This window comes from Acomys minous, assembly GCF_964271855.1.
Source record: "Acomys minous genome assembly, chromosome: 3".
NCBI lineage: Eukaryota > Metazoa > Chordata > Mammalia > Rodentia > Muridae > Acomys > Acomys minous.
In genome coordinates, this window is record NC_140485.1 from 44297899 (window position 1) to 44369517 (window position 71619).

At 44.5% G+C, this 71619-nt stretch overlaps 1 protein-coding gene across 5 annotated transcripts; it reads left to right on the plus strand.

Annotated features, from left to right (window-relative positions):
* Nucleotides 1–8765: 8765 nt before the first annotated feature.
* EHF (ETS homologous factor) lies at nucleotides 8766–48790 on the plus strand. Of its 5 annotated transcripts, XM_084777902.1 has the most exons (10): nucleotides 8766–8916; nucleotides 9545–9662; nucleotides 29778–29877; nucleotides 34275–34520; nucleotides 37125–37187; nucleotides 39564–39632; nucleotides 39740–39808; nucleotides 46859–46921; nucleotides 47961–48156; nucleotides 48255–48790. In XM_084777902.1, the coding sequence occupies exons 3-10, from the start codon at nucleotides 29781–29783 to the stop codon at nucleotides 48352–48354; spliced, it is 903 nt and encodes a 300-aa protein (XP_084634028.1). In that variant the 5' UTR covers nucleotides 8766–8916; nucleotides 9545–9662; nucleotides 29778–29780; the 3' UTR covers nucleotides 48355–48790. The 5 variants fall into 5 exon arrangements, with proteins under 5 accessions (XP_084634028.1, XP_084634031.1, XP_084634027.1 ...); XM_084777905.1 differs by lacking the exon at nucleotides 8766–8916 and having other exon boundaries at nucleotides 9235–9662; nucleotides 46862–46921; XM_084777901.1 differs by lacking the exon at nucleotides 8766–8916 and having other exon boundaries at nucleotides 9248–9662.
* The last annotated feature ends 22829 nt before the right edge of the window (nucleotides 48791–71619 follow it).

Genomic DNA, 71619 nt, shown 5'->3' on the forward strand with positions numbered 1-71619 from the left:
TTCATTTTAAAGATGGTTGACTTGAGTCTCAAATTTTCCAAAGTAACATAACTAGTAACTAGTGGAGTCAGACACAAACATAGTCTGTTTCCATGGTAGGAACCTTTCCTTCTGTAATTAGTCAATGTGTATGTTGTGGACTGACCAACAAGCTGTCCATGTTACAGTGGCAATAGTCACCCAAGTGGGTACTTGTCTTTTCTCCTCAGTATGAAGTTGGAAAACGATGTAATACGATTATGTAAATATTAGCTCAGGGTTCTGGGAAAGCCAGCAGGGCTTCGGGGTAAGCCATCTCCCAGCAAGCAAAGGCTTGCCTGCTAATTCTCAGGCCTTCTAAGACTGATCAGGTTGCCCAGTGTGGAGGCAAATGCCAATTTCCTCCTGTTTAGAGGGGACAGCAGCTGTCTGCTCCCGCTGAGGCTAGAGGAGAGCACATTCCCCATGCATGGTTAGAAAGTGGTTAAGGGGAGAGGTCCTGAGGTCAGCCTAAGCTGGTTCCCATCTGTCCTTCCCAGCAGTGTGACAACTGGAAAGTCACCTAATTTTCCTCAGTTTCAGTGTTCTCATTCTTAAAATGTGGGATTACGGTGGTACTTTCTAGAGTCTGTTAAAAGATTAGGTAACACGTTGCAAGTTAATAAAACAGTATCTGGTGTGTAGTAAGTACTTGTTCAAAATAATACAGTTGGATAAAGTGAGGTTTGGCCACCAGCATGTTGCAAGCATGACTCTTCTTTCCTGCCATATGTTGGCAACCCAAAGAGATGGTGGCTCAGCTAGTATTCACCGGTGAAGAGGTTGATTCAGCAGGCAGCTCTTCCTTCCCATGTGGCGTTCAGTGCATCACCCATAGGTATTAATCAATGTAGTTTTTCATGGTGTGTGCTGAGCCCCCTAACATGCCTCCTTCTCTCTTCGCTGTTCCCAGTAGCAGTGATGGGAGCGCAGAGTGTTTTCAAGTCTACTTGCAGGTGAGAAAACAGAGGCTCAGCACTGGTCCCTGGTCTAAGGATGCAGAGCTGTTAGGGAACCCCAGGTTGGGAAATGTTTATGTGCCATGCACCCAGGTTGGCCAGCTTTTCTAGTTTGACTGGGGATGTGGGGTTTCCTGGGACATTCTGTGTTAAAATGGGGGACCGTCTAGAATGAGTTGGCCACTGTAGTGCAGCCTTCCGGCTGAGCTTGGCAGGGACTCTGGAGGAGGGTGTGCATGAGAAAAGAGGGGATGTAGAGTGAAGACAGAGGGTTCAGCCCTGCATTGTTTTTTACTAAGATTCTGGCCTTCCCCTCAGTCCAGAGGTTCTCAGTGCCTCCCTCTTTCCTGTAGTCACCGCATGAGCACAGGGTGCTCAGTTCCTTCTATGGGCTTGGCTCCCCATAGAGATTGGAGTTATCTCCCAAAGAGCCTTAATCTGTAGCTTGAAGAAAGATCTTGAAGAGAGAGCCATAAGGGGGACCCTGAACTTGACCTCAAGCTCTGCCAGCTGCTTAAGAACTGTATGAACCCCAGAAAGTCACCAAACCCAACAGTCTATATTATATACCGAAGGGACACTGTCGGGATCTAACAGATGTAGAGAGGAAACTGATGGTAAGGGATGGGCAACTCAGGAGGCAGAGGCAGAGGCAGAGGCAGGCAGATCTCTGTGAGTTCGAGGACAACCTGGTCTATAAAGGGAGTTCTAGGACAGCCAGGATGGTTATACCTGTCTTGAAAACCTGTCTTGAGAAAAGAGAACAGCAACAAAAAGATGGGCAGTACACAGGATTTCCAGTGGACATTAATGATGCTCTAGATCGGAGGTCTCAACTCTAGAGCTGATTTGATTCAACAAGTAGGTTTGGATATTCTACTGTCTGGGTAGAGCTATGTCAGACCACAAAGAAGACGTGGCTGAGATTTGCTAGGGTGGCAGGGGAAAGCCACAATCTGAAGCAGCCCCATGGGGCAGAATGAGAAACAGTTTGCCACTTCGTTAGAGTCTGTACCTGCCACACCACTTCTTAGTACACCCTAGGCATGGAGGCATGAGGTCCAGAAGCATTTGTTAAACGTGATAGATTGAATGTTTCCAAGGACAAAGGATCCAGGGAAATTCATATTCTGAATGAAGGCAGTTGGAGAGGGCTAAGTGGGAGGATGGCATTGGGGGATGGCTGCTTAGCCTATCTTGGTTCTGTCTGGGTGATGGGACAAAGGGAACGAGGAGGCACTGGATGATTTATAGAAGACACTTACCACTTACCTTGTATTGGGATGTGCCCTCTGAGGATGGAGGATGAGAGACTTCAAAGTAGGAATTTAGATGGAGACTCTCCCTTGGTAGGACACAGTATCAAGAATTTGCTATCTTGCTGAAGCACCCATCTTCAAGCCAGTTCCCCCGACATTTCAACCACTCATGTTTCTTTGCTACTGGTTTTGCTGTTTCCATTCTCACTGGAGAGAGAGGTGCTCAGGTACAACTGTGACTAGGATGGTAAGACATTTTACTAAATTGACTTTGCAGTCATTGGGGTTACTCATAAGGCCCCCAAGCCTCCATATCTCTTACTCACCATCTTTTCTAGCAGTTCTGCCCTGTGCCCTGTGCATGGTGGAAGCTCTGAGGAAGAGGGGAAGTAGAGTGAATGGAACACATTGGGTCTCTTCTGAGTGAGCCTGCAGACTCCATAGTGACCCGCAGAGCTCTGACTGCCTGGAAGTTACACCTTCATTCTTGTGATTTTGTAGCTTTCTATGCTCATCTTACTTGATTCTAAAAAGAATGCTACCCCCAGCCAAGGCTCAAGTTCACAGAGTGATCTCCCTCCTCTTAGCAAGCAGCGTATGTTTCTCAGCTTGGTCTTCAGTTCTCAAGTCAAGTTGATCTGCTAAGCTGGAAAGAAAAATGGATTAGCAAAAGCCAGGTATTTGCCAGGGGCACCTATCCCTCACCATGACCAAACAAACCCCTCCCTCACCACGACCACAGCCCTCCCTCACCATGACCAAAGCCCTCCCTGACCATGACCACAGCCCTCCCTGACCATGACCACAGCCCTCCCTCATCATGACTATACAACCCTGAGAGCTAAGATTGGATCCCCTGAGCTTTCTGCCCTGGTGGTTCTAGCCACAGACCAATAGTGCTGAGGGCCATAAAGAAAGGCTTTGAAATTTTTTCTTTCTTTTTTTCTTTTTTCTTTTGTTTTTTGGTTTTGATAGGAAAAGTCCAACAACATTGGAGTTCAGTGTTGATGGAAAAGAGTCCACAGAGATGTAGGGTTTGCTAGAATGACTCTTTCCTTTTCACTTCTTATAGCATCCATCTTATTAATTGTAAACCATGTGTGTATTCACATAAATGCTTGAATGGGAGTTAGGTCAATTTCAAGTGTCTTCTGCTATGATTCTATGCCTTATTATTTTGACAGAGTCTCTCTCTGAATCTGGATATCACCGATTGGCTAGATTGGCTGGCCAGTGAACCCTATGACTCTCCTGTAGTCACCTCTTCAGGAATAGGATTAAAGGCACACACCACCAAGTCCTCAGTCTTATGGGCAGGTATGTTACTGAGTGAGCCATCTTCCCTGCCCACCTTAAGCTATTCTTTTCAGAATACAAGGGCTTGGAGCCATCGTGATTTCCACAGTAAGAGGGTTTGTGCAGATTGTGGCTGGTCACTCTTGCTGTGGTGTTCTGCATCCAGCAGAAGTTTTCACATGCACCGACTATGCAGATTTTGTTCTGTTTGTAGCCAAGTTCCTTCTTTCAGTTTTACTGTACACCCACCTACACAATGTGTGTGCGTATGTGTGTGTGTGTGTGTGTGTGTGTGTGTGTGTGTTTCAAAATTTCAGAGCTATTAGCCTCCAAATCAGGACTCTTATCAAACTTCCCTAGTTCAATGTCATGAAAGAAGTTAACTCTCAAAACAGGACTATTTGGCATATAGTCTGTCCAGAGTAGGAGACTGACTAATCTCAAACCCTGACCTAACAGGTGGCTACTAAGAGCTGGGGCGGGGAGAGAGGGGAGAAAAATCAGAGACGTGTCCCAACAACAGCAGGGAGATTTCATCTGGATTTCCCCCAAATACGAAATTATTCAGAAATAATTCCAGAGGCTCCTTTCCTGCCATCCTACCAGGGTGCAGGTGCAAATGTTTTGAATGGCCTGAATGGATAACTTATTTATGCAAATGACTGTTTTGCATAGTCCCTGTAGATGTGCCTGTCTACTCTCTGATGTCACTTTCAGGAGTTTCGAGATGCTTTTGGTCCAAGGGCATGGTCCTCATTTCATCTAGAAGACATTTTAGGCCATCTGCGTGGCCACTCTGAGATACCCTAAGCTGCTTGTGAGGAGTGACGGCCAATGGTTGGTGGGTGACCTTCTTCTCAGCTAAGCTTCCTTGCTGGGCTCTGTCCTTGCCGACACAGCAGCCCTCTCTGCTCTGTTCCTCAATTTTGGATCCAGATGTAGAGATTTCTCATGTGGCATTTAGCTTGTTCAGTGCCACCAAGCCTGCTGAGCGGCAGGGTGACCTTTGTGCCAAAAGACCCTCAAGACTTCCCCAAGAAGACAAAATCACTACTTTTGTGGTGGGTTTTCCCCTCAGTTTTTACTCTGATCATTCAGCTTTTTCACTATTTGATTCTGAACTGTAAGGGCTGAAGATTGGCCTCTAAGATCCAGGTCTGTTGTCACATTTTAGGCTTTTTGTCATTTTAGCCTTCTAGTTTTCTTTTGTTTTTCTGTTCATTCATCTACTTTTACTATTTTGAGCTAAGGTCTCACTCTGTAACCCGGGTTGGTCTGGAATTCAGCCACATGTGGTAACCATCCTTTAGTTGGTTTTATATTTAAGGTTCCATGGTAGTGAGAAGGGTGATTGTATGCAAAACATAACATGTGAAAACAACTAATAATTATACAACATGGTGACTGTAGTTAAGAACAATGTATTGTGTGTTTGAAAGTTGTCGAGAGCAAATTACACGTGTTCTCATGGCCTAAAAATGCTAAGTATATGTGGTAATGCATATGTTAATTAGTTTGATGTATTCATCCTACAATGTATACGTATATCAAGACATTATGCTTTATACCTTAGATATATACAATTTTAATTAGTCACTTATAAAACGAGTAGTGCAGAAGGTGGGAAAGCCTACTACAACTATGAAAAGCTTTTCCCTAAACAGGAAAGAAAATTATGGCTGCAGGAAATTTGTCTGGCAAAAGCCAACTTTTTCTTGGTCTTCTGGCCTTTTCTGAGACTGAGAACTGAACCCTAGTGGCTGGAAGTAATTTGATTCAAGACCCACTAAGTTGGGGCAGTGTGTGAAGCTGTTCATGAGGGAAGATAAAGACAGAGAGAGAATAGGCGATAATATGCTGTAGAGGAGATAAGGCAGGGCCAAACGGTGCAGGAATGGAGGAGCCCTGAGTCTAATTTTAGTGTGTGTGTGTGTGTGTGTGTGTGTGTGTGTGTGTGTGTGTGTGTGTGTGTGTGTGTTTTCTTTGGCACTTAAGTAGGGCTGGGGTCATGTTCAAATGATGGAGAAAGTTTCTCTGTCTGTCTGTGTGTCTCTGTGTGTGTCTCTCCATCTGTCTCTTACCACACTGAGCTCTTCTCAGTATCATTGGGTTCCTCTCCTACTCGACAGTCAGGTTCACCTCGGCCGTTTAGAGGGTTTGCCTAGCCTGTGGGTGCACAGATATGATAGCAATAGCCACAGAGTGTTTCATGCAGATGTTAGGACAACGGTCAGCTTGTGACCTCCCAAAGAAACTGAAATGCCACCTTCAGGGCCAATGAGCTCATCTTGGAGTCCAGGGAGATACCCTGGAATCTGATCATTGACATTCAGAATGTGAGGAGGACGGTAAGAGGCAAGATATGTATGAACCCTAGCCCTTATTTGACTATAGCCAGCCTAATAAATGATTGATATCCTGTCCCCTGTGAGTTTTACAGTGTGTGTGTGTGTGTGTGTGTGTGTGTGTGTGTGTGTGTGTGTTTCTTATTCTTGTTCAGCTTGTATTAATTTTTGTCACTTAGTACATACTTGTTCCATTCTGCCCTGGGGTAGATCCATATCATCAGGAGAGAATGAGAAACAGAAATGTACACAAACACACATTTGCTTTCAAAGGTAAATACAGGTCTCTGGTTAGGAGCTGATGTGTAAAGCAAGTGAGCATCCACCTTCTTGCAAAGCAAAGACATCACTGCCATTTGTCTTATAATGACATCAGGGCTTTGTCTGAGACTTGGACCCCTTAGGGCTTGCTAGTCTCAGAGAGACTCTTTGTTTTGGCCTTGGTTTAGCAGTTAGGTCCCTTTGCTTCTTTAGTTTTGTGATATGGATCTTTTAGTAGACAAACCAACTAACTAGGGAACCCTAGGCTATTGCAAATAGTCCTGTCTTCTCTGCGGGACCTTCCTCTGTGTGTGTGTGTGTGTGTGTGTGTGTGTGTGTGTGTGTGTGTGTGTGTGTGTGTGTTGCATATGTATATACATTTGAGTGCATGTGTGCATAGAGGCCAGAGGTTGAGATTTTCTTCAGTCATTCTCCATGTTATGTTTTGAGACAGGGACCCTTGCTGACTCAGCAAGACCAGTTGAGTAAGCCCTAGGAAACCTCTGTCACCACATCCCTAGAGCTAAGATTGCAGGTGCATGCTGCCATGCCTGGCTTTTTACCAGGGTGCAGGGGATCCAAGCTAAGGCTTTCATGTTGGCACAGTAGGCACTTTACTGAGAAATCTTCTCTTAGGACTTGACTCAGAGGCTCCTTGTCTTTGCCCCAATCTGATGCTTGGCAGAGCCCTGACCTGGAGGGACGACGAGGCAGGTTTCTATTCACAGTATTTGTGTTTCTAGACTTTATTCCTCTTCCTGGTATTATCTTGACTTTGACTTCGCCACATTATTCTAGTTCCTTCTTATCTTCTCCCAGAGAATCTTAGAAACACAGAATGAATGTTGAGGTCTGTGGTGATAGTGACACTCTCCCACTTCCTTTTCAGGAGCCAGCTCTGTATTTGTGCTAAGTAGCTGCTCTGTTTGATGTTTCCATAGTTATTTATTAAAACTTTTATGAGGTTTACTCTATCTCTCTCTCTGTCTATCTACCTACCTACCTATCTAGTTATCTACCAGCACAGCCTTGTTGAAGTTGACTATCAGGTAAATGAACTCATCTGTCCTCCAGGGATGTGTGCCTAAGAATCAAATCTCTCTCTCTCTCTCTCTCTCTCTCTCTCTCTCTCTCTCTCTCTCTCTCTCTCTCTCTCTCTCTCTCTCCCTCCCTCCCTCCCTCCCCCCTCCCTCCTCTTTCTCTCCCTCCCTCTTGAGAGGAGAGGTATTGTTTTTCTTCTACAAAGGTATGCTCAGTCTCAAGTAAATAAAGCAATCAGGGCTTAATAAGGACCCACTAATTATCAGACACTCTGTTAGGCACACTTTTTAGTCTATATGTGAGTCTTCACAGCGGCTGTGGCTAGTGTACCTTTTTGTCTCCCACCTCCACCAATGGCCCAGATGGACTCTTCTCAGGGACATCCCTTTAGATGATTAGAAACAGACTGCCTCATCTTGAAATGAAAGAGCCTATGACTAAAATGAAAGACTATGGCTGAACCTGGGCTAGGGATCCACACCATTTTAGGCATCTACATTTGATCTTCATTCCTCAGGTTTGACTGCCCACCCCCTACCCATTACCACTTTCATTATTTCAGGTGAAGGTTGGGCCAAAGTATGGTGAAGGCTAAGGTTGTTTTCCCTAGATCCCTACTTCATCACCCCTCCTCCATTCACCCTTTCCTCCCCTTGCGAACTCCCCATGGTGGGTGGAGTTACAGGAGCTTGATTCATCTCTCCTGCAAAGCTCCAGCTGGCTGTTCCCTGGGGCCTCTCTCTCAGATCTGGAGCTGATAAACTAATTGGGGCTAATGTGATAATGGGCAATGATGACATTTACTGTTTTTGTCAGGCCCAGGGCATACATTTGCATGTTGACAGGGCCTTTGGCAGGTAGACAAGGTGGAACTGGAGGGGAGGTGGGTTTATTTGCTGGAGGTTAGAGAAGCAGAGAGTGCAGCCTTATAGAGCTAATCCAAACTCCACCACATTAAGGGTGCCAATACCTCCTTTAAAGACTCACCTTCTTCCAAGACCCCTCTGAACCCACCCGTGCCCCACCACTATCTTTTGCACTTGAAACTTTTCCGAATTCATGTGGCTTTAAACCAAGCAACACATGAGTGCAAGAGACTGGTGCAGCTCCCCAGCACCTGCCCAGTTAGCAGGACCACAGCCATTTGGGTTCTGTTCCTTTTTTTTGAGTCTTTGTGTCTATAATTCTTTTCCACAGAAGAAACTTCTGTGGTGACAAAAATCTTTATCTTTTGGCCTAAACTCCCTCCTGGCTCCCAACAAAAGGCAAGAGGAGGCTTGGGGAGTTCACGAAACCTGCCTGGATGCTTGCTCATAAAGGCTGGTGTCCAGGAAGACCCGGTGGCAGGGGTGGGGTTGGGGGGAGTTAATGGTTAGGGGATTGTATTTTTCCTGGCAAGGCAGTCGCTCACCTGTGTAGGTGGAGAAACATTTGGGACCCAGTCAAGCAAGAATAGGAAACTCCCTGCACACCCTTGGTTCAGGGGGATAGGGACCTGTGAAATCTGTAGATCCCCTCAACAGTCCGTGTCTTGCTCAGACCATTGGCATTTTGGTTTTTCTCTTTTCCCAATCCTACAGGGATGGCTGATTAAACAGTAAAGAAGCATCATGAAAGAGTCAAGGGGAAGGAAGTGAAGATGATCTGGTCCAGCAGCCCTCACCTGTTGTCCTTAGACATAAGGTCTCATAGTGGACCCTCCCTTCCAGGACCATCCCCTTCTAACCTTCCTTCAAGGTGCTTACCCGGGCTCGGGGGAAAAGCTTGTCCAAAGTCTTCTGAAATTGTTAAAGAGTCACTACAAAGAGTCGGTCATGATGCCCAGAGACAGAATGGGCTAGGCTAAAAGCTCCTTCCACGCTTGGTGCCTGTATAGCCAGGGCAAAGATCTCCATGCCAACGCAGAGAGGTCTAAACACAGGCTAGAAAAGGAGACAGATGTTCAAGCACACCTCCACAGCAGCCCTCTTCCTTCAGCTGCCTGACCCGGACTTGGCTTTTATATCGCCCCCCCCCCCCTCTTCATGTATTTGGGGAGTGAGATACTTTTCACCTGAAACTGCCTCTAAGCTGAAAAGTACAGTCACTACCAAATCAATTCCTCATCCATTAACAGGTTGTCTCTGTTCTTGAGACACAGGCATAACCTGGTTAGACCTGTTTTGTTTGAACACTAACGTGTGAGTTGGCCAAATGCAAATGAGCTAATGTTTGTAATCCTTTATTTTATTTTTTTAAAGGGCCGGGCAGCCAATCAGAGGAGGGGGAAGTGACTTAGGGAATTCCCGGTTGGTGGCTTATTGCTTAACATCCTACAAAATGATTTTAAATTATTGTCATATGCATTTATCTTCACTCTGATGAGAGCTCAGACGTGATAAGGCCGTGGCTCCCCATCCGGGTCGGAGCCGCTGTGATAGCTTCCTGGCTTCTCCATCGACAGAGCCATAGGACTTCCCACCCAGAATCTTCAGGTAAATGAGGTAAGTCCTCGCTTTTAAATCTTCTTTTGAACCTGGAATTCCAACACCTGTGTGGAAGGAGAAGCCTGTCTTGAGTCAGACAGGTGTAAATAAAGCAGAGCCTCCGGGAGGCAGCTGGCAAGAGGAAGTAAAGCTTGCATTACCTGGGCTCACCTACTGGGTCTTGTTAGAGTTTATTTGGGAGAGAGTAGCTGGGCTAACTCACTGTGAGTGTTATCTATGAATTCCTTACATTGTCTGGACTTCCAATCAGCAAGAATCTAAAAGTCCTCTGGTTTCTCTCTGTCCATGTGGTATAACTAAGCCATATCCCTGGGTTAGAGTACTCTGGAACAAAAAGCAGCCGGAGACAGGTGACGCTGAGGTTGCCCGGTGACAAACTGGTTGGCTAAGGGCTGGTAGGGCTCACTGTGCACCGCCTCACATTCTAGAAGTGTCTGCTGATTTTTTTTTTTCTGACTCAAAAGCTATAGGGCAAAGCTAATTTACCTTCAGTGTATTCCAGTTTGGGAAAAAAAAAAAAAACAACACGAGGGTAGGTAGGCAAAAGGACCTATATTCTTAAAAGGAACAAGGGATCAGCTGGCTAAGGTAGGCAGACTGTGTCATTAAAAATGGTCCTGCGCAGATAGAAAACTCAACCTAGGTAAATGATTTCTACCCTATCACAAAAGGACAGACCAACCCTTTGTTTTTCCACAATGGAATACTATGACCAGACAGGCAGACATGACTCACCAGCAACAAATGCCTTCGCTATAGGGACTCTTTTGATTTTGCTTGTCTACCATGAACAGATGTCGGTCCCAGGGTGGATTGAGCAGACAACAAGTGGGGGTTCGTGAGAGCAGCAAGGTGGAGATGCCACAGTCTTAAATGGGACACTCTTGGGGGCACTCAGAGAGTTGCTGTGGAGTGATGCGTGTTTAAGATGAAGTGTAAGATTCTCTGCTTTGAGTTCTCAGGTATCTCTGTTGTTTCTCCGTGTTGCCCTCAGAGAGGGTAGGGGAGTTTGGAGTCTGAGATTTCTGATGGAATACAGGTTGGTTCGGTGGTCACTGTTGAGGGGACGAATAGAGACAGGCGCTTTCAATGTTAGGGATCATGAATGGTTGTGTGCTACTTCCCCTGAGGTCCAGGGAAGAGTCAATTTCTACCAAAGAGATAGACGTGTTATGAGAAGAATTTCATGGTTTAAGAATGCTACGAGAACACGGAGCCATGTGGGACTGACTAGTTGCTGCTGCGTCTCTTTGGCCAGTGGCATTTAAAAACTGTGACTGAGGAGATGAGAGTTTTTCAGAAGTTTGTAAGCATACTTCAACACCACCAGATAGCATGAATACCACCTTCCATGTTTCTAGGTTGCTGGGCAGAGACATTCAGAAAGAAAGTAATCTTGAGGAAGCTTCCGGAAGTTACTTGACTACTCAACACCCCTTATTCAGGACCTCTTATAGTAGCTGGGGGTTCGAAGGTGTGTTTGACCCAGGCCTCATTTATGCAAAAGTCTCAGAGTCAATACCATTTGTTGTTGATGTGTGCTAAAAAGTTATATTACCTATGTCTACACAAGCTTCCTGATTTTTTTTATTATATTATTATACTGTGATTTCTCATGGGAGTGCCTTGGGCTTTTCGAGGCCTCTGACAAGCTCCACTCACACTCATAATTCTATGTTTGTGGGTACCCTAAGGGCCTCCCATTCATTGGCTGGTTTTATCCCAATCCTCCTTCAATACCTCTGACTCCTTTGAAGGCCTGGCATGAAAATGCAACTGAGAGTTCAGCTGTGTTCTCACTGGCGTTTTGTTAGCTAGCTGATGTGAGCGCTCTGGGGCCATGATCCACTCCAGGGAAGTAGGGTCTTGCTTTCCGGAATCTTTATGAGATTTTATTTCCCTCTTTTCTCCTGGGGAGTTGAGAACTGGACTGTGTTCACTGGACGTTCTTGGCATCTTTAACATGAGAGGATGTTGTTTTGTATTGTGTCGTGGAGGCTTACAAGAGACATCACTTAGTCTCTCCCTTTGGATGGAGACGTCCCTAGGCCTTTGAAGACTTCTGGGAGGTGAGGTGGGCAGGGTACCCAAACACCAAAACAGAGCCTGCCAGCACACAGGGCTATGGTGTTAAGGACCCGAATATAAACTTGAAACCTGGTGTTTTAAGCCATTTCTGCTGCTCAGCTGGCTCTCCTCTCCTGTGGAGGTGAAGCAACAGGCTTTTCTGTTGTGGGTGGGGCCACTGACTTGCTGTTTCAAGACCATACACCCTGACCCTGCTTTCCTTACTGCTTCACCGAGCACAGAGCAGTGGCCTTCAGCTTAGGTAAGCCAAATCTGTAGTGTGTGTGTGTGTGTGGGGGCGGGGGGCGGGGGGCGGGGAGCGTCTCCCTCGGAGCATGAGACAGGAGGCTACCACAGTGCTCAGCTTTCCTGAAATTGGTTCCCAACAGCTCATGAGAGAGGGTGGATAATTCACTTCACTTGGCATTTTCATACTTAACTATTTACAACAATGATTTTAAGTGTTACAATTTATTCTAAGAAGCAGGCATTTTTTTGCTCTCATTAAAATTTTTGATTATTTTTTAAAAATGCTGGTCAGAATTTTAAAGGGTCAGGTATTAAGAAATGCAGGAAATCAGCAATGCTGTGGGGAGAATGGCTGCTCATGGTAGCCTATCTTAGGATAGGACAGAATCTCTAGGCAAATGGCATCATGAGGATGATAAGATGCTCCAGAGGGAACATTTCTCTCAGTCCTTCAGTGTCAGCTGATGAAAACCTTTCTGCCTTTCAGATGGGAACAAAGAGTCTTTCTTTAGGGATCTTCCCTGAGGCTGGCCCTGACTTTGGAGTGATGGGAGCGAAGTCCGGGAAAGGTAGTTGATAGGGCTCAGCCAGCACGGCAGTCAGGAGGCCCTGGCAAGGCTGCGTGGCCCAGACCAACTCGCTGCACCTCTCTTAGGTTTTAGCTTTCTCTTTTATACATCCTGATTATCTTCAAGATGTATTTGAACTCACAGAATCTGCCGGCTGTGGTGCCGGCTAGGGTGGGGTGTGGGGATCAACTATGCTGAGGATCAGCAGGGTTAGAATCTTTTATCCCTGCACTCCGGGAGGTAGAGACCGGAGAATCTCTGTGAGTTTGAGGTCAGCCTGGTCTATAAAGTGTGTTCCAATACAGCTAGGGCAATTATACAGAGAAACCCTGTCTAAAAAACAAAGACAAAAACAAAAAACTCAGAGAGGTGTGGCAAATACCCCCAAGACAGGAAGACCATTGAGGGCCCTTAAATGGCTCCTTCTTTAAAACTTTGACTAAGAAGAGATTGACGAAGGAAGGAACTGGTCTCTGGAGCCCTTGTAGGGGATCTCAGTTGCTGATTGCACATGGTATGCCACCCTAATGCCATGGCCTCAGAGCTGGTGGGTTAGCAGAATTGGGAGGCGTGTGATTAATAGGGGGCAGGTGATTCTTGAAGACTACTTGAAACAGCACCGGAGCTACGTCCGGATCCGCCCAAGGCCGGCCTTCCACACTCTGGCATCCACTGAGCCTGAGCTCTGTTGATTTGTCCATGGGTGACTGGGCAGCTGAGAAAGGATATGGACCCCGATCTAGAGGAAGAGTCGATGGTAATCGTATGGGCAACAGGGCTCTTCCCAGATGGCTCAGCTCTGCATCTCCAGCAGACAGAGCTTACCACAGGGTGAAGCTCAGTGTCCCACTTAAAGAGGCTCCTAGGGTATTAATTGACTTGGTTTTTAAAAGAGACATCCTATAAAATGCTCCTTTGAAAACCATTTCACTGGCAGTAACCACAGTCTGTCTTTGGTTTGCTGTACGGGGCTAGGCTCCTTACCACCTGGTCACTGGCCTCCCTTGAATTCCCTCTCCCACGTCCTCTCTCACTTATTTCTCAGCGTTATAACTACTGCTAAGAGTTTTTTTTTTGACTATTTATCTAAATTATGATGCGTACAGGGGCACCCAAAGTATGATTCCTGATGAAACAAGCCTAAAATAAAAAGGGAACAAAGAGCCTAATAGACAATTGTGTGCCTGTTAAAAGAACCGAGCATCCTATTAAATCAACTCTTCTACTACCAAAACTTATCTCAGATAGCCTTGTCTGGATGCATGTTTTCTTTGATGTAACTGTGGTGAGGTTCAAGTGCCTTATCTGTTGCTGCTTGCTCTCCTTGTATCACACACTTACCATAAGCAGTCTGGGCCTAGGACCTTTTACCAGTTATGAATCTGAGAAACTTTATTATCCCTCCCCCTACCTGATGCCAGCTTGGCTCTGATGAGCCGCTCAGAATAAGAGGATGTTTTTCTCTAGTGTGACAATAGAGTTTGGTGAACGTGGCCGTCGCGCAGTTTGCCCTGGAATCTCTCCTCGGAGCCTTCAGCGGGCTGCCCTCAGTAGGGCTGGAGGAAGGGAGCTAATATCAGTCCTGCCTTCCAGGTGACTGCTGACCAGACTTGTCTTGGCTTTGCGTGGGCTGTAGATTTGGCCTGAAATTCAGCCTCTGCCTAACTTTGTTCTTTTTAAGAAATTAAAGAACAACTAGCTGTAATTTTGCCATCTTCCCTCTACTGGCCAGAGGCTGTGTGGAAGGTCATGAATAAACAGTCGATTTTGGCTGCCTGTGTCTGAAGGAGCAGGCAGCATTGAGTTCACATAGCTAGGGCCGGAGGTTTGCTGGGATGGGTAAGACCAGCACTGAATGTAGACTCAGAGTACCTGGGCTTACATTGGGTACTGCCACTGGATAAGCTGAGTGCCTCTGGGTGAATTCTGTAAACTTTAGCTTCCAAATCTCTTCATCTGGAAAATGGGGCAATAGCAGCTACTGTGCAGAGCTAATAAGGATTAAATTAAGCAAAGAGTACCAGAGCATGCTAGTGAGTAATCTGTAGTAGTACTTTGTAAGATGGAAGTCAAAAAGCATTCAATCTGGGCGTTTTTTTCTCCTCACTGAGTTGGAGCAGATGAGTACTAAAGTCTGGTTTTTTTTGTTTTGTTTTTTGTTTTTCTTTTCCTATAATGATTGGAGAAGAAACTGGATATTTACATTTTAGTGGGTGTCAGGGAATGGGCTGGTCCATGGTAATAGGAGACCTCCCAGTTGAGCCTTGCGTTCAGCTGGCTTCCAGCTACAACATGCAACACACACATATGGGGGAGCTTTCAGCATATTTCTATCCTCTGCCTTGTTACCTGGCATTCGGGAGGCCCTGGAGGAAATGTCTTTCTTTAGGTCGTTCACAACTGTATAAAATGCTGCCCACTTCTACAGTTCTTGAAAGTCTCCCAGGTATCTACCTTGGGCAGCTGGAGGCTCTCTCTCTCTCTCTCTCTCTCTCTCTCTCTCTCCCCCCCCCCCCGCCCTCCCTCCCTCCCTCCCTATCTCTCTCCCTCTCCCTCTGTCTCTTTGTCTCTCTCTCACAGGTGCAAACCCTAGTTGAGCAAATAGTCCTTGCTGTTAGTAAAACATCCAGGGTTCTAACCTTGTGTCCAAAGGAGAAGTCAGGGGACCTAGGGACTCTGATGTAGAAAAAAATGACATTATTTTTAGTAACTTGTAGGTATAATTTAACATATCCTTTCAATATAAACATAGGCAAAACTTCTCATTAGTATTAGCTACAACTGTGATTATTTCCAAGGGAAAAACCATTATTATTTTTTATATCACATTATACTAGTTACAAATATATCAAAGGATCAACATCTGAAATCACAGAGGTAATTAGAAGTGTGACAATATTATAATTCAGTGTGTTAATGAAGCAGGCGTTATAACATCACACATTTAGCATAATCGAGAATGAGGTTCGCAAGCCTTGGCAGAATGCGCAAAGGATCCATGGAGAAAGGAAGCTGGTGAGGGCTTGGCTACAGCGTTCTCTTGCACAGGAAATGACCACCGAGTAGATCAGCTGATCCACATTCTTCACTACAACAGGGGAATGTGTCCTTTCTGCTTATAGACAGCCTGGGAGTTGTGGATGTACGCGGGCGTAGGGCATAGTGAAGAGAGTAGTGCTGACGCTGATGCTAATAAGTGCTGTTGGCTGAGTGCTGTAGGACAGGGAGGAGGGGGGTTTCAGGCATGTTCAATATTATACTTGTTTCATCCTCTAAACCATTTGAGAAGGCAAGATCATAGGGTATTCAGCGACAGAAAAGAGTACTTCACCCCCAGTGGTGATAGAATTGTGGTGAATGACGTGTGGCTTACGTGGTTATGTAGGTATGGTCTGTATTACGTAGAGTATGCACTTAGGAAGACTATTCAGTTTAATGCCCTGTTGCTATGCTATTGACCTGCATCTCTGTCTCCATCTCCGTCTCCGTCTCTGTCTCTCTCTCCCCATTACATCGGCAGGGCTGGCCTGGAATGCAGAGGCCACTGTAAAGGGAAAATGAGATTCTTGTCAGAAGAATCTAAGAAAGAGCTTAGGGTTCTTTCCTCTATCCCTGAATGGTTATCTGAACAAAAAGAAAGCTACATTCTCTTAAGAAGTCATCTTCAAATTTGCAAGGAAATCCAGGTGTTCTTTGCTTCTGAAACTGCAAAGATGAAGATAGACCCTTACAAGGTTCTCTAGGATTTCTGGGTTGAGTTTATAGACTTAGCAGGTTTGACACAGTGGTGTTGGAAGGCAGGGAAGCCTTTACTGGATCTCTCTTGTCGGAAATTAGGCTCCCAAATGACACACCCAGTTTCTTTCCTTGCTGTGGTGTTCCTAGCACTAGCTCCTCTTCCCTCAGACTTCCAGGCCCCTCCAAGGAGCTATAAATTCTCTCCCTAATTTTCATCAGTGTTTCCTGCTATTATTAGTGCTCTTTTATTAAGGCTAATAAGTCTGAGGTGACTTGAGGCAGCCATTTCAACCCCTGAGTCAATCCAGGGCTTTCAACAGAGAGCCAGACTGAAGGGTTTTTTTTGTTTGGCTTGGTGCTGGGGATTGACTCTTACAAGCTCAACAGATGCTGCCTCACTGGGGGGGCATCTTCAGCATCTCCTCTGCCCGGACTCAAGTTTTCATGAAGATATTTGGGGAGACATGAGTCAGCGTCATGGTAGGATCCAGACTCACGTTCACTCAAGGGCACCCTTCTTTCCAGAGTGCAAGATGATCAGCACGTCTCTTCACGTTTAGGGGGAGAATTCAGTAGGCTGTCTTGACATACTTTTAAATGAAAACTATGAGGTCCTCTGTAGTGACAGGAAGATCCATTTTCAAAGCTGCAAAGAACTAAGCTGCTTTGCTCACGCCTTTCCTAATACACTTACAGTACACCTTGTCTGTTTACTAAATCAGTGGGTAAGTTTTTATATTACACTGTGCTTTTTCACTTGTAAAATCGAGATTTTAGTAGCTGTGTTTGGAGTTCCTCTGAGGATTCCAGGAGATAACTCGTGCATAGTTTGGCTCTATTGAGACTACACTGTAAACATGCCTTCCCTAGCTTAGATTTTGTTGTTATTTTGTAACTATACAGTTTGTGAGCTTTCAGAGTGGTGGCCATCGGCTTGACATTTTGGTGTTCTCCTGGGAAGAAACTTGACTCTTGGGTTGGTCAAATCCACTGTCCTAGTTCATCCCCACGCCTCCTGCCTCCAGTCCCCACCCCTTACCTCCCTCCACCCTTCCCACATTCCTGTGCAGTTGGTCTTATTTATTTTTCAGTCAACTAAGGGTGTTGTTAAATCTTTTCTTTTTCTGCTGCCTGATTTGATGTGAAGAACTCCACTCCCTGCCCTGCTCACGACAAGAATGCCTGGGAGTGCTCAGCCAGCCATGTCCCACCCCTGCTGGATCACCCTGTCCTTAGCACTCAGGAGAAGAGAAGGCGCAAACCCTGCCTGTTTCACAGCCCCTCCCCACTGCTCTCTGACCCTTTAAATGCCTGGTGGTAATGGGCCTGTGGTCCAGAGAAGGCTGGGGGAAAAGTGTTTTTTTTTTTTTTATTATTTATTTTTTTAATTTTTTTATTTCCGTGGGAATGATGTATATTGTCTATGACTATGCATGAGAAGAAAAGAGAAGAAGATGCCTCCTCTGACTATGTGCTGAGGGTTGGGTGATGATGCCACTGGCTAATCGATATTGCTCATCCTCTCTGTTTGGCTTATTTGTCTGGTACTTTGTGGCCTTAGCTCATCATGCGTTATGGACAAACTAATGAGAAATGAGAGTATCATGGTGTTTGGATTACAGAAGAAATCACACCTTGAATGTCTCAGCTCCTTTTCCCCCTGGGATGTGGGACCTCAAAGCTTGTGGCAGAGCACAAATGAGTTTTTACAGCCTGCTTTTGGTATAAGTGTGGCTAGCCTCATTTCTGAGATGGGAAAGCCATGGTCTGGGGACTAAGGCTTTTCCTCCTGGCTGGACATTGAGCATCTGTGGGAGAGGCAAGGCTGAGATTGGGGGTGTGGATGTGTGCTAAGTCTCCTCTCTCTAGGAAGACCACAGACCATCCCTCCTCCCTGAACACCCTGAAGTTGAGAAGTCAATCATTTGAAGAGTGTTGTTTGGGATCAAATCACCTCCCAGGAGTCCCTTCTCCACCCTTGTTCATCTCATTCCTGATCTGAACCTGGGCTGGCTGGAGGCTGGCCATATCACTCTGTAGACCTTGGACACCCCTCAGTGCCCTTGCAAACCAGCCAATGGAAAAGTACAAAGTCTTCTGGCTCCTGGGCCCTGCCAGCTCCCACTGGCCTATGTGATACCCCTTTCCTTCCAAGGGAGTGGGAGGGTGGCATCAAAACTGAAAATACAAGGTTTTCTCTGGTTTTTACAGGAAAAAAAAATTGGCATGAAGGCCGAGCCAAACCAGCTCAGGCTGTCTGGGCAGATGCCTTTCTGTGCTTTTTTTTTTTTTCTGTTTATTTTCCAACAAATCAATGCTTAACTGCATTGTTATCGGAGTAGAGCAACAGGTGCAAAAAAATAATCCTGCTGCCAACTCAAATGAAGAGGTAGGGTTTATCCCCTCTGGGAGGTATTCAGAAGATAACAGAAGCCCCTGCCAACAACTGAATTAACAGCTCTGTGTACGGTGGGTTTTATGTTAACAACCTACTCCTAACCCTCCGACACATAAACACACCATTGTCTTGGGAAGAGAAGCTCAGCCATGCTGACAACCAACTGCTTTCTTCTGCCCTGAGTGGAGATTGGTTTTGGCTGAGTCTGCTTTGCAAAACTCAGAGGCATTATCCTGTCTTGCCAACTCCATGTCTAAGTGAGGGTTTCCTCAGAGGGCAAGGGTATGGGGTTGCTGGAGAGAAGAGGACCTGACTTGCTTTTTGAATTTGTTGAAATTCTTCCCATGGCTACGTCTCCCCAAATACCAGAGGGTTGCTCAGCTGTCTCTGCTCTTGCTACCATTCCACTGGCAAAGGGATGATGAGCTCAGGAGATGCTGGAAAGTTCTGTTACTGTTTTGAAAGCGTGTCTTGGCTAATAATCTATTAGTACAGGGCAGCATCTGTGTTTTGTTCACTATTTTCCCCCAGTATCTAGCAGGATACAGTGTATCTAGTATACATGTTAATTGGAATAAACCAGTAAATATTTGTAATAGTTGAACAAGCATCTCTCAAAGGTAGTTCTCCTCCTCTGACGGCTGATTCATCAATTTTGAAGGGTAGAAGGCTTAACACCTAGGTGGTTAAATAATCTTTTAAAAGAGGAGGTGGGGCTAGGTCAGGTCAGGGATCACTTAGCCTGTCATACCAGTTCAAGAGTCTTTTGAAGCAAAGCAACAACAAACAAACATCATAAAGGACATCTGGAAATTCTAGGTCTTAAGATCAGAATATCTGGTTACTCTTCAGAGATGCCCACTTATAAGCAACTTATGGATGTGGCAGTTTGGGGGTCCTGAGTATCAGGGACTGTCCTGTGTGGTGCTGGCAAATGATATAGCAACAGGTTATCTACAGGCAGATTGGAGCTTGAATTCCCCTGGTAGCATCTTTTGTCTCTGCCTTTACGAGGGCTTGTTTTCATGTTTATGGCTATTTCCTTCAAGGCTGATGTCTCTAGGAGTTAGTTACCTCCTGGTGAGAAGTTGAAGTAAGAACAGGTAAGTGAGACTATAGACGAGACGTTTTCCATGGTGAGACTGCACAAGGACTTTAAGGGATGAGCTTAGAATTGGAAATTCTGGTTTGGAGGTCTGGGTAGGATCCCATGCAGTTTGAAGTTCAGCTCTTCCTTGGGGTGGTGAGCATGCCTCAGTGTGTCTGCTACACTTGGGAGTCAGTCCCAGTTTCTCAAGCTAATTTGGAAGGTGGCTGTTGGAGTGGGGGTAGGGGTGGGGAGGCGGGGGTGGGGGTGGGGAGGCTGGAATGCCTCCACATCGCTTAAGGTTCATCCCAGGCTACAGTAAGAACGAGGCCTATGTCTTTACTATACTTTCTTCACCTTATGGTCACTGGGCTTTTAAAAGTCCAGAGTAGTTGGTAGCAAGGAGACAGAGGTGCAGAGGCAGTAAGGAAGATGGCGAATTCTTAGAAATGACCCACCTGGGTTGTGATATGATTCCTACATCAGGTGCCACTGGAGAGAGACAGTAGAGCTTTCTTGGTCCCAGTGGGAGGTACCAAGGCAGCACCCAGGCCAGGTAAGAGAACAGAACTGAAAACTCGCAAAACCTTTCTCAGAGATGGCTGCTAATCTGTGTCTAGCATGAAGTTTTCTTAAAATTCTAATCTCACACGAGCATGGAGCTTTAGTGTACATTTTACACCAACTATAATGGCACCCATGGTAACTATACTGCTGTCCTAGATCTTTAGGCATCAGCAGCTGATCCTTGGAGGGACTGTGGCCCATAGCACAGAGGTGTCAGAGGCAGAAGCACATGCACATTCTTGGTAGAATAAAAGAACAAATGCTTCTATTGAGGCCTCAAAGGGCTCTGTGACCTTTTGAGTTTCAATCTTGTGCTGGTTTGTCATATCTGCATAAAATTGACAGAAGCCCTGTGGGTTATTTCAGGTGATCTCTTGGTTTGATCAGTGTTGGTGCCTGCCACTGTCAGGATGTACCATCTTGTCTGGGTCTGGCACACAGGCTGATAGAGGTCAGCGCGATGTGCTTTGTTCCCAGTAGCTTACGGACAATAGGATCCATCTACCATGTAGAACCAGCCTCACTCTCCCCATGTTGCGTTATTGGTGATGAAAATGCTCAGGGTCCCAGGAAAAATACTTCAGATGTTGCCCCTGGAAACATAAGAGAACTGTTCGTCTCGGAACACATTAGGATGGCATGAGGTTAGCTGTGACGTAACCCAAGAAGATCAGAGACATTCTCCAAGCTTGATTGAATCACATTTTGATTCATTTGTAAAATCACAAATTATGGCCTGTGTTCTATTTAGCTACATTTCACACGAACATGACTTTTGTTGTTGTTGTTGTTTTTCCTCCTCCTGCTTGGGAGCAGTCCTTTGAAAGAACAGTCAAACTGAAACAGGAAGTCAATAGTAAGCTCTTGCAACATCTTTTGGGCAAATGCTGTGAATTCACCTGCTGGCAACTTTGATTAAGACTGGAGAATGGTTTGGCTGTTGCTCTCCTGACTTGGGAACTAAGTGTGTCCTGTGGCTGCCAGTCCTGTGGCTGTCAGTCCTGTGGCTGCCAGTCCTGTGGCTGTCAGTCCTGTGGCTGTCAGTCCCGTGGCTGCCAGTCCTGTGGCTGCCAGTCCTGTGGCTGTCAGTCCTGTGGCTGTGTGAGGAGCATGTGGTTGAATGAAGGACAGGGGAGCTGTGAAGGAGCCCCATATCGAGGCTTTCACTCACAGTTCCCTGGGGCTGAGGACAGGGAATACAAACACTAACCCTGATGAGAAACCTGCCCCACAGCACAGGCAGTTCTCACCCTGCTTTTCATCCTGTAATAGGAGGAAACTACACTCTTGGGCCTGGGATCTAACTCAGGGAAAGCACCAATAGTTATGGGCCAACTTGTTTCTCAAATACTAAGTTGAAAATAACTCTATGGAGTTATCAAGGAGGGCAGTTATACTGTATGGGTATCTATGCGTGTGTATCCTTGTATCTATTTATTAGTATACGTATATGTGCTTGTTCAGGGGTATAAGAATTGCTGTGCAAACGACTCGAGGGACACTTTATACTCTTCTGAACGTTGTCAGGCTGAGTCTGCATTTTCATCTCGTTCCGATCTTGCTGTGCCCCATGACCTTGAACAAGTTGCCTAATCCTCTGAGCCTTGGTAGTCCTCCTGTTAGATGACATAATGCCTCCTGGAGCTGTGGTCACCATCAGCAGCCACTGAGGTAATGTGCTCAAGACTTCAGCACATAGGTGGCACACTGAAAATATTCTCAAAGTTTTAGTTTCTATAATGTAATAAATGTGATTTTTTTTTATAAACAACATTTGGTCCTTGTGGGGAGACCTACCCCTGAGCAAAAGAAATACCTGCTTCTATCTGAGCAAGTCTATGTTGGGCTTGTTTGTCTTTTCTGGGAGATTCTCTGCATGTCTTCGGAAAAAAAAAAAGGGCCAGTGGAGCAGTCTTTAGTCTTGAGGCTGGGCAGGACTTCCTGTGAGATACTGGGCTTTATGCTTTGTCAGACTCCTGTCCCCTTCCTTTGTGTTTCTGTCCCTATGGCCCAGATTTCAGAGACCAATCTTCACAGCCATTGGTTAAGGGGTCCCTCTCTATTAAGGGGTTGTACAGGACAGAGAAGCCTGTGGCCGTGCTTTGGTCCACCCGTGCTGCTCTCCCCATCTATTCCTGTCCCATTACAGCAGCTGTGGGATGTGGGAGGCACAACCCATGGTCACAGAGAGCTTGGAAATGTGTGCCCTTACTGGGCTGGGCAGCCTCAGGCTCAGTGTGGTTGGTGAGAGGTGGGGGGAACCAGTGGGATGGGGTAATGGTTTTCAGTCCCTCAGGTAATAACTGTGCCTATAGGGGAATAACATGACTTCCAGCTGTTGACTGGTCAGCTGCTGTGTACTGGTGACATGACTTCTGTCAACAGTCCAGCTGTTGACTGCTCAGCTGTGGTGTACTGGTGACATGACTTCTGTGAACAGTCCAGCTATTGACTGCTCAGCTGCAGTGTACTGGTGACATGACTTCTGTGAACAGTCCAGCTGTTGACTGCTCAGCTGCAGTGCCCTGGTGACATGACTTCTGTGAACAGTCCAGCTGTTGACTGCTCAGCTGCTGTGTCCTGGTGCACCCACACAGCAGCACCAGCTAGGGAATAGGACAGGAACCTGCAGAATGAGCACAAAGCTTGGAAGTTCCAGGCAGTGGAGTACCGTGCAGATGGCAGAGGTCTGGGGCTTCCCTTGAATGAATTTGGTGTTGTTTTCTTCTTGGAGGTTCAAAAATGATAAAGGATGATGGGTGTTATTAATATTTGTCATTATGAAAGCCACCTAACACTTACAAAGTATTTATTATGTGCCCCAAACTTTTCTAAGGCATATATTAGCTGTCATTTTATTTTTTTCACTCAAAAAAATATCCCTTTCAGAACATCCTTGTGTTATAAATGAGGAAATCAAGCCTGGTGAAGTTAGATAACATGTATGAGTTTGCCCTGTTAATAAGCGAGCAAGGCTAGGATTTAAAGTATGGTCACCTGACTCCATAGCCATGGCTCCCAGACTCTTACACCTTCTTGCTCCTGAGGAGTCTAGCCTTATCCCAAGAATGTCCCCCAAAGCAGCTCATTTCCAGCTTAAATAGAAATTCATGGCTTGATCCCAATCTAAGAGCAAATGAGGATTGGGGAGTGGCTCCATGTATAACGCTGGAGTCCTTTTCAAACAGTCCTAGTTACTTTTGTAACCTCTGCTTTTTGTCATACGGGAAACTGAGGCTGTGACCGTGGCCACCAAAATCTCAACCCTCACAGTATATGTCATAATCCTTGACATTTAAGGATGGTTCTGGAGCTACAGCATCTTGAGCTGGGTTAGCATCTTCTGATACCCTTGAACATGACCTTCAATCTCAGAGCCAGGAGGAGCCAGTCTCTGTGGCTAAGCCTTGCCTTCTCCCATGTAAAAATCCCCCACAAACGGTAGCAAGAATCTGAGACTTAAGTTTTAGAGTCAAATGTTCTGTTTTCTTCTGTATGGGTTTGTCCCAAGTGGAACAGTCTGTGTGTGGTGGCTGGGCTGGCTTCCTTCTGATAGAGAAGGGAGCCTCTGATGAAGGCCTAGAAGAAGAGTGGTCCCAGGGCGTCACATAAGCTCAGAAGCAGTCCTGTGAGAGTTGAGTGGTTTACCTTAAACCACTCATTAAGACTGCAGCAGGCACAGGGTCTGTCTGTCCTGCCAGGATAAGCCTATGACTACTCAATCCACCAGAGCACTTTCTCTCTGTAGAATTAAGCTCTGGGTTGCCCAATCCCTAGTGGCTCATGATTTTCAGAGAAGCCGATGGCTCATTATTTGTAGGGAAATTGCTCCTGATTGTCAAACAGGTCCCAACAAGGCAACAGAACTAGGTACTTGTCTGGGTTTTACTCTGCCAGGTAGCATGGCTGGCCTCTCTTCTTTACATAAAGTACTGGCTTTTGTCCCCCAAACTGTCATGCTTATGAACTTATATACAGAGGGGTGTCATTTGGGATAAATTGAACAGTCTAGATTATCAATAAAGGCACAGAGCCAAGTACTCTTTTCTCTGATTGTTCCTACCCACAAAGAAGAGCTAACAGACTGTACATTAAAAAAAAAAAAATCCACGTATTATTTACATTTTATTTCACTCTTTGGATATGAGCTAAAACTTACTTTGTTGTAGTATAGTTTTTAATAGGCCAAGTCATTAATTTATATTTCATCTCCAGAATAAATGCAGTCCAGAGCAGGAGGTGCCCAGGGGATCTGGTGCTTCTTCTAAACCACCAACTAACAGTGGCTTTGTGTGCCAGGCACAGTGCTAAGCTCACCAGTCCTGGCTGTGTTTAATCCCCTTGCAAGCCCGCGCAGCCAGGACAGATGCCACCTGCGTCTCGGGAGAGGAAAGAACAAGTTAGAGAGGCTGAGGTCCAGCTCTAGATTGCCTATTCTAGCGGCAACACGACCCCGCCTGTCGCCTCCACAGGCTTCAGTTTGAACCATAGTTCTCAACCAGGGGTGACTTTGCTGTAGGGGTCACAGAAGGAGGGGGTGGGCTGGCATGTGGGATCTAGTGGGTAGAAGCCATGGGCACTGCTCAGTACCCCGTCTACCTGTGTGTGACAACTTTCATACCAAAGAATTTACCAGCTCTGCCCGAATTCACATGTTTCTTACACCAGGATTCACAGTGGACCAAGATATGGTTCGTTGACAGATGAGCGGGGTAAAGAAAATGTGGTGCACAGATGCAGTAGATGAGCCATGAGATGAACAGAATTGTGTTCTTTGTGGCAATGGGGAAGGGGCTGGAGGGCATCGCAGTGAGTGATAAGCCAGGCATAGAAAGACAAACACTGCGTTGCTCCCACTCCTTGGTGGCAGGTTAAGTAATGACCTCATAGGAGAAGAGAGGGTAGCGGAACTAGAGGCAAGGAAAGTAGAGAGAAAGGGGGCAGGGGGAAAAAGGCTAATATGTAGCAGATTGCATTTAGAGGAATAACTAGTTCTTGTGTTTTTTTCCCTAAATAATAGCATTACTATACTCTATAATCACTCATTTTATATTTCATAATGACTGGGACAGAAGTATTCCAAACACAAGCAAATGACTAATGTCAGAAAGGAGGAAATACAAATTATATATTATATACATATATGAATGACCATATTGAACCCTCTAAAATATGCACAAATACTAGGCCTTAGTTGGAAATTTCAAGAAGAATAATTCAGTCCCAAATTTTGGTTGTGGGGATGCTGAGAAACTGCTGTTAGCCTCTTTTTTGGCACAATGAGGAGCTAGCCCTCTGAGCCTCCATCCTGTACTCTGAGAGCACTATCAGCATCCCTCAAGATGAAGATGGAGAGGAGTTAGTCCTTTTTGCAGGCTGCTTTGTACACATGGCCTAGAAAGCATCTCCCAGCCTCTGATGTGTAGACATAGTCCAAGCACAGGCAAAACACATTAGATCAACACCATTTGTTACTTAAAGAAAAGAAAGAGAAGGCTACGTTTAAGTGTGTGTGTGTGTGTGTGTGTGTGTGTGTGTGTGTGTGTGTGCATGTGCGTACACATGCACCATTCACTGGGCTGGGCACTTCTAAAGTATGTTCTATCCTCCAGTACAGCTCTTCCTAATGCTTAGCGAATCAGGGTACCTTGCCTCTCAACCCCATCATTGCCTGGGCTAAGAATGAGGAACAGATTCAAAGACACAGAGTTAGAGGATGGAGCCTGAGACCTAACTGGGGTCCTGCTGATTCTAGATGCAACTTAACACATTACTTGTTTTTGTTATCATTGTTGTTTTTTATTTTATTTTATTTTTTTTTCCTTCAAGGAAAGCTATGCTATAGGTAAAGAGCTGAAAACAAGTCCTAAATTATTCTTGCTTCTTTTAATGAAAAGGGTAGCTTTTTATACCCCATGAAGCAATCAGTATATAGCATGGAAAGTCTATATTAGTATACGGGGGTGTGAGTACATTGGTCATAATAGGGCTTTTTAAAATAGTTCTCAGGGCACATTTATTATCCATTATCTCGTTTGATCTCCTCAACCGACCCGAGAGGCTGTTGGAGGATAAATGCCTCCATTTTGTATTTGAAAAGCTGGGCCTAGAAGGAACTAGATTTGGCCAAAGGCCTTGGCTAGCCTAATCTACCCAGAGCACCTCCCTGCAGTTCCCTGTGGCTGCTGTCAGGGCGCGGGAGGTCTCCCCTCACAGGCCCGGGGAAGCGCTGGTGAACTCTGACTCACTAAGGGTTAAGCCACATAAACTTTTTTTATGAGTGGTAACCATTTAATGGGCCCTGTAAAAAGGGCCCCTCACCAAGCTGCCTGCTTTCCCCTGGAAAGGGGGTGCTGGCAGGGAGGAGGGCTTGGGAGGTGGTGCAGAGTGGGAGGTCCCTATAGTCCTGAAGGCATCTTTGTCAGTTGGGAATAGTTATGGAAGTTTCCAGGGGATCGTGTCTAGAAATGACATCTGCCCCAAGGAAAGGAGCCTGGCCAGAAGCTGAGAACTGGCCTAAGACACCAAATTCTTTTTAAAAAAGTTCTTATGCTTCTTCTTATTATTAAAATTTTCTTAGGTTTGTTTGTCATTTGTTTTATGTGTGAGTATTCTGCCTACATGTATGTATGTGCACCTTGTGTGTGCCTGATGGCTGAAGATGGAGACGGGGGGGGGGGTGAGGGGGCAGTGGGGAGACTGGGAGGTGGCGGGGGAGTAAAGTACATCAGATTCTCTGGATTGGGAGTTATGGGTGTTGCGATCCGCCGTGTGGGTGCTGGTAACTGAATCTGGGTCCTCTGCAAGAGCAACAGCAGGTGCTCTCGCCCACTGAGCCACCTTTTGAGCTCCAGTTCTTCTTGCTATGAACTCCTAAGGTCTTGACATATATAGTATCAGGCGTTTCTTCTCAGGCTTCGCATTTGGTGATATACCCATTGTACAGCTGGGGAAAGTGAGGCTCAGCATCATCTATAGTATGCGAAGGACCTAGAGTTTCAGTTCCCTCCTCAACTGAGAAGGGTGGGGCCGGCCCCTATAGCACCTGCCTTTTCTTTGGAAGCTGAGAACAAAGCCCAGACCTGACTATAATGGAGGCTCCTACTGGATGCAACAGGTTTTATCACACACACACACACACACACACACACCCCACCAACACAGCCGCTTTCAGTCAGCCCTGCAGGCGAGCTCTGAGAACCGTGGCAGGAGGCCTATCTTAGCCTGTCCTCTGAGCCTGTAGGGCTGCTCTCTCCAGCAGGGCTGGGCTCTGAGCTGCAGCCCTCTCAGGGTTAAAAAGTAACCTTTCCACTGCTTGTGGGTGAGCAACCGCTGCCAAGGAAGAAACCCAGCCTTGAGCAAACAAGAGCCAGGGCTGGGCCCTGTCCCTCCCCGGGGCTGCCTTCTGGGTCTCACAGACTTTCTTCTGCCTTGAAGTCCCCCCCCCCCCCCCCGGTGGATGAATTAGCTTATGGGGATTGTTCTAAAATGCCAGATGGAAAAATGTCTGCGTTTTACTGTGTGAAAAGGAAGGTTTGACCCGGTTAGTGTTCCTTTCCTCAAGGTGAGAACAAACACGTTTCTAGAAGGGGCTTAAGACGCAGTTTTACCTCTTCAGATTGAGGAGTATAGGCGGAGGGTTGGGTTGAGTTCAGGCTGTCCCTCACAGTGGCTTCTCTTAATTGTGTCCAACGTTGTGTCAAGTGCTTGCACATGTAGAAATGTGTCTGATCTCCAACCAGGCTGGGTGGCATCATCTGCATTTTTACGTGGTGGAAAGGAGAGCTAAGAGGCATTGAGTCACCCCTGGGAGTTGGTACTCACTTAGGCTAGCAGGTGGGAGAATTTGGAGGGATCCATCTGGGCTCTCTTGGCTGCAAAGCTCTCATGGCGGGACCAGGATGGAGACTCCAGCTCTTCTCTGCTCCCTCCCAAGCCTCCCTTTCCACTAACTGAATTGCCTTTGCCATTGTTTCTTTCTTCCCTCTCCACTCATGCTGGGTGCATGTGTTCGCCAAGCACCAGTGATGACGAGGTCAACAATTACAAGTGGTATCTAGCCCAGCTTGAGCCCTAAGTGCTGCCCTGGACTCAGGACCTATAGGCAATGCTGAGTTCTTGATCAGGCCAATAAATACTTGCTGAATAAACAAATGTATGAATGTATTCTATGCTTTCCCAAGGGTATGTGTCTTTTCTCTTAGGTTCTACATAAAGCCAACCAGAGGACCTGATGCTTAGCTGGGAGTGGCGTGTGTGTGTGTGTGTGTGTGTGTGTGTGTGTGTGTGTGTGTGTATGCATGTATGTGTGTATGTATGTATGAGATTACGCTGAGGGGACTATTTCAATCTGTTGACATCAGTGACACCTGAGAATGCAAAATTTTCTCCATAAATGACCAAAAAGAAATCCATGATCTATGGCTCTCCACACCTTAGCATTTTATAAATAACAAGGGGCATCACTCCTCGGCCTTTTGGCTAAGATCAAGTGTGAGGAAGGAAGGACTTTTATAGCCTTACTAAGCTTCAGACAAAAAACCTGCCCCCTTGCCCCCGTCCCTGTGATTATATCCACTCCTGGGCCCTGATCTGTAGTGAGAAGGGAGTCCAGTTTGGAGACAGGCACACCATAAATGCTAGGGAATTTTTCTCTGAGATGAAAATGTTTTACATTGTTCCAATGTTCCCAATGGGCCTTGGATGAAAACTATTCTCCAGGGGCCCAAGATTGAGAAGCCAAGGAACTTGTCATGAGGATGTTTTCAAAGCCTGTTGGGTCTTCCAGGTCTCTATCAGAAGAGAAGCTAGCTAAAACTTTTTAGCAGAACATGAAATCTTAGTTTTCTGTACCAGCAAGATGAAGTGTCTGTCACAGAAATCAAAGGATTCCTAAGCTCAGTCCAAAGCCAAAAAAGCTGAAGGAGTGCTCCCTAGATAGGATGGTGTCTCTCAGACGACCCGTTTGACCCCAAGGAGGACTTGGCACTGAGGAAACCTTCCTCGTCCCTAAGTGTGGGAGCCGATTGTGGGAGGACTCACAGTGTTGTCTGACATAAGGGCTAGGTCTGAGATTTCACTGATTGAAATTCCACTTCAAATAAAGTTGTTCTGGTATTTTCACTTTTGTGAAACCTGGATGCTGGCCAGGTTTGCCCTGCGCGCAGGTATTGTGTTTTCCTCTCGGCTTCATTTCTGATCAGAGATTATTCATTTATGAATGGGTGGCTGTAAAAACTGGCCTCATGCATATGAAAATTGAACCTGGAAAATTTTAATTGCCCCGAGTTTTGCTTTTACTGAAAGGGCTGTGGCAATGGGTGGAAGGACACGTTCCTTTTTATCCTTTCTTTCCCCTAAATGAATTCCATGCTCTGTACTCTCTAGTGACATTTGTCTAAGAGGCGCCGATTAAATGACTATTTGGTCCCTTTCAGATCATGATTCTGGAAGGAAGTGGTGTAATGAATCTCAACCCGGCCAACAACCTCCTTCACCAGCAGCCAGCCTGGATGGACAGCTACCCAACATGCAATGGTAAGGCCCTGCAGTTGGTGGCACGTCCCGTGCCCCTATCCTCTCCTTGTCTGACTTTCTTTTTTCAACCTGATGCTTGGAAAATAGGTTTGATTCAGTAGGTGATATAGAAGCTAGGGAGAAATCTCTCTCTCTCTCTCTCTCTCTCTCTCTCTCTCTCTCTCTCTCTCTCTTCTGTAATTGAATTCAGTGCTTTGATACTCATAGACTCCACAACTGATTTATACTTTTTTTATATGAGGACACTTTTAATATTGAAGGGCTCTGCTCTGTAGGCCTCCAGGGCTCCGTGCCAAAGGCCACCTTCATCCACAATGCAGAGGGTTGCCAATAAAGTTGGAAGATGAGATTTCCTAAGGGAAAAGAGACATCTTGCTGAAGTTTTCAATAGTGCTGTGTTGCTATATCAAGATAGGATCAGGGAGGTGAGTGTGTACAAAAGTATACACATGTGTGTTTAACACACGTACACAGATGTTAAGGAAGAGAGAATTATAATGGTGTGAACTTTCTGGCTTGTTTATCATCATGGCCCAGTTTAAGGAAGAGATTGGTCTGGGAACCAGGTGCTATCTTTTAGGCATTTACTCAGAAACATCCAGACTCAAAGTGGGAGGGCCTGGTGACAAGACTTGTAGGTAATGTTTGACCCAGTCTGTGGCTCACAGTGAAAGCCGAATCAGGGGGCCCTGTGCCACACTGTGAAAGCATTTAGCCTAGCCGGGTGTCCAACAGAGCTGGGTTAAGAAGCTCCAGGACTCAGTTGCACCCCTCACCTGCTGCCAAACACAGACGCGGCACACAGATGTGTCCTGTCAGTGGGAAGAGTTGGAGAAGCCGGCGAGAGGGTAATGGTAGGGTGGCATTCTCCGCTGAGTGGCGCGTCCATGTGGCACTCCTCTTTTAATTTGGAATCCCAGCCAAGCATGACAGGAAGCACGAGCAGGTGGCCTTCCTGTTTTAGATCACTTGTCTCCTCAAACGGCTGCCCTTTCTGGACAGTTCCATATTCTGTGGCAGACCTCAAACTTACTGTGGGGACCTAGGGGAAAAAAAAATCTTCCAAAGAGAACAAGTAGTGTTGGCATGCCCCAGGCATCGGCTCTACTATTTACTTTGGAGAAAACTGCAACAGTAGACTTAGCAAGGAGTATAATTCAGATGTCACTTGTCTTTATCTAGCTCTGGAAGTCCCAAAGAAGATCCTGGTCTTTATCAAGACTGAAAGGGAGGGGAAGTCAGCTGAATGATAGAAAACAGAACCCACTGGGGTTTTTAGTTTCCTTGACGTGAGGGACTTTGAGGATTCTTTGTCTGAGGGAGGCATCTTCTCCCAGCTAACTCCAGGCAAGTTTCTGGCTCTTCTCTCTCAGGTTTGAACAGAGTATCAGAAACTACGTGTAACTAGATTCACATTGAGTGCCCAGGGAGAGAGGATTCCAGGCCTGCCACCTGAAACAGTGGAATTGTTTTAATAATAGAGATATCATCATCATCATCATCATCATCATCATCATCATCATCATCAACAACAATAACAAACTAGTTCTCATCCTTAAACAAATGTCACAATAATAATAAAAATGGTAATGAAGCCATGGAAACGTCCATTAGATGCTTTTTATTTTGGGAAAAATTTTTTTTGAGGGAAGAATTTCTATATCCCTCAAGTTTTAGACTACATTTTCCCAGTCATACTCTCCATCCCTTGTTGCTCTCTCCTGCAGGAGAGGCTGTAGGGATGTGTCTATTTGGCTGTAAGGTGGGAGCAGTAAAGCTCATCCTGTGAGTGGCCGGTATCAATGGCAGTCACCTAGATGTTCTGACTGATCTTGACTTCTTTCTTTCTTCCTTCCTTCCTTCCTTTCTTTCTTTTTTTTTTTCTTTTCTTCTTCTTCTTCTTCTTCTTCTTCTTCTTCTTCTTGTTTGTTTTTCGAGACAGGGTTTCTCTGTGTAGCCATGGCTGTCCTATAACACTCTCTGTAGACCAGGCTGGCCTCAAACTCACAGAGATCTGCCTGCCTCTACCTCCTGAGTGCTGGGATTACAGGCATGTGCCACCACAGCCAGGCTCTGATCTTGACCTCTTGCTCTTGTTGCTTCTGAGGTCTGGAAGCAAAGGCTGGATTCTGAAGGGAGAGAAAAGTGAGATTGGCCAAAACCTTCCCTGCTTCCCATGCTTCCTCTGGTAGGACAGAGGGTTAGCCCCAGGCATTATGGGAATGGAATCCTGAACCTTCCTGTAACTCTACAATCTAGCAGCAGCATTGCGAGGCTTGCTAGGAACATAGACCTTTAGTTCTTAGCCCATACCTGCAGGATGGGGATCTGCATTCAAGCACTAGTCCCCGGGGATTGCAGTGGCACTGAAGTTTTACTTAGTTAGCCAGCCTGATTTCAAAGGGGTAGCTATTTTTCTTGTAAATACATTTTCCTCACAGAATGCTGTCCCCACACCATGGCTCGGCTGTGGCTTTTGGAAATTGGAGTAGCTGTGGCCACTCATAGGAGACCCACGTTTAGGCCAACTCTGTGAATTTCTCTTAAGTGAGCACAACACGTTCAACAATTTACCCACTGGAATGTACTTTACATCTTCATCCAAATTAACCCCTGAATATGTTTCTACAGTCCTGCATTACTTGTTCCTCAGCTGAAGTCAAGTCATATTGACTATGTAGTGAGCTTCCACTGTGGCCCCGAAGGAGTTTTTATAGACGTATGAAGATGAGTAAAACCAAGTCCAGGACCTTGAACATACAGTTTGCAAAGGAGAATAGGCCTGGACTTAGAGCTCTATAAAGATAAGCAGAACCTAACAGGTTCACTGAGAGAAATCCGAAGCCTGATTCCAGGAGGTTCAGTTCTCAATGTAAGTCAGGGCTCTGAGATCAAAAGATGCAAATACAAAAGAAAAGAACCAGGAGTTCGGCACTAGCAGGAGGCAAGACAGAAAGGTGCCCGGGGACAGACAGCACAACAAAACCACAAAGGTCACTTCAAAAGCAGTTGGTAAAGTGTTCTAGTGCCTGGCGTGGCAGCTTTGTATCTCATTTGAGAGAACAGTGGGGAAGAGTGGGGAAGAGTGAAGGAAACTTAGTGGGGAATGGTTGCCGGGGAAGTTATAGCAACAGCCAGCGGCCAGGAGATGTCACACAATCAATAAATGGACTGTGTCACTTCAGGGAAGAGCCCAGCCATTAGAGGAAAGGGAGCTTAATCTAAGGCCCTGTTGTTGGTTGAAAATGGTCTGTGTTTGCTTTTGTCTCTGTCTTTGTCTGTCTTTGTCTCTGTCTCTCTCTGTCTGTCTGTCTCTCTCTCTGCCTCTCTCCCTGTCTCTCTGTCTCTGTTTCTCTCTGTCTCTGTCTCTCTGTCTCTCTGTCTCTCGGGGAGTGGGGGGAAAGGAGTGGGAGCAAGAACCACGGTCAGCCATCTGCACCCCAGGGATCCACTCCTACAGACTCAACTACATCCTAATTAAACATGTATCTGGGGGATGGAGAGATGGACCTATGGCTAAAGTGCTTGCTGGGCAAGAATCTGAGCTCAGAGTCCCAGTACCTATGTAAAATCCAGGTAGATGTGCTGGACCACATCTGTAGCTCCAGCACTGTGAAGGCAGCGGTTGGATCCTTGGACCTCTCTGGACAAACCAGTCTAGCCAACCAGTGAGCTCCTGGTTCCAGTGAGGAGACCTTGACTCAAAAAATAAGATGGAGGGCTGTGCTAAGCATCAGACATTCTGGGCTTGATATATCCATCCAATACACATGTGCATGCACTTGCACACGCATCTGTACTGAACAAATACAAATCTTTCTTGTCATCGTTTTCTATTTACACAGCATTTACTTTCTTCTAGGGATTGTAGTTGATCTAGAGATAATTTAAAATATAGGAGAAATGTGCATGTCATATGCAAATATGACATACATAAGGAATGATTTTGGTATTCATGAAGTGTTCTGGCAAGGTGAATGTATTTGCATATATACAATCAGCTCGAAAGTGATGAAACTATAACCAACCCTTTCACTTTGGCACTTCTTTGTGGGTGGGGTGGAGAGCGAACTCAGAGACTTCAGGTATCATGTGCTATCTAGTATTCAGAGATGGTGTCACACTAGGGAAGAGCATGAAGAAGCCCTGCTACAACTGGGTAAAAAAAAAAAAAAAGAAAAAAAAAAGAAAAAAGAAAGAAAGAAAGAAAGAAAGAACCCACATGCTAGGAGCCTCCTATCCAGAGCACATTCTATATTCAGCTCCCATGGTGATACGTACCAGGTGGGGGCTGTGGTTATGGGCCCCATTATTATTACCCATAGCTATGCCTCTTGTGTCTGAGACTGCCCAGGAACAAGTAGGAGCCACTAACAGGACCATGCCCTATTTTGCAGTTTCCAATGGTTTTTTTGGAGGCCAATGGCATGAAATCCACCCTCAGTACTGGACCAAATACCAGGTGTGGGAATGGCTGCAGCACCTCCTGGACACCAACCAGCTGGATGCCAGCTGCATCCCTTTCCAGGAGTTTGACATCAGCGGAGAGCACCTGTGCAGCATGAGTCTGCAGGAGTTCACGAGGGCGGCAGGCTCAGCTGGACAGCTGCTCTACAGCAACCTGCAGCATCTCAAATGGAACGGTGAGTTGGGGCCGGGGAAGTGCAGGGACTCCACAGCTGGCTGTGCTCCTTGTCAGAAGTGACACCTTCAGATTACCATTTCCCAAGATGGGGAAGTAGCCGGGAGCAGAGAGGCAAACGCCTAGGGTTTGATATGTGTCTAATCCCCTTAGAAACATTTATGAAACTCTTCCTGAGGCTGTCTTCATTTCCAGAGAGTTAGGACTGGGGAGTATCCTCAGGATACTTGTCACAGTAAGATGAGCTTTTCCTTTACATAAAAACAGCAAAACAAAACTCATATGTGTTTTATTCTATTTGAGACATATGAGAATTTTGTATGTGTGCGTGTATCTGTTCCATATGCACACCTGGTGCTCATGGAGAGGCCAGAAGAGGGTGTTGGATTCTCTGTCACTGAGTATGAGCCACCATGTGGGCACTGGGTACTTACTGAAGCTGGATCTTCTGCGAGAACAGCAAGTGCCTTTAGCTTCTGAGCCATCTCTCCAGCCCTCCGTTATGTTTTCTAACAGAATCTAATAACTTAATTCTCAGTCATTCATTTGCTTATTGAAATCATCAGTGATTTTAAAAAATAATTTACAAATGTATTGATACAGGTTTTTTTTAATTTTTAAATTAAAAATGTTCCTGTTATCTTGAGATTGTTGCTGTTCTATAGCTGGCCTTGAGCTCTCTACATCACTCAGGCTGGCCCTGAACCCAAAATCCTCTTCACTTAGCCTTTCAAGTCTGAGGATTACAGGAATGCACCAGCATAGCCAACCCAGACCCAGCTTCTTAAGATGGGAGCCTAGTGTAGTTAAGAAGGCAAGTGAAACTAGATCTGTGTGTCCCGAGGGGAAAAGGTTAGCCCCACCCCCATCACTTTCTTTAAATGGCTTGTGGGTGGGGCTGGAGAGGTAGCCCAGCAGTTGAGAACTTTCACTGCACTTGCAGGGGGCTTGAGTTGGTTCTCAGCTCTCACATTGCAGCTTTACAATTTCCCATAACTTCAGTTTCAGGGGAATCTAACACCTATGACAATCCATGCTGCATGTGTGCTCACATGTATGAATCTACACACAGAGGCATACACATGAGGACTCACATAATTAAAAATAATAAAGATAAGTATTTAAAAATAGATCCATAATTAAAATACCTTTGAAACCAGAACGAATGGGCTGGATTCTGCAGTGATTTCTGGAATAGTTGCTAAAACTTCAAGGTTCACCTCACACACAGAGGCCACCTTGAAAATTGTCCATGGTGACAATACACACACACACACACACACACACACACACACACACACACACACACGGGAAGGGAGGGGGAGGAGGAAAGGAGGAGAGAGAATGAGCACTTATCGGAAAGTGCATTTATGCCCCAGCAGAGATTGTGTTTGACAAGTAACTAGGGCTCAGTAAATGCAAGCTCTAGAGCCCCATGGACAGCAGCCATCAGCAGGGAGCATGGCAGCGACACTGGCAGCCATTGTGCCATTTTGGATGACCTCATCTGACAGCTTGGCATTCTTTTCTTTCCACTCATCTCATGGTAGTGGTTACTCATTTTTGTTTTTACTAGAATCAAACAACAAGGCTCTATTATTTAAATAACTCTCAGCAATCTTTGCAAAAAGTAGACTTACACTCGAAGAATTATAAATATCTCCTTTAAATATATCCACTCCTGTAAAGCTTTGGTCTGACTGAACCATGAGGCAGGGAGGCCTGGGAGGTGTGATGGCCACCTTTGACCTTCCATTACTTATTTGGTCTTGCTGTTCTTGCCTGTGAGTACCAAATGGTAGGGGTTTCTACTCTGGGAATTTCGGTTGGAATTTCTCTACATATTCCATTAGTTTACATTTGTTATGAATATAGTTCCACTGTGAATTGAGTCATCAAGTGATCTTATAGAAAAATACTGTGCCCATTTTAAAGATAGGAAAAATGAAGGGTCAGAAATGCAACCTATTGGTAATCTCTGCGGGGAAGGAAAGCACTATAGGCTCATTGACATCTGTGCCTTTATACATCATAGTCGAGAGGAGTTGAAAAACAAGAGGAGGCTCTGTGACAGGAACCATGTGTATGAGAGCTGAACGCATAGGTAAAGGAACAATCATGGTATTTTATCCAGATGTGTCTGAAAGATGAATTTAATAAGGGTGGGGTGGATTGAGTTTAAAATCAAAGCCTTAAGTGCTAGTGAAGTGAAAATGCCTTTTTGGGCCCTTCCACTTTCATTTCATATATCTTAGTGTGAAAGTACCATAGGTGTCATGTACATAGCTCTGTGCAGTTTAACCCCTGAGTTGACACAGGAGGAGACTGAGACTAGAACAGCAAATGCCTTGCAGCTCCTAGTATTGGAGAAGGTGGCCTTCTGGCTTATGGCATTCTTTACTTCTACCACCAAATGAGGCCCTGGGCTACTAGTTCTCTGGGGTCAGAGATGGTCCCAGGCTTTGGTGTGCTGAGGGTTTGCTGGGGAGACTTTCAGAGGCAAACCAGGAAGGCAGCAAGGTAGCAGAAGGTCTTCAAAGGAGCCAGCTCAGTCCTTACCAAAGTGGCAGGTTTTGACTCTGACTTTCCCATCTGTCCTTCACAGGCCAGTGCAGCAGTGACCTTTTCCAGTCCACACACAATGTCATTGTCAAGACTGAACAAACTGGTGAGTGGTGAGAGGCAGAGGGAGCCAACTTGGCTAGGCAAAGCCCTGGGGAGAACAAGGGGAAAGGAGAACAAGAGACCATGGGAGAAAAGTTGGCAGGCATCCACAGAGTTCACCTCTCTGCCTCCAATGGGCCATCCTGCTGTAAGCCTCTTTCCTGCCCCTGGGACCAGTGGCAACCAATTATGTCTAATGTGTAGATGTGTGGTGAGCTGACTTTCTGCCAGTCATAGCACCATCCAGATCCAAAGCCAGTAGCCGGGTAAATACAGACTCTAGCATGGGCTGCCTTCCCAGAGAAAGTAAGGCTGGATTCAGAAAAGCAAGGGGAGGGAAGTCTTTGCTCTCCCACCTCCATGAGTGTGAGCTTTACAACGGGGGAGCTGCTGCCTTGAAATTGCAGGTATCATGGTCTCTGGGCCCTACCAAGCTTCCACAAGGATTTTAAAAGGTGACTGTAGAGCCCAACCCCCACCTTGAGGCTATTTCTGCTTGAAAGATTCTATCCCGGGCTCTGAGAAAGTCTATAGTTTCATAATATCTACATTCATTTTTGGTTCCTTTTCCTCTGTACCCCAAACTTCATGGGTACGACAGAACAGAATACAAACAGGTGCCACTACTCCTAGATCACTCCCTATGTTCACATCAGGTAGATTATAGGTCACATGGGCTGACAGAGTTTACCTCAGGTCTCCCTGAGGGTTGCGTGCCAGTCACCAAGGACAGATTTTGACCTAGGGGTAATTTTTGAGTCACTTGGCATCAAAATTAGCCCATGTGGTTATTTAATCTTTTATAAGGGCCCTGGTCTACCATAATTAAAGAAAAAAAATAGCTGCTAAACATGTTAATTAGGCCTTCCTAGGCCTGTCCTTCAACTTGGATGCTCTGGTTTTGTAGGCCTGCCCAAGCTCTGGAGACAGATCAGGATTTGGCTTAGAGAATGGCCTTGGCCTTACATATAGTCTCACTTTAGGAACCAGGGTGATATTGGAGAGGCCCCAAAGAAGCTGATAATTGTCCTTGACCGTCTGGACATTCTTGCTTTGCTGGTTCAGAAGAGCTGAGCTTGAGGGTGGAGAAGGTCCACTCTAGGAAGAGGGGAGAAGAAGCTCACAGAGGGACCACCTTCGCCCCAAAGCTCTTTGGAGGTTGTTTTTAGAGACAACACCAGATGTGCAAGGTGACCCAACAAGGACAGAGGGCGTAACCCTAAGACATTGGGCTTGGGGTGTCCAAACACGTATCTGTGAGTTCAAAATACCAGCTAAATCCCCATGTCATAAACAGGAGGACTTAGCCAGTGAGTCAGGCTTTATACTATTTATGCTATAAAAACAAAACAGAGCTCAGCCAGTGGCTGGCCATCCTGGCCCTCAGTGTGGAACCTGGCTCTTGGGGAAGCCAGAGCAGCCTAGTTTGGGGGTAGGGGTAGGGGGGCTGGGGGGGGGGAGGAGGCAAGAGCTTGATGGCAGGAAGAGGTGAGAGCATCAAACTCTTGGCCAGCCTGCAAGGAGAATGCTTGTGTTGGAAGCTGGCCTGGACCTGGCAGTCGTGTGGGGGTTGGGCTTGCTTGGGGTAGGTAGAAGGGAGTTTCCTTCAGATTTGAAATCCTAAGAGTGTGTCTCACTCCGACTAACTCTTGACACATGGCCTTCACAGGAAGGAGTAGGCAGTGAGGGGGCAATTTCTGCTTCTCCCAGAAATGAAGCAAGGCCCCCCTGCCTAAAAGCTGTTTGTGTGGTTTGAGAACTCCCCTCCGCCTTCTCCAAAGTTTTGAGAATTTTATGTCAACCCTTTAGCTACTCAAAGAAGACCTAGATGGCAGCTGCTATCACTCAACTTAAGGGAGCTACTCTTGGAATTTCAGCAGTGAAGGAATTGTGAGGAAACTGGCCAGGTTTTTTTTTCCCCCTGAAAAACAAAAACCTGCCATCAGTTCCCCATTGCCACCAGACAGAAGAATGCTCATTAATTCCTTATTATACATTTATTCATCTCCAACAAAGCTTTCTGTCCACTCCAGAGTTAAATTATCCTGGTGACTTTGTGGTAGAATGTCAAGGAGGTCACCCAGGGTGGAACAATTTCCAGAAAGATGGAGTGTTGGTCCAGGATAGGATTCTATGGCTTGAAGGGTAGTGAGTGTATCTTCCAAGGTTAGGACTATAATAAAGCTGTTCTCATGATGCTGGGAGAAAACTGGGCTGGCGTTGTCATAAAGTAGGATACAGCTGAAGCAGTCTTACTCCTTCTCGTGGCTGCCTCTTCGTTTCCTCACGCCTCTCAGATGAGCAGACAGACTCCTGGAGTGAGAGTTCTCCAAACCAGGCATAACAATTGTTGACTTGTCCCATTCTCTGTTCCCTGTAGATCCTTCCATCATGAACACATGGAAAGAAGAGAACTATCTCTATGACCCCAGCTATGGTAGCACAGTAGGTAACTACCTCCCTGACCCCAAAGGCCCTTTTACGTGCTTGCTCTGCCTCAGAGTTCTGTCATCAGGAAGGTCTCTCAATGCCCCTCCCCTCCTTTGTTTCCTACAGATCTGTTGGACAGTAAAACTTTCTGCCGGGCCCAGATCTCCATGACAGCCTCCAGTCACCTTCCAGTTGGTAAGTTGTCCAGGCACGGGCCGGCTTTGCCTCTTGCCTGTGCTTATTAATTCTCATTAAAACTCACCACCACCCCCAATTTCTACCTCACTGGAGTCTTTCTCATTAGAAAGTTGGAGAATGGACTGGGTTGTCATCTGTGGGAGTGGCCATGCTTCCCAGCCAGCATGCATACAATTATCAGCTCAGAAGTGTCCTCCTGCGTCACTCTGTGTCGTTAGTCTCTGGAGACGATGAAAGTTTCTTGTGTTTTTCTCTATTCTTAAAAAAAAATACAAGTTTGTTTTGGAGCTAAACCTGGTAGTTTTACTTGTATTTCTTGGGGGGAGTAGGCTGGATTTAATATTTTAATTGCATGCCAAACATACATTTTGGAACTATGTTTGGCTTTCGAGAACAATGAACTCAAAACACTTATCCACGTGCTGTAGATTTGGAAGCGTGGACAGCAGTCCTGTCCACATAGACCCCCATCCCTCCATTTTGAAGCCTAACCTTGGTGATTCATCAGCACCCTAGAATCAGGGTATCTGCCCTTGGGTCAGTTGTGTTTGTATCAGTTGTTTTGGTCATGATTGGCTACAACTAGGGGCTATCTGCGATGTTTTGTCAAAGGCTGTAGCAAGGTTGGCACATTGGACGCCGGGTCTGGGAGAGGGCTTTCAGATAAGAGGTGCATTTATATTTGCACTCTAAGAATTAGCTGAGCAAAAGATTTTGTGTTGTTCCTTGACCTGGGTATTTCTGGACCTCTTCATGTCTGTGCAGCTGAGAAATCATTTGTAAGAGAAGCATTCATCTCAGGAATTGACTTTGGGGGCAGTGATGGACCTGAAAATTAGCAGCATCTGTGTGAAAGGAAGCACAGATTTAAGCAATATCCCACCCTCTTCTTTTGTTTAGGTTGAATGTGTGGTCAGATGAACTAAACTAACGAGTGCGAAAGCTTTTGTTTGAAGTTTGGTTTGGGTCAAGCCCCTTGAATGAGAGAACTGGAAACTTCTGGAATTATGGCTGGGATTCAAAGCAGGGCCTCCCTCCTCCCAAACAGCCTTTAGTGTGTATCCCTTGAAGTGATTTGTTTAAAGCAGGGAGGAAGATCAACGTCAGATGAGCAGCAGTGTGTCTGCCATCACGGTGGAGCAGTCTCGTCATTGCCACCTAAAGAAGACTAGTGGCTTCAGGGCTGAGGAAAGCACCCAAGTCACCCTGTAGCTTACACTCCAACTTCCTGTACTGCCACCTTCTCTGTCTTTCCTGTTGGGTCTTTAACATATGGCAAAAGATGTCAACTCAGGATAAAGTTGAACCAACTGCTCGGAGATTCCCCAGGGCTTTTAAGTTCCCCAGACTCCTAGGAAGTCACAGCTTTGTCACCTCACTCCTGGTCTACCTTCCCCATCTTCTAGAATCTCAGAAGAGCAGGGGCTAAAGGCAGCAGCTCATATCTACAAGCTGAAACAGCAGAGAGTACTGTCTTCTGCAGCTACATATTATAGATTTAGACGGCCCTTGAAATAAAGTTGTGAATCTGCCTCCCCACTTTCTGCCCACCTCCTAGTCTCCTGTTTCCAACTTTCATCCAGCCACAGTAACAGGCTGGAAAATGAGGTGAATAACCCAAGCTTTTTTATCAGAGTTAATCTCTTTCAAAAAAAAAATCATCTTGGTGTCTGAAGTTGATGTGTCAAAATTGTCTCTGAGGTTTTAGGTCTGGTAGGACGTTAATTGCAACCATATGAGAGTCAGTTTCCTTCCAGAATGGTTTAGTCTCTACTGGATGGGGCCAGAATGCCCGCAAAGACCTTTGCCATCTGTCTGAGTGATCCCATTTCAAATTCCTATAAAGTAGGGTGCAGTTAAACATCTTTCTATGTTTTCATGCAAGTTCAAGCTGAGCCGTGTCAACTGATGGTCTCCCTGATAGTGCAGGTGGGGAAGCCGGCTTTGTTTTGAATTTTTCTTTCTTTCTGTCATCAGCCCATTCCATAAAATGGCTGCCACCAGTGTCCCGATCTGCTTGATAGTCCTGAAGCCAGTCATGCCAACTCAGGCTTGATGTGTTTATCTACTGACTTGTTGAGCCTCAAGCTAGGGTGGCACAGTCTATTAGAACGCCGAAATTTGTATATCCCGTAAAGACATGGCTCACAGCTGACTCATATGCAAATGTATCTAATCTCTGCTTTCTTGCGAAGCAGCCAGGCTGAAGGCATAGGCATCCACCTAGCGCTGTGAACTTGGGGCTTTGTTACTGCTTCCACCTAGACCCCGCTGAACAAGAGAAAGCCAGGCTGGACAGCCTCTGTAGAGCTAGCCATTACTTTATAAAAATGAATCACTTGACCACACAGCTCACTTCAAAGGTCTGGCTTTTGGTGTGTGGTAGTGAGGAGGACCAGGGGGCGGGAGAGAGGCTGTTGTATTAAATGATCAAAAGCTTTAGAGCTAAGGCTGGTGGGGTTTTTGTGGCTTCCTCTGCCTGTTGACGGGAGAAGAAGATCTAGAAGGAACAGTCATCTTTTTGCTTTGGATTACCTATTCTGCCATGTGATGACGGAAACATCTGGACTCGTGTGTGTGTGTGTGTGTGTGTGTGTGTGTGTGTGAAGCTAAAAGTAGGTCTACTGTGAGGAAATGGCTGACATCTCAAAGATAATTCCTCCAGTCTTTTAATATAGAGTCTGTGAACCCCCTAAGTCAGTAAGGGATCCGTGGAATGGCTGAACAAACTTCACTAGTGTAACACACTTGCAATTTCTGCGGGAGAACACTTACGTTTTCATCCAGTTTTAAAGGAGACCATAACCCTAATGTGATGCATTCTACGGCAGGTTGGCCCCATGCACTGAGTGAGGTCAGTGTGCTAAAAAACTTGTGTTTTTCTGAAAGCTATCCCTGGCTCTGAAATCATGGCCTTGTTCCTTTCTGGATCTCATTGGAAAATGAGCTTTGCTTGTGGCCTGCTGGGTAAATGCCATTCTTTGTCTCCAGAACAACGTGGCCCTGTCAGGATGATGTATCACTGGGAAACCAGGGTTGGTGCCAGACCTGTCTCAATGTCATCATGTCCTGGTGGGGTGTTGCAACCTTGTCTTGTGAACTGCAGGGGGCCAAGTGGTGTCCTTTCTAGTTCTGTGTATTGGTCCTTCTGGATTTCAGAGAAAGCCACATAGGGCCAGGCTCTGCTGGCATCGATGCCAGGAGAGAAATTCTTACTCAGAATGGGGAGTTTCTCTTTTATTCAATCCCTCTCCCCATCCCATCATAACTTCTGGAGAAACTGCTGGGCATGTGAAAGTGTGAAGGGCCCAGGGATTGATGGGTGGATGGGGCCCCACACCTGGAAGTATAGGACCCGTACACAGGGATGACTGCTTTGTTTTCTATTGATGAAGAGACCATGGAAATAGATTGACTTTTGGAAAGACATTTAGCAGAGTTATGAGTAAAGCTTCTGGGATCTGACTATTTCTACTTACCGCCTGGCTCTACTTCCAGGCTGTTTCTTTGATCCTCCATAAATGCAAGCTGTGAATTAGAACAGTACCAGCCTCATAGTGTTTCTGTATGAATTATATAATAATACCTACTTCATATCGTTATTGTATGAATGATGTAAGATAAGCCACGTGAAGTGTTTAATGTATTGCCTGGCACATGGAAAGAACTATAATTAGGAATAATTCTCTTAATTATCTTTTCATTTTATCTTTTGTGGTGCTGGGGATCAAGCCTAGGGCCTTCTTTGTATAAGTGCTCTAACCCTGAGCCATATCTCCAACTTTCTTAATCACTTTAACTGGAAAAAGATGGCTGTGGCTCATAAACTTTTTTGAACAGTGGTGTGCTCTATCAGATGCTGTGTACACTTGTTAATGAGTCTAGAATGCTGTTCATGGCCCCAGCAGAGAACCCTAGGTTAGAAAGTTCTGCTCTACAATCAGATGAGGAGACACGATTTGTTGAATTCCTATAAAGACTTGACTTGTGTTTAAGGACTATTTTGTATTAAAGTTAGGTAGCTGCTGATTATAAGGTGAGGTCATCAATGCTCCTCACAACACCCAAATTGCCCTTGGGTATATACAAACACAGATACACAGACACAGACACAGACAGACAGACAGACAGACTCACACATAGACACACGCATAAACACACATGTGAGGGAAAGCCACTAAGCTGTTAGTTTTCCTTTTTTTATTAAAGAGCTTTATTCTTTTAAAGATGCATTTATTTTATTTTGTTCACATGAGGGTTTGACTGCACACACACACACACACACACACACACACACACACACAAACACACACACAAGTGTATGTGTGTAAACCATATGTGTGCCTGGTGCCTGTGGATCCCCTGGAACTAGAGTTACAGATAGTTGTGAACCACCATGTGGGTGCTGGGAACCAAATGCTTTTCACTACTGATCCATCTCTCCAGCCTCTGTCCCTTTTAATTGGTTCATTATAACATTATATTTATGGGCCATGCTCTGAGAGCTTGGAACTTGTGTATAGTATGTGATAAGCCAAGGCAGAGGTTTAGCTGGCCAGCATCTCCGCTTCTTAAATGTACATCATCTCAGTGTTGGAGCCTGAGGACTCCTTGGTCCTATTGCTTTGTAAACTATGCAACAAATTGCCCTATGTTCATCCTACCACCAAGTAGAAGAATAGAGCTTGTGTCTCCAGGGTAACTGCATTTTGCAGCATGCCGTCCAGTCTCCTGCTGTCTCTCTCATCCCCTGTGCATCTCTAGCCTTCACCATCCACTCTTTGTTTCCCTGGGATTAAAATCTTCAACCTGTCATATGCAGTTGAGAACAGGCAGTGGGTTGTTTTGTTCTTTAGAAGCATTTTTTTTTTTTTTTTTTTTTTTTTTTAAAAGTGATAATTTCAAGAAATATATTGGTAGAAACAGGCAGAAAAGCAAAAAGCAAACAGAATACTTCATAAATTGAAAGTGATTCTCATCAGGATTTTTTAAAAATGATGAACATATAAATTAATATTTTTAATTTTAAATCACTTTCTTTTTTTTTTTTTTTTTTTTTTTTTTTAATTTTTTTTTTTTATTAATTTATTCTTGTTACATCTCAATCTTCTCTGCACCCCATGGAACCTTCTCCAAAATTGATCACATCGTAGTTCACAAAGAAAGCCTCAACAGATACAAGAGGATTGAAATCATACCTTGTATCCTATCAGATCATCATGGGCTTAGGTTGCAATTCAACAACAACAGAAATAACAAAAAGCCTACACGTATGTGGAAACTAAACAACTCTCTGCTAAATGACACCTGGGTCAGGGAAGAAATAAAGAAAGAAATCAAGGAGTTTCTGAAATTCAATGAAAATGAAGGAACAACATACCCAAATCTGTGGGATACACTGAAAGCAGTGCTAAGAGGAAAATTCATAGCACTAAGTGCCTTTAAAAAGAAATTGGAAGCATCGCACATAAACACCTTAATGACACAACTGGAAGCCCTAGAAAAAAAAGAAGCAGAAACACCCAAAAGGAGTAGACGCCTGGAAATAATCAAACTCAGGGGTGAAATTAACAAATTAGAAACTAAAAAAACAGTCCAAAGAATCAACAAAACCAAGAGCTGGTTCTTTGAGAAAGTCAACAAGATAGACAGACCTTTAGCCAAACTAACTAAAAGGCAGAGAGACAGTATTGAAATCAACAAAATCAGGAATGAAAAGGGAGACATAACAACAGACACTGAAGAAATACAAAGAATCATAAGATCCTACTTTGAAGGCATATATGCCACAAAATTTGAAAATCTAAGGGAAATGGACGATTTTCTTGATCAATTTCACTTGCCAAAGTTGAATGAAGAACAGATAAACAAGCTAAATAGTCCCATTTCCCCTACAGAAATTGAAGTAATCATTGATAGTCTCCCAACCAAAAAAAGCCCAGGGCCAGATGGCTTCAGTGCTGAATTCTACCAGACCTTCAAGGGCGAGTTAATACCGATACTCTTCAAACTACTCCAAAAGATAGAAAGGGATGGAACATTACCAAACTCATTCTATGAGGCCATAGTCTCATTGATACCTAAACCTCACAAAGACTCAACAAAGAAAGAGAATTTCAGACCAATTTCTCTGATGAACATCGATGCAAAAATACTAAATAAAATACTTGCAAAACGAATACAAGAGCACATCAGAGATATCATTCATCATGACCAAGTAGGCTTCATTCCAGGCATGCAGGGATGGTTTAATATACGGAAATCCATCAATGTAATCCACCACATAAACAAACTGAAAACAAAAAACCACATGATCATCTCTTTGGATGCAGAGAAAGCATTTGATAAAATCCAACACCCATTCATGTTTAAAGTTTTAGAAGCATTTTTATGGCGTAGATCTGCCTCTGTCTTCTCCTCCAAGAAGACAGTGAAAGGGTTACCGCAGAGAGCCATTTGTTAAACTAATCTGTGTTTCCATAGTCCACTGTGGCCTTCTGTGCTGAGCTCAGGCCACTCAATGGCCCCTTTGTCAAGGTGATTAAAATGTAACTTTGCATGCCAAAAAAATGGCACTCCTCTGGCTTAAAAGTCATCCTTCTTTGTTACAAGTGTTTACATTTTTTGTATTATGCTATAAAAACATCCTTTAAATGACCTCAGTCTTTCCATGGCTTTCCCCTGCTCTCAGAACAAAGTCCTTTCAAGCGTTCCGTGAGGCATTAGTGATCAAAACTTCTTTCCTCTCACTCTGCCTCATCTTTACATCCACTCTGGCTCCTTTCTGGGCTGTGTAACACTTAATGCTGGGTGACCTGAGTGAGGCCCTTCTCACTTACCGTCCTTGGGTTCTCTGCATGGCCACCTCCCCCATATGCCCACAGGTCCTTGCGTTATTTTTCTGCATAGCGTTTCTCCTCTCTGTTGGCACTGCCATGCACCCCAACAGTGTTGGCATGCTGTGGGTATTAGGTGAATAGTGGCCAAGTGTGTGGCTGATACTTGGAGGGGATATGTAAACTGAGCTGTTCTCATTTCTCTCCTTAGCAGAGTCACCTGACATGAAAAAGGAGCAAGACCACCCTGTAAAGCCCCACACCAAAAAGCACAGTGAGTTCCCTGGCAGGCTTGCTTTGTCTCCATTCCTTCACCTCTAAGTGGGACTTACTTTCTATCAAAGTGACTCCCTGTATGACTGTTTCGGAAAGCGGTCCTCCTGGGGATTTTTTTTTCTGCTGATTCTACTTTCTCAAAAATTAGGACACTAAGTGGGTAATAACTTATAGACAGAAGGTTAAAGATTATCCTTTGTTGAAGGAAAAAAAAAACCAGGGTGGGACAAGAAGCAAGATGGAAAGATGTGGCTGAGGTGCATCACACTTTCTTGTCCTAAGAAATGGCTTTGCTCTGAAGACTCAACTCTCTCCCTTGAAGTTGGATTTTCCATGTGATGAAACCTTATGAACATATATGCATTATCAGAGCCATAGGGTAGAGGGGGCACGGAGAACATCAGGATTGTCCCACCTAGATAGGACAGGGACCTGGGATAGCATTACTCTTTGTTCCTCCAGCTTATCTCATGAAGGGGGGCTCAGGCAGTTCCTTGAGTGGCATGGCAAAGGGGTGATGACAGGCATTTCCTGGAAGGAAAATAAAACTCCAGGAGCTGGTTAGTTTTTAAGCTGGTTCCCCTGACCCCTGTGTGTTAACCCTCTCTACTCAAGATGCTCTTGGGGTTAAGAGTCTTGTGTTCCAATGATGTCATTTAACTGAAGCACAGCTGTGGGCTGGAGTCACTCAGCTAGGTGAGGTATTAGGTCAATGGTGGAAGGCTGCTGTCTGAAATGAAGCCAGGTCATTTGTGAGCAATACTGAGAAGAAACATGGTTAACAGCAATTCTTTAGTACTGGCTTTGCTAGCAGCCAATTGTCTCACATTGATTAAACCACTGAAATTGCCTGCTCTTCAACAGTACTAGTTCATTGTAAGATAACTGTTCAGTGGCTCTGTATCTTGAGGGAGAAGCTGTAACTTCATTCATTCTCTCTCTCTCTCTCTCTCTCTCTCTCTCTCTCTCTCTCTCTCTCTCTCTTCCTCCCTCTCATTTGGGCTATTAATAAGTCATCGTGTCTTGCTTTTCATCAGACCCAAGAGGGACTCACTTGTGGGAGTTCATCCGAGACATTCTCCTGAGCCCAGACAAGAACCCAGGGCTCATCAAATGGGAAGACCGTTCAGAAGGCATCTTCAGGTTCCTGAAGTCAGAGGCTGTGGCTCAACTGTGGGGGAAAAAGAAAAATAACAGTAGTATGACCTATGAGAAGCTCAGCCGGGCCATGAGGTGAGCAATGTCACAGTCTTCCAAGGGCAAGGCCACCATCGCAGGTGCTCTCTCAGGGCTAAGGCTGAATGGCCACCTTACCCATGTTCCTCTTACAGATATTACTACAAGCGAGAAATCCTGGAACGTGTGGATGGGCGGCGGCTGGTCTACAAGTTTGGGAAGAATGCTCGCGGCTGGAGAGAAAGTGAGAACTGAGGCTGCCAACCCTTGGGACACAAACCAAAACACACAGCGAATGGATTATGATCAATGAAGAGCTGGACGTAAATATTTCAAAGACTACTTTTCTGTGCTATTTATGTACCATGAAGGGACAAGAACAATCGACTTCTGATGGGAAGAATGGACACTACAGTTGATAAAAAAAAAAAAAGAAATTATTTTGTTACTTTGAAGTATGTCCTATGTGGGGAACAAATGTACACAGTTTTCTGTGAACTATGAAGCTGTACGTGGTGTGATTTGCTATCGACTCTGTTGTGATGTTATTTTCTACCCGGAGAACAACAGGGCCTGTAGCCTTGTGCTTCTTGTTAAAAGGAAGGGATAAGAAATGAGGGCATTAAATGTTTTCATATGCAAAATGACTTAGAAAAAAAAACAGGTGATGTGCTCTCTGCACGCAAGCACCCATGTGACCTCCTCTAGAGAAATGAAATTGGTTGACAGGACAATATTCAGGGTATCAGATTGATGGGAACAACCCAAAGGATGCTGGGAAGTTTAATTTGATGTAAGAGATAGAGAATAGAGAATGGGGATTTTTGACAATCCAGACTGGCCTATAATCACAGTATGATCACATGAGTGGGAAAGTTTCATTCAATGAGAATGACTGGGGAAGAGGGTTTTACCCTCATTCATGGTTGATTTTCCTATACCCCCTTTACCCTTGGATGGTTGGTTAAAAAAGTCATTTGCCACATGTAGTCACCTTCAGCTATTTGGAGTTCAGCCTAGCTATTGAAAAATAGGCAGGAAAAGGAGGTGGCACTTTGGGAATGACTGGTGAGGATTCTCTTGTATCTCTGTAGTTCAAGGTTTCCCCATGGGTATGGTTGACATTTGGAGAATATATTGCACATTGTAAAATGTGTAGCAATCTCCATGGCCTCCATCAGCATTTGGTAACTGTGACAATCCAGAAGGGTCCCTAGAAATTGTTAAGTGTCTCCAGGAAGACAAAAGTAGCCTTGAGTGAGACCCACCAATTGGACCGGTCAATATAAAGGCAGTCCTCCAGTCACAGACCAAAGAGCTTTGTAGACTCTAGTCCTTAAGAGTAAAGCAAAGGTAAGGCCTTGAAGTCAATATGTTTTTATTTTTAAAAAATATTAGGGACAACAGGATGAGATAGATGGAGGAGGTTCTTTTCAGAGCTCCATGTGAGAGGCAAAGTTACATAATGGCAGTGATGTAAGAGAAGGGCAAGAGAAAATTTTGCACTGGGAGTGCAGATGCTGCAGAAGGAAATGCTAAGGGAAGAATCTGTGGATGTCCCTCTGTGGTATGCTTCTTTCCTTCTTCTCTGTCTCTCTGTCTCTCTGTCTCTCTGTCTCTCTCTCTCTGTCTCTCTCTCTCTCTCTCTCTCTCTCTCTGTGTGTGTGTGTGTGTCTTTCTGTCTCTGTCTCTGCCTGCCTGCCCGCCCCCCCCTCTCTCTGTGTGTGTGTGTGTGTCTTTCTGTCTCTGTCTCTGCCTGCCTGCCCCCCCTCTCTCTCTCTCTGTGTGTGTGTGTGTGTGTGTGTGTGTGTGTCTTTCTGTCTCTGTCTCTGCCTGCCTGCCCCCCCCTCTCTCTCTCTCTGTGTGTGTGTGTGTGTGTGTGTGTGTGTGTCTTTCTGTCTCTGTCTCTGCCTGCCTGCCCCCCCCTCTCTCTCTGTGTGTGTGTGTGTGTGTGTGTCTTTCTGTCTCTGTCTCTGCCTGCCTGCCCCCCCCTCTCTCTCTCTCTCTCTGTGTGTGTGTGTGTGTGTGTGTGTGTGTGTGTGTGTGTGTGTGCCTGTGTGATGTGCAGTTACTAGGGGCATCTTGACTTTTGTCTAGGATGGCCAGGCCTTTCTCTGTGTTCACCCTTCCTCAAGCCTATGAGTTTCTCTTATTCCTGTAACTGGCTTTGGCTCTTTCTGTAGTGACTTCATCATAGATCTATCTTTGTCAGAGAGTAGGTGAATCTGGAGAGGACTGGTGGGAACAGTTCTGCAGATAAATAGATTGTGCTGTTGGTGGAGTGTGGCAGTTTCTTGGCACCCAGTTCCCATTTAAATGAGCTGGAGTATTAAGTTCTCTGCCTATCTATTGTCTTGGCTTCAATTTTCTGTGCTTTCTATGTGTGACTTTTTTCGTGACTTGAAGAACTCCAGGTAATCAAGGCATGCCAATTCAGGGTGTAGCACAGTGCTTCCCACTACAATTTGAAAGAAATGAGAGTCCTACAGAGAAGCCCCTCTTTCTTTAGGGAATGGTCACTTAGTTGACAGGATCATCTGTGCTGAATTGGCCACACTAAATACAGTCTCCCTGAATATTCCTAAGCGTTGTATTAGTGGTTTCCATGGGAACCCAAGTCAAGTAATGGACCGTAACACTTCACAAGATTCAGATCATCTCAAGCTCCTATATGACTTGATAAAGTTAAGCAAGGCCCTGGATCCCAGGGATAGGTCCACAGCTTCTTCAGTGTGCTGCCTGAGCAGGGCGGGCCCAGCCTATGGGATTCATTCACTGAGCCTTCCTTCACTGTCCCATCTGATTAGACTGTAAGCTCTCTGAGAGCAGGGACCCTGTCTGATCACTTTGTTATCCTCATACCTGGGATGCAGCAGGATACCTATTCGTTGACTGGATGATGAGTATCTTTTGGGAGTCTCCTCTGCCCGGGAAGCCGTCAGTCATCTTCACAGCTGGGGTGTGAATCACTTCCCCAGAACAGAGCACAACAAGCGAACCTTCCAGGACGCATCCTCTCTGATGAACATTTTACTGTGACGTGCTCCTTTGCCTCTGACCCGTGCTGAAAAAGAAATTCAAACTGGCTGCTTGGTTCCACACATCGGTGCCTGCTGGATGAGAATTCTGTTGCTTTCTAGAACTGTGAGACTTAACCTGGTTACAAGATGCCAGTAATGAATCCTTGACCTATTTAATCAATGAAGATTATAAATGTGTTTATATGATGTCAATTGCTATTTAAGCATAAAACTGTTTTCAGTTTTAGTATCTAGGGATTGGTTTTTATTTTATTTTTTTTCCTTTTTGAAAAATGCTGAGAGATATTTTGATAAGGTTAGTCATGCATGTTAGATTTTAGTTTTGCAAGAGTGTCTTTTTTTTTTAAATGTATAAGATATAGGAAAAGGGAAAACAATAAGAAGGAGAAGCAATTACATAATTTTTGTGTAGTTTAAATAAAGCACTTGCTGAGTACTCTGAGCATAGTGGAGCACCATATATGTGAGACGTGTGTGTGAGAATATTGGTTGTAAAAGACAAGTGATCTGGACCTATGGAGAAATATCAACGAACAGACTGAAGCACATCACGGCAACCTCAATGTCACAGGTGAATTATGCTCAGCTGTGAGGCTCAAGATTCAGTTTCTGGAATAAGGGAGACCATTAAGAAAACCAAGCTTCGCGGAACTGTGTCTCGTGCTTTTGAAACATGCAGGCTTCAGAGTTTAGCTGAATTGAGATTAATCATCCTGTAGCTATCTATATAAATTGTATTCTTCTTGCCATCTGGCTTCTAGGTTGATAATTGGTGGGCAACAACCCAACTGCCACCGTTAAAAAAAAAAATCAGAACCCTTTCCCCTTAAACTGTTTAATCCAAACAGTTTCTGTTTAATGGGAATGTTCTATTTTTCAAAAATATGTTTTTATCTGTTTATTTGATGGGTCCCAGAAAACACTAATAAAAACCCCAGAGGCCATGCTGGAGATGTGTTTCCTTTTTTGGGGGTAAGTCATCCTACAAACTCAATGTAATAATAGAGCATGCATGAGTTGGGCATCTGGCTACCAGTCAGTGCTTTTTGTTTTTGTTTTTTGTTTTTTTGAAGATTTATTTATTTTGTGTGTATGTATGTGTGCCTGTTTATCTGACTGTGCACTCTGCATGTGTGGATGCTCTTGGAGACTAGAAAGGGTGTCAAGTCCCATGGAACTGTAATTACAGGCAGTTGTGAGCAGTCCAGTATGGCTTCTGGGAACCAATCCTAGGTCCTCTACAAAAGCATCAAACACTCTTAACTGCTGAGCCATCTTTCCAGTTCCCACTTGTTGGCACTTGTCTCTTCTGTGCCAGACATGGGTCATGAAACAAAGACACTCAGATCAAATGGAGCTTCTGTTCTGTCAGCTGGAAACAGATAAGGAAAGTCAAGCCTAGCCTATCAGATGTGTGGAGCAATGAAAAAGATCAGAGAGGATGAGAGGAGGTGGGGTTGTGTTTAGGGCAAGCCGAGAAGACCACATTTCATCAAAGGACCAACAGCTCTAAGAGAAAGAGCCTTCGACAATTGGAAGAGTGTGCTCTACCAAACTGCCTGTGAATGCAATGGCCCAGCAGTGGGCATGTTACTGTCACGTCTCATGAAGAGCAAAATAGACTCTCAGTGGTTGGACATGATGAAAGAGAAGCACTGACAGGGCTGACCAGAGCACAGGGCTCCTGGATGCACACACGAAGGGTCTAGTCTTTGCTTTGCTTGAGGTTGGGGGATCCAAAGGCTAACACGCTTCAGCCTCAGCTCAAGTGCTGGCCGTGCCAAGAATGACTTGTAGGAAAACATTTGGTGCCAGGTGGGACACAGTGTTGCTTCTTATCTCATTCTGGTTTCCAATGCAGATATATTTTTCAATAACTCAGCTCTGCTAGGTTATGGCACCTTTCTCCCTGGACTCAGTCTGTCACTCAGTCACCTGACCCCCACACAGATGTAATGAAAATAGTAGTTAATGGTTTGGGGAACAATTTATCAGATCTGAAGAACTGTGATAGTCTCTTACTTGTATTATTGTGTTTAATGCTCATGCAAGCTGGTGACATATTAATTCATTTTATTGAATGCTACAGTGAAAAGGTTAACTGACTTTTTAAAGTCACAGGCTAGTAATGAGTCTGGCATTGTTTGCTATTGAAGTCCAAGCCCTCACCTTGTTTCTCTAGTTTTTCCAGATGCTACGGTTACACACACACACACACACACCCATGTACATACAGGACCCTTCCTCTAAGTACATTGAAATTTCTAAGTTAAATCATATTTTCCAGAGCTGAATGCCTTAGGACTTTTTAGGAGTCTTTATTATGTTATGTACACTGTGAATCTGCAAGAGAAACAGAAAGCACAGCCATTTCCCAAGCTCATCTGGGACAGTCCATTTCCATAAAAGAAAAATCATGATTTTTAGAAATGATTTCTGAGATATGGATGAGGCGACCTTTCCATGATCTGGCCAAATAACTATGCTGACATAGTTCCATCTGCCAATACAGCCAACTTTGTTCCTTCCTTCCTTCCTTTTTCTTCTTTCTTTCTTTCTTTTTTCCTTTCTTCCTTTCCATTTTCCTCCCTCCCTCTCTCCCTCCTCCCCTTCCTCCTTTCCTTCTTCTTTCTTTTTCTTTCTTTCTTTCTTTCTTTCTTTCTTTCTTTCTTTCTATTTTTCCTTCCTTCTCTCCTTCCCTCCTTCCTTCCCCCCTCCCTCTTTCCCTGACTCCCTCCTCCACTGCCTTCCTTCTTCAGAAGAAGTTTCTCACTAACTGATCCATGCATTTCTTACTTGCATGACTACATTTCAGTATTTCTTCAGGAATCATTTAACTCTCTGGAACTATCTATCTAAAACTATTACATTAGATAAGATTCAATAAATCAAGCATTTAGTTTCATATTTTGTCCACCTTTCATGCGCTGAATGGCCACAGATGGCTCATGGGCTCACGCACTGGACAGACAAGATAGAGCCACAGCCGTCATTGGAGAAGAGTCTGCTGATCACAATAGGGTCTGAGATGGGAGAAACAGTGAGCCAAGGTAACCACCTGGAAACAAGATCCCATAACCTTAAGAACCAGAGGCAAGTTTGAAATGTAGAGGACAAAAAAGATAAAGACTGAATTAGACGTCCTTGGATTTGCTGGAATGATGACGGTGTCTTGTAGAATAAACCAGTTTGCTGCTGCCAGAGAAGGCATGGAGTGGGAGGGTTTGATTATTTCCAAGCCTCACAAGCACCCTACAGTTAATATGGATAGCTTGACTCTGTGGCTTTCTGGCTTTAAATGTTGGCAATGGGGGGAGGGATGATTGTTATAGAACAGGAATAAAAGAAACCCAAATAAGAATGGCTGCCATGCCCACCATGCACTGAAAACGGCACCAAAATGATCATCTTTCTTCCTTTCAAAACTATCCTCTTGTAGCCTAGTCTAACCCTGTAACTCCTCAGAAGCTAAATCACTCTGTGGTGATCACAGCCTGTTCTCTCTGTGCACATTAGGGCATTAACAATGCTTTGCTGAAGGTCATAGCCAACTCATCATTGCCTGAGGGCTTCACTGTCCACTGTTCCTCCATCTGCAATGCCCTCTCTTTCAATCTTGAGGTAACTGCCTCCTGTGAGGTCTCATTTCACTGAGTCATCTTTTTGGACACACTTACTGCAGCTGCCTGCCTGCCCCATATCACCTTCTATTAGGTTTTCCGTGTTTCGTGTTCCTAGAACATAGAATACTTGCCATTCCATTTTATAATACTTTTAAATTTTGAAATAATAATTGTGTCATTTCCTCTCATCCCTTTCCTCCCTACAACATCTCCCATGCACTCATCTTGTTCTCTCTCAAATTCATGACCTCTTTTCTATTAATTGTAACATAAATACATATAATTCATATATGCAACCTGGTGATATATTTTTGTTGAAGTAAGTATCAAGAATGTCTGACTTTCTTAAAGTCACAAGCCAGTTATGAGTCTGGCACCCTGTTTCTCTAGTTTCTGAAGGTGCTAAGGTTTTACGTACAGAGAGAGGGGGGAGTAGGAAGGAGGCACACATATGCATATGCACTCAGACCTTTTATTATGTTGGAATTTCTAAGTTAAATCATATTTCCCATAAAAACATACCACCAACCCTCTCAGTCTTTATTATGTTGATGCACATTGTGAATCTATAAGAGAAATAGGAAACACAGAATGTGTGTGTGTGTGCGCGCGCATGCGTGTATTCGTAAATGTATAAGCACAATCTGTTTAGTCCATTATTTTATATTCATAATGTTTACTTTAGTGGCTAGGTCATAAGACATCAGAGAGAAGAGACCTGACACCAACCTCTTCCAAGAACTAGGCTATCCGTAAGATATGCACCGGACACCACCAGTGTCTGTTGAACATGTAACTGAAGGGTCTTATTTTGATAGGACTGCCTGGTCTTTGCTGTTAGCAAGGAAAGAGGTCCACCATTCCCTTCTCTTTATCAACCATAAATCCTTCCAGTCAAATGTGAGTCTTGTTGGTCACGTCACATTCCTTCCATCCTCAACACAGAGAGCCTCAAAAGAGTACTCCACTCTAATGCTGACGTCATAAAACCTCCCTATGTCACAGCCAACTTCTCTCCTCCTCTGCCACACAGCAAGCCAGGAAGGCCACACATCCAAAATTATTGAAGAGAACCGATATGGAGCCAGACAGTATGAATTAGCGACACTAGGACATGACAACTGCAGAGGTCCAGTGTCTCGTCTCCTCTGCTCTGCTGTGTGTGTGTACGTGAGCAAGCACGCGAGTCCAGCTCCTTCTCTCGCTTGCTCTCTGCAACCCTTTCGGTGACCTTGTTTCTTTACCATATTCTTCCTTCCTCTTGCTCACCAGTCCTTTCAAGATGCTCTCTCCAAACCTGCCTTTCCAGGTTGGCGAAAGAGCCAAAGAGGAGTTGGTCCAGGACCAGGAATAGTGCCACCTCTCTGGAAGGCTCAGAGATGACAATAACAAATGGTATTTACCTAAGAATTATTAGCACATCAACTGTTCTCCTCTTTACTGTTTAGTCATGTCATTCAACACTAAATGGACTTTTACAACAGCAAACAGAGAGAGAAGAAAGAAAACAAACAGTGCGTTCACACTAGACAGAGGCAGTGATCCCTGCTGGAGCTGTGAAAACAGAGGCGATCTCTCAAGTTGGATCGGAGGACACGTCTCACCTGAGCGGGCGTTTATAGGACTCTGACTCTTCACTGAGGTTTATTAAACAAGGAAAGCAGGAAGAGCTGAACAACATGGCTTCATGATATAAGATGGGAGAAAAAAAAGTATCTTATTTATTCAACTAATTCCAACTGGGTACTGATGACAACCCTGGGCCACATACTGCTGGGGGCTGTCACAGTGTACCACAAACCAGAGACAAGGTCAAGTGTCTGCTCCAACCTCATATAGTAGGTCAGTGTCAGAGGTCACCTGACATCCTGGGCTACTCTACCACCTTGCCTCTGTTGATGGTCACTCTTTCTTTACAATGGAGAGTAGCCGCCAATGAGCAGGCTGGGAAAATAGAGTCATACCACGCCTTTGAGCTGGAATCATCCCAGCTGCCGTGCTCATCTTCAGTTAGGATCTGAGTGACTGGGCAGGTGACTTTATGTCACTCAGTCTCTGGTTCCTCATGAGCAAGCACAGGCAGTTCTAAGCTGGAATGAGTACTGCAGTGGGAGGGCCAGCCAAACTGTGATCAGTGGTAAGTAACTGTGGAGAGACAGGACACTAGTCCTGGGTTCCACTCATGGCTCCGCCGCCGCTGATGTTAGGAAGTTTCAGAAAGTTTCTTATGCTAGTGTATCCATCTGCTAATTGGCGGGTCGGACCAGAGCATCTCTGAAGTCGCTTCAAGTAGCAAGTGCTAGAATAGGTGACAATAAGTTTGAATTCAGTCCAATACTTACTTAAATGTGTATTATTCAACCAAAGAGTTGGGAAATGGATTTTTCCATTGTCCTGGAATAGACTGCGGAGCTGAAGTGACCCCTGAGTCATCTCCGGTGTCAGTGTAGCATTGTAGAGCTAGGAGGAGAGTGAAGGTAAGTGCAGCCAACACCAGATCCCTGGACATGTATAACTATTTCTAGGGGAAGTTGAGTGTAGAGTTTTGTCCAAAACACAAATAGGGGCTGGAGAGATGGCTCAGTGGCAAAGAGCACTTGTTGCTTGGGCAGAGGGCCTGGTTCAGTTCCTACCACCCACATGGTGGTTCACAGTCATCTACAACTCCAGTTCCAGGGGACCTGGTGCACTCCTCTGACCTCCACAGGCACCAGGAACACATGCTGTGTGCATATATACATGCAAACAAAACACCCAACACATAAAATTAAAAATTAAAAAAACCCCAAAATAATAATTTGAAATTCAAAACTGTTGGGCTCCCAATGTGGCAGGGTACCTATGGAACTTCATGCCTGATGATCTCTGCAATGCTTGGGTCAGGTTGGACTTGAATTTAAGGTTATCCCCAATACTAGACCTTTCAGCCTCAGAGCTAGAATTTGTTAAATAATAAAGTGTATTAGTTTTATTTTTTAATTTTAGATGGTCTATGTCGACTGCAAACTGGATAGCACTAGTTACTGCTATTATACAAATAGGTGGTGACAGGGCTTATGGTAAATATCGTCTGTAGAGGACATGATAGGAACACAACTCGAGAAGCCAGAAGCTGAGAGCTTGTGGTTTGATCTTTGGGAGCAATTTTTCCCCATGTAAATGTAGAGGAACATGGAGATAGCAGCTAGTCTGTCGTGGCCTATCACTGGAAGCATTTGCTGGCAGCTAAGAGGGTGCAAAAGAATCAAAGAGGCCACACGAGGAGAGCAGGGGAGAAGAGAGAGGGATTGTCCTGGCGGATTAATGGAGTCTGTGTGATTCTCCAGTAGGACAGTTTAGGGCACTGGGTACCAGGATAAATAGAGACAGAATCCCAAGTCAGAGAAACCTGAGCTCATATTAATAAAGGTGACTGACAGCTTTTGCCAGAATTTTGACTACAGTTGTCTGTCTGTGGGACAAATCCCTCTCCCCTGCAGCCTCCTGGGAGCCCAGCTTTCAGGTGCACCGACTCTGATCCGAATGGACCCATTGGCCAGGTGACACTGAGTACACAGGAGCAGGGTCAGATGACACTGAAGGGCTGCTCTCTCTGTATGGGCTACTTTCTTGGGAAATGTTTGTTTTGAAGAATTTTATCAACTTCCCTTAATCCCCAGATTCAGACAAAACATACTGCAATATTTAAACACTAGGCTCTAGGGCTAGATTGTCTCTGTTTGAATCTTGGGTCAGCTAGGATACTAACATCTATCTCTTTTGAACAGTGCAATGATATGTTGAACCATCCTTGAATGCCTAAAATAATCTCACTTGATCATACACTTTCTGATATGCTGTTGGATTAGGTTTACTTTGTGGTTTTTTATCTATGTAATTATTTTTGCTTTTTGAAGCAGGGTATCTCTCCATAGCCCTGGCTGTCCTGGCACTTGCTCTGTAGACCAGGCTGGCCTTGAACTCACCAAGATCTACCTACCTCTGCCCCTGAAGTACTGGGATTAAAGGTATGAGCCATCACGAGCAGCTGTTTGTGTTTTTGTTAAGTTTCTCAGCTGTGTTTGTGAGGGGGACTGGACTTCACTTTCTTTTTCATTTCTTTTTTTTTTTTAAATACATTTTTATTAATTTATACATATTACATCTCAGTTGTTAGCCCATCCCATGTATCCTCCCACTCCTCCCTTCCTCCCACTTCCCCCCTACTCCCCTCCCCTCCCCTAAGTCTGTGTCTGAGGGAGACCTCCTCCCCCTGTATATGCTCATACGGTATCAAGTCTCTCCTTGGTGACCTATCATCTTTCCTCTGAGTGCCACCAGGCATCTCCGTCTAAGGGACATGTTCAAATATGGGGCACCAGAGTTTGTGTGAAAGTTAGATCTCCTTCTCCACTCAACAGTGGAGAATGTCCATCGGCTAGAAATTGTCATAATGAGTGAGTTCACACAGAAGCAAAAAGAGCTAAATGGTATATACTCACTTATATCGAGACACTAGTCCAAGGTGTACGTCCCCATGAAAAACTGTACCTACCAGAATAGTGGGTAAGAGGGGAGGACATCCTATTGAAACTTTAGGTGTGAGAAACCTGGGAGAAAGAGGAAATGGAAGGACCCAGTGGGTCCTGGAAAACTACAGGCGAGTCTGGGCCCTGGGGCCCTCCGCAAACTGTGGCAACAGCCAAGGAAAAAATAGGCAGTAAAAACCTTGAATCTTTTTCATTTCTTTTCTTTCTTTGTTGCTGCTGTGGTGGTGGTGATGTCTTCTGCTGCAGTGATAGGATACGAATGAGCTTGGCAGATTTCCTCCCTTTTCAATTTTTGATAATAGTTTGCAAAGAAAGAGAATTCTAAAATCCATACATAACCACAGAGGGCCCCAATTAACCAGCCAGTATGAGCATGCAAAGCAGGTCCGGGAGCATCCCATTACTTTAACTTCAGTACCATCTTGGTGCCATCTTACGGTGCTGCCATAAGCATCAACACTAGCACTGATGGACCAGAACCCAGGAGTTACTCTTTAATAATTTCATGCATGGGTTTGATGTATCTTGATCTCGCCATCTCCTAACTCCTTCCAATTCCCTTTGGGTATGCTCCCTGTTACCCACCTTCATGCTATCTTTCTGTTTGTTTGTTTGTTTGTTTGTTTGTTTGTTTTGATAAACCACTGGGTCTAATTAGTGCTGCCTGCTCAAATGCACTGCGACTGATCTTGTTGGTTTGATCTTGTGCAGGCCACCATACCTGCAGTGAGTGCAATGGGCATGCCACATCTAGAAGACAGTATTTCACAGTATCCTGTGCCATCTTCCAGCTATTATGTGCTTTTCGTCCTTCTTCTTTGATAGCCCCTGAGCCTTGGCAGGTGGTGTTGATACAGCTGTCCCATTTAGTGCTGAACACTCAATAGTCATTTATTCTCAGCACTTTGACAGTTGTGATTTGCCACATTGACTGCTGCCCAGTGCATAAAAAGCTTCTCTGGGCAACGCTGAGAGAGGGACTAGCCTATGAGTATAACCTTATTAAATATTTAGAAAGCCATCTGACAACATGCTTGTTTATCAGAGCAACAGTAGTAAGTTCCCTCTAGGCCCTAGAGTCTAGGGATCATGATGAATTCCATATCCACCCCTGGCACCTCATCAGCTATGGGCTTTTGACTGGGTTTATAACACCAGAGATGAGTTGCCTACTGTGCAGCAAGCCCCAGACACAATCAGAAAAGGGTTAGTTGCCTCTACAATGCACCTTGCCTGCAGTTCAGTAGTGCAGCATTCAGGGTCTCAGCTGAGTTAGACCATCAATGCCTTTTCTTCCAAAGAGCCCTCAAAGCTCTTGCGGGCACTATGAAGTCTAGCTGGCAGGAAGACAATTTCAAGTCAGTTCCAGCTTGATTTCTCAATGTTCTGTCACCAAAGTGTGTTCAGCAATAGGGTCTTGCCATCTAATGTGGTCAGCAGCCAAGAGCAACAGTGATAGCAGCTTATATTGTTTGGTGCTTCTGGGGTGTCTCTGGCTGAAAGGGAGGAGTCCCACATGTTAGGCAGTGGAGTTTGGAGCAAGGCAGACAGCCTTTTTAGAAAATGGTGTTTATGAAGCAGGAGATATCTGCAGACAACTGAAACTAGACCCATCATTGTCACCACACACAGAAAACAACACAAAGTGGGCCAAAGCCCTAAAGGTAGAACCTGAAACAAGGGCCGGGTGTGGTGGCGCACGCCTTTAATCCCAGCACTCGGGAGGCAGAGGCAGGTGGATCGCTGTGAGTTCAAGGTCAACCTGATCTAAAAAGTGAGTTCAGGACAGTCAAGGCTACACATAGAAACCTTGTCTAATAAAATAAAATAAAATAATAAAATAAAATAAAAATAAAGCTACCAAAAAGAAACTTAGGGGAAACAAATCAAGACAATCTCATAGGGGAGAAAAATGAATTCGACTCCAAAAGCAAAGGCAATGAATGCAAAAATAGACAAGCGGGGTTCGAGGACAGGGAGAATTATTCATCTAACAAGGGAGTAATATGCAGAATGCATTAGGAACCCCAAAAAATTAACAGCAAAAATGTCAGCCCTCCCAAACCTAAGCATAATCTGAACAGATTTCTCTTAAAAGATACAAAATTCAAAAAAAAAAATAGTGTACAAATATCTTGAGTGTTACCTTTAGAATCCATCTTTGTGACAAAATTATCTTTTAATCTATTTCCTTCTTTTTTTTCTATGCATTTCCCCAAATATTTTAGAGTCCTTATTTCTAGTTTTTTTCTCCTTGTTTTGATCTCGGGACTCTAGTAACTCCTCATAGAGCATGTATAAAATGTGCCAAGGCTCTGAATGTTTTTTTTTCTTTAAAACAGATCCATTAGACTATTTGTACATTTTTTGCTGGAGAAAATTTAGTCTATTTACATCCAACATTGTTATTGGTAGGTAAGAACTTAACTGCTGCCATTTTGTTAATAAATGCAGGTTTTTAATGTGTTCCTCTCTCCTTTGTGTCCGTGTCTTCGTCATTGTGTAGTTTTCTGGAGTGGCGAGCTTTCATTTTCTTCCACTTCTATATCTGTTTCCCCTGAGGGTTCTGTCCTTTTATCTGTTTCCATGAAGGTGGTTATCATCCTCTTGACGGAATACAAACCTCTTTAAATACTTACTGTGAGACATCTCTGCAGGTGACATGGTTCTTCAGTTCTTGCTTGTCTAGGAAGTATGTGATTTCTCCCTTGCTTACACTTACCTGACATATATTTTCCTTTCAAGATTTTGAATAGATAACTTTCACCTCTTCTTGCTTGAGTAATGACTGCACATTCATCTTGCTGTTTTAACAGTTTTCGACGTCTGAAAATGCTTGTCACATACTTGGATAGGCCTATTTTGGTTGAGCTTGTGAGTCTTTCAAATTTTATGAATATATAAGCCCATATCTCTTTTAAGATTTGGAATTCATTTATTATTTTGTTATATAGATCTTTCAATGACTTTCCTCTTCTCTTATCAAATTCCTAGCATGCAAATATTTATTTGTTTAATGGTGTTGCAGAAGATTTGAAGAATTTCTCTTTTTATTCTTCCATTTTTCTTATCTGACTGGATTATCTCAAAAGATCTTTGTCCAGTTTTAGAAATTCTTCTTTCCTGTTAGATCTAGCCTTCTGAAGGTCTCGGTCACAGTGTTTATTCAGGTTTTCAGGCAGTTAGTCCCAGTCTCTGCATTTTTAAATGACTTCTGTGTATTCTTTAAAGTTTCTCATTTGGGTCCCTCCTCCAACCCATTTCTTTGAATTTTATGTCTGAATTCTTTTGTACATCATTGAGTTTCTTTAGGATCATTATTTCGAATTCTTTTTCGTGCATTTTGTAGATTTCTTTTACATTGGCGTTTGCTCATTGCTTTTTAAGATGTCCTCTCTCCTCCTCCTCTTCTTCCTCTTCCCCTCTTCCTCTCCCTCCTCTTCCTTTATCTTCCCTTCCTCTGATGTATCCTTTTCCAACTTTTTCTTCCTGCAGAATCTCACTGCACAGGCCTGTCTGGACTTGAATTTGCTCTATGGTCCAAGCTAAAATTAAACTTGCAAACCTTCTATTTTAGACTCCCAGGCCTTGGGCCACGCTGTCTCACCATTTTGGCTTTTTCTGTCTGTACACTGAGTTCTGGGCAGTGGGTATAACAACAGACTCTTCTGATGTTATTGAGTAGTTATTTTATGGAAAACATGTTTCTTTCAACAGTTTGTGAGTGCACAAGCAACCCTATGTTTATTGTTTTGGGCAAGATCTATACACAAAGTTTCTGTGACAACTTTACTCATTTATATTCCAACCTAAGGGTCCCTTAGTCTTCATGGTTCCTTATTCTTCATGACCTTGCCAGTAGTTGCTACTACCCAACCTTTAGACAGCAGCCATCCTGACAGTGGGGAAGTGAAGTCTCTTTGTTTTAATCTGCATTTCCCTGATGATCACTGGGCTTGAGCATTCATGCGTATATTATATCCATGGGTCTTCACCTAAAAAAAAGTATCCAGTTTCTTTGCTCACTTTAAAAATTGTTATTTGTTTTTCAGTTGAGCTGTTTGAGTTCCTGACGTATACTAGATAATAACCCTTTATCGGGGACTGCATTCTCAAATATTTAGTCATCCCATGCATTGTCCTTTATTCTAATGACTGCTTCTTTTGCTGTGTAGAACTTTTCAGTATGAAATTATTCCATTTGCATATTTCTGTCAACTGTGATTTGAGGTCCTATAGAAAAATCATTGCTCAGATCAATATTTTAGTGATCTTCCCCTTTTATTTGGAATGGTTTTATAGTTCAGGCCTTATATTTCCATCTTCAATCTATTTTGAACTGATTTTGCACATGGTGTGCCACTAGTGAAAGTCTAACCAAGTTGGTCTTCTGTGTGTGGCTATTCCAACTTTTTCAAGTATCATTTGTTGAACAAACTCTGATGTGTTCTTGGAATCTTTGTTGCTCATCAGTTAACTCTGTGTCTCTATTATCTGTGTGTTCCTTCTTCCATGCATCTATTTTTTGTGTCACTGCAATGCTGTTTTGGCTACTTCATTTGGCAGTGTATTTTGAGGTTCTATAGCATGATGTCCTGGATTTGTTAAATTTGTCTATGGTTATCTATTTGGACTCTTGTGATACGACATGAATTTTACAATAGCATTGTATATTATTTCTATAAAACTGTTCTTGAAAATTTCATAGGCATTTCAATGAGCCCTATAATTGCTCTGGGTAGTATGAACAATTTACAAAATTGATTTTCAAGATCATAACCATAGGAGACTTTCCTATGATCTGCATCTTATCCCCCCTTTTTTTCTTTTACATCAGAGGTGTGAGTAATCTAAGGATATGGGATATCCAGATTGCTACATCAGGCAAAATATGCCCCACTACCCCAGGTACCCTGAGACTTGAAATAATTGGGAACTACAGACATTTTCACAGGATCATTAAGCATTACTTGTTGGCAGGATAAGTTCATGTTACCTGTGTTCTATTTCTTCTTACTTTTATGATATACATAATATTGGTAAATTGCCATGTGCTATCTAAACTTATTTAATGTAGATTCCCTCCCTCACATCAGACTCAAGTGTGATTATGTCAAATGTCTTCCAACGCCCTCTGTCCTGTGTCTGGCTGCTCCCCTGGCCTGTGGCAAGGAGAAAGGAGAACAGAGAAACAGATAAAGAGTGAAAGCATTGTGCTCTTGGGAAGAGCAACTCATTTCCAATAGTCATTACTATTACTTATAACAGGGTACAAAAATACCTGAGGTGGGACTCTCTACTGGGAGCTCTAGCTGACAAGTTTCCCTAGTTGACCTGAGTTGAATATTGTAGGCACCAGTGTGTGTGGGGTTACTCTGGTTTGCTCTCTCAATAGGACTGCTCTAGTAGTCTCTGCTGAGTGTTGGGAGGGCTCAATTAGATGAAATTCTGCTATCTAAGTTGTTATTTGTTCTTTGCTTTTTGCTTGTCAAATGCTTAATACATGTATAAATGCACTCATTAGAAACTGAAAGTCTTTTGTAGATCTTTCTCTGGACTTGAACATAACTGCTTAGTACAGTGTTTGCATTCTCTTCTATGACATTCTTCCTATGGAATTTTCACATGTAATTCTCCAAATTGTATTCCATGTGGCCCAGGCTCAGTATATTATCAAAGAAGACTATCCAAAACACCAGAGATAACTTGAAAATAACCCAGATGTGTGTGTATGTGTATATGTGTGTGTATGTGTGTATGTGTGCATGAGTGTATATGTGTGTATATGTATGTATGCATATATGTGTATGTGTACATGAATGTGTATATAGTGTATGTCTGTGTGTGTATGCATGTGTGGGTGCGTATGAGTGTGAGTGTTTTATGCAGCATCTTGCGTTACTTTCTGTCTTACATCCTCAAGACGGTCTCTCACTGAGCCAGAAGTTGCTATTTCATCTAGGATGGCTGTCCCATGAACTCAGAGTCTGCCTCTGCCATCCCCATCTGCCCCAGTGCTGGGGTTGCAGGCAACTGCAGGCATGCCCTTCTATTTATGTAGGTGCTTAGGATTCAGACTTGACTCCTCATGTTTGTACAGCAAACACCCAGTCTCCTCTAGTCCACAAAACATTCTTAAGTCCTGTTTGACACACTTCAAAGCGCCAACATCCACAGCAACTTGAAAACTGTTTGGTCTCCTCTTCATTTCCCTAACTGCTGCTGCTTTTGAACTCTTACGACTGTCCTTTCTCTCCTAAATTGTGTCCCAAGAGCCCTAGCTTGTCCTTTTTTACTCTCATCTCTTCTGATTCTAATCTTTGTAGCTCGACTCTTCTGGCGATGGAAGAATTCTCCAAATATCAGTCCTGGGAAACAGTTCAGTGACCCAAATCAAAGTAATCATTTGCAGGCAGAGGACTGGGAAAAACTTGAAACTGTTGAATATTAACCAAGTTATCTGTTCACATAAATCTTTCATGCAGAGTAAGCATTCTGAAAATATGTGTGGGCATGTGTGCTTGCATGTGCTTGGGGATATATGACTTTTCTCCCAGGCTTTGCTGCTATTATTATTATTATTATTATTATTATTATTATTATTATTATTACTACTATTATATCATCATCATCATCATCATCATCATCATCATCATCTCATTTTAGCTACTCCAAAACAAGTTCCAGGACTATGGCTTATTTTAAAGTATTTATGAAGTGCTGGATTTTGGAGAAAACCTAGTTTCTTTTGTGTATGTCTAGGATGCTGATGGATAAGAATAGCACAGACTTTGGAATTAGAGCAGCTGCATCTCAAATCAGGCTAGACCCCCTGTTATCACTGTGTATTTGGACAAGCCATTGCAGCTTTGTGATCATCATCTCTAGGGATGATAATAGTTTGCATAATTATTTTGAAGATTTAATTAGAAAGTTTCATCAGTAACTGTGGAGAACATTTATTCTCACAATCCCTATGCCCACGGTTTTGTGTTGGGACTGTGATAATGCAGCAGAAAGCAAAATCCGTTAATTTCAAGATGTCTGGAGCCCAAGGGGTAAGCTACACAAATACTGTCTGACACAATGTGAGCTCATAGCAAGGAAGTGGCAGGCAGACTTTCTATATGTTTCATTTAAAGTAGTTTTTACCTCCTAATTTTGTTGGACTAAAGAAAATAAGTATTTTTTTGTGGTGTGCTGTGTGCACATGTGCATAAGTGTGCTCAAGAGTATACAGGTGTGTACACATATGGAGGCCAGAGGACAGCCTTGAATGTAATACATACTGTTTTTGACAAAAGTCTCTCACTACTCACTGAGTAGACTAGGCTGGCTGGTAAATGAGCCCTAGGGACCACATTTTCATCCTCCACAAGAAGCGTCACCATGTCCAGTTTTTCTTTTTTCCTTCCTTCTTTCTTTCTTTCTTTCTTTCTTTCTTTCTTTCTTTCTTTCTATCTTTTTCTTCTTTTGCTTTTTGGTTTTGTTTTGTTTTTCAAGACAGGTTTCTGTGAGTTTTTTCTTTTTAAACAAGGGTAGCAAACTTTCATCCTCAAGCTTGGCAGGCAGGCACTTCACTGCCTGAGCTGTCTCATAAGCCTGAGAAGGTAGAAAAATGATGTCTCCGATTTCTGAAGTGTCTGTGTGAGGAGCGCTTCTGTCTTGTTCGCTGTTTCAGGATAAAAGGATGGAAGACTGTGTCCCCTGTAGCCCTGGCTCTACGATCACTTTTCAGTGATTCCTGCTTTGTGGGTGGTCACCCTTTCCCCCACAGCCTCCTCATGCAAAGTGCTAGGTTTACTTTGTAGAACCAATGCGACAAGGCAGAATCACGGCACATAGATTCCAATACTAGGTTAGAAGACAGTGGGGCTTCCACCTTAAGTGTTCCCCGTCTGCCTCCCTCAAATGAGTTATTCTGAGTGAGACTTATTCCACATAGGATTAATCTATTGATGGTATCCATAAGGGGAGAAACTAGGAGAATCCCCTAACCGTAGCCAGGTTAGTGAACTTGGGTACCCTCGCCTCAACCAATTTGTTGGGTAGTTGTGTCATTGGCTAACAGTGTCTATCATTTTCTGGGAAGCCGTGAGCAAGACCCATTCAGACAAATGGCTCTCACACCCCTGAACTGTTAGGATACTAAATGTTTGTTATGTTGCACATTTGGTATTTGAGAATGATGTTTGTGTATTCTTATACCTGCCTTGAGCCAGGCATCACAAGGAGGTGAGGCCTGGGGTTCTAGGGCCAGGGTTGACCCTTCTGTACCAGCCAGGACTGGGCTTTCTTCCTTAAGAGATAACAATCCTGGCCCTGTTGCACATTCAGAAGGCATGGCACCATTTGTTTCCCTTCTGGGCCTGGGTTATCTATACATTTCGACACATCTAAGAAAGCTTCCACCTGAGGCCCCGGAGGAGAAGTGTCACTTTAGAATCACTCCATTGTCATCTTCACAATTCTCTCTGGAGATTAGGTTTAGGGTGTGGGACACTCGTGGTGCGGCAGGCGAGATCCTCTGGTCTTGTTAGGGCATGGACCAAGAATCTCAAGGCAGAGGCTGATAACGACTCTCAAGGTCTAACCAGGTCTCAGAGAGTCTGAGAATCTAAGGCCTTAGGCAAAGCCTGGCCCCTCTGCGAAGCTAGTAGGATCCATCTTGCTGTGATCAAAACCAAGTCAGGACTGCTCATGCTGGGAATAGCTTGGGGTGGTGTGTATTTGAGTGTTTGCATATGTGGTTATGTGCATGTGCTGCAGTGTACGTGTGTAGATGTCAGAGGACAGCCTTGGGTGGCAGGCCTCACTGTTCACCTTTTTGAGACAAAGTCTCTTCTTGTTCACTGCTGTGCACACTAGGCTTAGCAGATTCCCCCTCTCTCTGCCTTCTGTCTTGCCATGGGAATTGTGGGATTGACAGCTCTGCAGTACTGGGTCTGACTTTATGTGGCTGTAGGGAATTTGAGTTCATATCTTCACACATGTGTAGCAAGTGCTCTACCCACGAAACCATCTTTCCAGCCTCTATGTCACATTTCTTCTTCCATTCAACACCATACATTTCTGGATATACAAGAAATATTGAAAGAAGGCACAGAACGTGTATTTTCCAGTTTCTGTGATTATATGCAAAAAATACACTTTTCTTATTCATTTTAATACTAAACACGTCACTTTTTCATGCCACAAGAAGAACAAATCACAGAAGATCACCCGGACTGATTATCTGACAACATTGTGTGTGTGTGTGTGTGTGTGTGTGTGTGTGTGTGTGTGTGTGTGTTTTCTAATTACCTGTGAGCCATACATATATGGTTGTGAAGCTATCCTAATCTATTACATTTGAGTCTTCCTCAAGTTCATTTCACAGTCTACTTTTTTCCTCAGATCTCCTACTTTATAAGAAGAGGTGAGATCTAAATCTAGGGTCTATAAGTTTCAAACCCCCTCCCCTTCTCCCACACACATTGATTGCAGCTGTACACAGGATGACATGGTCCTTCAGTCTCTAATGGCAATGGTCACCTTCTTGAGTGAAGCTATCATGTGCAAGTGAGGGCATCTCGGAAAAGACAGGACTCTCACCACCTGTTCATTATCAACAGGGTCCCTCCACTTTAACTGGTTTTTCTATTTGAAAAGTTTCATTTTTCACAAAACATTTCAAAGCAAAGCTAAACTTAAATCAAGCTGGAGAAAAACAAAATATGCTAACCCCGATGTCTTGGTAATGTCTAAGACTCCCGCTGTGAAGCCTCATCTAGCCCCTGCCCTCCTGAGCCACCTGTGTGCCTATCTCAAGGGAAAGGCCAGAGCTGGACCTGGTACAAGATGGCAGTTATTCTCTTCCAGTTAGGCCCAACTTAAGGGTTTGGGTCAAACTTAAGGGTTTGAGATGGTGAGGAAGGAGAAGCTAGGACACATTAGACCAAGGAGACTCACCATTGAACAACTGTATCGCCAGACCTGCCACCCAGTAGGTATCCTAATGGCTGGGTACCAACTTTGGATTCAGATATTTCTAGATGATATCTAAGTTTTGACTGATTTCTAGATTTTTTTTTTTCTAGACCACAGGCAAATTCCTCTATTCCCCTAAGCCTCAGGTCATTGTCATCAGTGAATAGGAGATAGTAGCAGTGACCACTTCACAGAGTGATTATGGAGATAAGTAAGAATGCGCAAAAGCAGCCTTGGCATCTGTCATGAGTCAAGTACCTCCCATACAGAGGCAGATGCTCTGTTGAGAGACTATTCATCGCTCTGTGTGTCTGCCCACCAACCCTACGAAGAGGGAAGATTTGACTGGTGACTAGGTACTTAAGGAAGCAGCCAGCAAGTGGGAGTTGTCTCTATTATTGCTGTGACAATGCCATGGTGTTGGGTCAGCCACACAGGATGACAGAGTGCCCACCCACATGCAATGGTGAAGGGTAGGACCCTCCCACCTGCTGCCTTCATCAGCTTCTCTGACTCGGGGGAAGGATAGTATCCGCTGGAGCTAAGGACTTCTCTGTGATTTCTTTCTGTTGAGTTTCCTTCTTTTTTGATGTGAAGAACTGCTTCTACTCCTCTCTTAAGCCCCAGTCTGATCAGCTTCCTCTGACCCCTGCTGATGCTTGTCAACAAGAAGGGAAAGGGAATTTTTAGACCATGCATTAGTGTGTGTGTGTGTGTGTGTGTGTGTGTGTGTGCATGCACAGACCATAAGTCAATGTCAGCTCTTTTTCTTAACTGCTTTCCACCTCAGCTTTTGAAACAGGAGCTCACTGAACCTAGAACTCACTGATTCGGCTAGACGGGCTGGCCAGGGATCTTGTCTCGGCCTCCCTCTCCCTGGGATTACAGGTGCATGCTGCCACTACTAGCTTTTAAAAACATGAGTTCTGGAGATGGAAGTTGGGACCTCATGCTTTCGTGACAAGTGTTTTGCCAACCATCTCATCTCTCTGCCTCAGCAGATACACCATATTTGAGATCAGAAAAGCAGACCTGCATTCTCTTTCTTCCACTTCCAGGCAGAGCAGGCTGCCTGCCGTAAGCCACTGATGTGGGAGACTGTGGAATGGCGGTGCTTCACTAAGCCTGAGTCTCCCTAGATCATAGCTGAGGAAAGGGAGTGAGGCTATGACGTAACAGCCACATGCTGAGGGAATTTTAAATTGCCTCAGTTGTTCAATACCTTGTAGTCATTGTCCCCACTGTATAGATGATTAAAAAAAAAATGGTGGCTGAGGGATGGCAAGGCTCACCCAAGATCTCCCTACCATGATGTAGCGGAAGTGGACTTGGATTGAATGCTGGCTAGCTGAAAACAAGTCCTATGTTCCCATGACCACATTACTAGAACTTCCAAAGGTTACCCTGGGCCAGCCTTCTAGTTATCCATTTGCCCATATGTAAGGACGGACGTAATAATCTACTTTCTTGGCCAGCTTGTTCCTAAATATCTCTGTAAACTACTCACACGATGGGGTACAAGTGGCTAATGCTGTTCATCTAGTTTCCAAGGCTACAGTGCCACAATCTGCAGGCCACACAGCCTGCTGTTTTTTTGAGGGTAATTTGAGCAACTGTAGGAAGTTCTGGTTAGTTCCTGATACGGTTTCCTCTCTGAATCTTCAGCCTTAAACAAAAATGTAGCTTTGATCTTTGCCAACAAACATGGCGACACAGCCAGGTGAGTCACACATCACTCATTCTCAGTGGCTTTCTGAAGCCTGGGCATGGGACAGTACTGGCCACTAGTTTGTCTAATTTGTTTTTGTAGAATCTGCTTCCTACCACATGACTGGCTGAAACAGTTCACATGTCAGCCACCTGCTCTGCCATCCTGTCAGCACAGATTAGGGACATGAAGGAAGTCTGTTAGTAAGAGAGACGCCTCCTTTCTCTTTGGGGACACCATATACAGTCAATTGAGTTAGTACATTAAAATGTTAAAAAAAACATATATGAGCTAGGGACTTGGAGGATGAGAGCAAGGTTTGAACACGGCTGACTGGAACAGACTATATGAAAAATGTGAAGTCTTGCCATATATTTAAGATATGATGGCCTTGCATGCCAGTAATTTTACAATCTCCAGGTAAAGGAAAACCAAGCAGCTGGGAGGAAAAAAACTCTCCTTCCAAGTCTTCTACCCTCTATATTGGCCACCTAAAGTTCCGTCTTGAGAGTTGGGCTTATAAATGTATTGTTGAGGCATCCATGAGCCGAAGGACAGACTTCTGTCAGCGTGCTGTTTCCATTAACAAGGACAGAAGTCTTAGGCTGCTGGGAAAAGTTTCTTGGGTGGATCAAGAAATGGTAGAGTAG

Coding starts and splice junctions, on each gene's coding strand:
- EHF (XM_084777902.1), top strand. CDS start 29,781: ATGATTCTGGAAGGAAGTGGTGTAATGAATCTCAACCCGGCCAACAAC. Junction 29,878..34,274: donor CAGCTACCCAACATGCAATG/GTAAGGCCCTGC, acceptor CCTATTTTGCAG/TTTCCAATGGTTTTTTTGGA. Junction 39,633..39,739: donor CAGCTATGGTAGCACAGTAG/GTAACTACCTCC, acceptor TGTTTCCTACAG/ATCTGTTGGACAGTAAAACT.